Source organism: Chenopodium album, chromosome 9, assembly GCF_948465745.1.
Source record: "Chenopodium album chromosome 9, dcCheAlbu1.1, whole genome shotgun sequence".
NCBI classification, from domain to species: Eukaryota; Viridiplantae; Streptophyta; class Magnoliopsida; order Caryophyllales; family Amaranthaceae; genus Chenopodium; species Chenopodium album.
The window spans coordinates 59,430,993-59,503,081 of NC_137842.1; the positions used below are offsets into that span (position 1 = coordinate 59,430,993).

Consider the following 72,089-nt stretch of genomic DNA (forward strand, 5'->3'; position numbering starts at 1 on the left):
TACAACACATTAAATCACCATGACATAATTCTAAAAACAAGTTAGCATACTTAACTTTAATAACATATTATGTCTTTTAAATAGTATATTTAGCATATTCAACAATCACAACATCGCAGTGTCTCTAAAGATAATTGTGAAGTATGCTATGGAACATCTCACCTTAAATAATTCAAGGCTTTTAAGCATCCCCACACAAAAAGCACGGGAGGTTAACAATATGTAAATGTTAATCAAGGGAGATATATAAAGATTCTCGTGAGACAAACCATTAGCCAACATAATGAGCTGAAAAATCAATACCACACATAAGTTACATTAACCAAAGTTAAAACACGGGCTATTTTAAAAACCTTTAGAGTTATTCCCTCTTATTATTCCAATATATGTAAAAATTCTCATAATTCAACATTATTCTGTGAAACATCACAAATACCTCCTTGGCCAACATGACTCAACAATGGAAATAACCCAAAGTTAAGTAGTGATCAAGCTATTATCTAGTAAGGTAAAACATAACTCAATTTCGAAAGATAAATTTCACCTATACACCTTTACCAAAGTTGGTCATGATAATTAACTTATTGGTTAGAATCAAACTCAAATTCATTGTCCTTGACAATGCACAAGCCATACACCTCACATTGTATTAATCTACGTAAAAGGGCAAATTAGATATGTATGTCCATATGTTAAAATCCAATAATAATAAGCTTGAAAAAGAATAATTTGCCCCCTAGCATTGTGGATGAATTATTGTATGTGATACAACTTATACCCACACCCTTGATCACATAGCTTTGATTAATTCATTTAAGAACTCGTAGTTATGGAATCAACAGTCAATTGGTGTTAGCAAACTTTGTCAAATAAATAGTAACCGAATAAAGCCTTTCACTTAGCAACTACACCGTAGGTATTTGCCAAAACCAAATTATATTATCGTACACCTCAAAAATATACAACAAAAATAGTATATAGGCTTTCAGGCCTTTCACACGCCTAGAAGGCTCACATAAATTGATTATGTATATAAGCTAGTTCGACAAAGATAATTGAACATACAGAGGGGATTATAGATGCTTACAACAATTAATTAAAAGGATGCACACTTGAACTTAATTGCCCAAATAAGAAATATGTAACTTTATTAAGCTAGCAGTCCCAAAATGACATCACATAATTATAACTTTATAAGTGGGTAACTAAGATAATATTTCTCTCAATATTTTCACTGTGTCAAGTCATTCACTCATATACATGTGATTTACAAAATACTTTTCTTATATCATTAGGAAATAAATAAAACCAAATCAATCACTTGCTCTCAAGAAGAAATTTACACGCTTGTAAATGATTCCATTGACTCACCATTTTCCATTACCCAATCATATTATAATATTTTGGTACTTCACAAAATACAACCTCCAAAAATATTGCAATTACAATACACAATATAATATCACATTACCACAATAAAGCACTACTAGAAAAATTATCTACTTAAAAGGAAGTTACGAGTAATTTATTTCAAGTAAAGATCCATAATAAAGATCCATGATATAGAGTCAACTTTAATGTTCAAATCAATATATATATATATAGTTCAAATCAATATATATATATATATATATATATATATATATATATATATATATATATATATATATATATATATACTAGGCAGCCAAAGCACGCGTTGCGCAAGGTGGCCAGCCCTTTTGGCTTAATTTTTCTTGGCTTGTGTTTGCACTTGACAAGGAGTTAATGGACTTATAGAGGAATATCTCTCTATTGCTTAACCTTAATTTTTCTTGCCTTGTGTTTGCACTTCACATGGAGTTAATCGTCCACTACCGAAGGCTCTTGTCTTTTATGTTGTAGAATATTCTTGGAAATGTGATACAACATGCTGCACCCTTATTTATTTAAGTAGTGAAAAAACACAACGTGCTAACACTTATATAGGAATTTATGATTTTAATATATCTTTTGCGCTCATTGACCTATTTGGAAACTAAAAGGTACATCATATAGCAGTACATGATGGAGCGACATTAATACATTATAGTATTCAAATACACATGATTTCACCATGCTAAAAAATTAACAAATATTCAGATTATGAACTCGGACAAAATGCTTCTAACAATTTGGTTTTGCAGTAAATTAACCCTATGCAACCCATAGTTACCTTAATAATTCCCTTGAATCCCTTTTTGCTTTCTTCCCCTTTTCACCGTAGTCAATTTGGTTTCCTTTCTTTTTAGTACATCTACTTCGACACAATCATAGATTAATTTCATTAGTTTCAATGTCCTTAAACACAATTATGTGTAAGTCGTTAATTTCAACCTTCACAAAATTTAGAAAAAAAAAAAAAAAAAACTCCCACATAAAACAACAACCTTTCATTGTCTAGTGACTAATGTTGTCATGTAAATATGTAATAAAATCATAACCCCCTTTAAATTATATATAAAAAATTTAAACTCTATTATTCCATTCTTCATTTAATTTCTAATTAATTGATGGGTCTTAAGAAAAATTACAAAATTACACTTGGGGGTAAGGAGGTAAAAAAATATTTTGAGGGGTATAATAATCCGTGCACTATTCATAAGAACAATCTCCCAGTTTTTATATATATATAAATAAAAGTAGGGATATACTCCAAATACATGGGTCACAAAAGGTTAAGAGTACTAAAAGGTATGATACACAAAATGATCATAACAATAATTAATCTAATACATGGATAGTCTGCTCATGTTCTTAATCCGAGACTCTCAATTATTAGTAAGAAATACCCCCATCAATCCATCATGCCAATTATAAACTAGCAGTAAACCTTTTAATTCAATGCAAAACTATATATTACTAAAATAAGCATCAGAAACTCTTAGTTTCCACCAAACAAATAAAATTTCTCAATATGGATGTAGAAGGAACACAACTAGCGATATGGCCTCAAATTAGGAACATAAAAGATTGAGCAAACAATTAAAGATACGAAAACTAAATGTTAATTTTTTTTTTTTTTTTTTTTTATACTATTAGCCATATTAATGAAATAAATTCGACTTTAGATTGTAGGAAATATGACTAATAGCAATTAATAATAGAACAAACTTATCTAATTTAATGTCGTGGCGTGACATAGCATCACTGCCCTAAAGTCGAATTTGCCCCGTACTCGTACACACGGACTCATAGCAATCGACCTCCAGGGTTACACAACTCTAACTCTCCAGTGTACTTCAAATAGCTAGATTGAGAACACAATGATCAATGCCCAAAACAAGGAATTATTTTGTGTAACATTTTTGGAGTAAAGAAGAGAAGTATATCTTTTTAATTGTGTATATCCCTTGTGAAGTGGAGGATGCTTCAATTTATTGTGGAGTAGTATGTAATCTTTTGTGTCCAAAAAGAAGTGAAGGAGCTTCATTTATGTAAAAGTTTCACTAAGCTCAAGTCAAAAGAAGGGAATTAATCTTTCACAGCAACCATGCATAAGAAATCAATCAAAAGCCCTTTAATTATGCATGTATACTATTTAGTCTTCCATCTATGTATTAAATGGCTAGAGAGGAGGAAATATATAATGATCAAAGTCAAATAATTGCCATAATCATGGTATCAATCAAACAAGTTTGAATTTTGATCTTTTGAAGCAAAATCAATGAACCTAGACTTGGAGTTGTACTATGGGAATAAGTGAATAACTCCAACATTAATTACTCGTATTTTGTGGCAAATAACTTATTAGTGGCGTGGCACAACCAAAGATATCCCTTTATTTATGTTATTATACCTTGTTAGTACATAAGTGGTGGAGATAAAAAAAAAAAATATTCATTTTAAGGTACAACCAGTTATACGGTGAGTTGAATATGGGAAGATACAAGTTAATCTGCCAGATTAACGAATTTTTGTTAATATGATGACATTTTTGTAAATATATTGAAAAAGTAGGGTCATTTATTCAGTACGTTTGGTGAGCTATCCAATTACTATTTGCTTTTTGCTTTTATTGTTTGGTGAGGAAATTACACATGTACCCCTCAACTAGTACATGAAAAGACGCATATACCCCTCCACTGGTACTTGAAAAGACAATTATACCCCTATTTATTTATCTGGAAAATTGACTGGGTATCCCTCGTTGAATATCATTTTATTTTTCTACTTATAGTAACGAAAAATTAGTTTGGAGAATTATTAACAAAGCACATAAAGATGATAGTAGATCATCCCAAATGTACTAAAGTTGAACCTAAGCCTGACCCACGGCCAATTGTTCTGGCTACATGCCAATATGCCATGCATAATTCCCATGAAGTTTAAAAAGAGGCAGCCTAGGCACAAGTCAAGCCCACATGTCACTGTATGTGTTGTGTTGTGCTTGCTTGCATACTAAATTTTAACATGATTTATCGTGTCAAGTCATGTCGTAGCCTTGCCATGCTATTCCAAAATAATTTTAGCTCAAGCCCGCCTAGGTTAGCTCGTAGCACGACTCATTCTGCAACATGATGTTAGACATTCCGCTTCTTTAGTGCTAAGGTGTCACATGCCGGTTTAATTTTAATGCATAGAGAATTTGAGATCTTATATGAGTCGATAAGTCAATTGAATGAGCAATTTGTTAGAGTCATTTGAGCATAAATAAATTAAGTCTTCAAATTTGATTTCAGCTATATATTAACTTATTGAAAATGATATTTGTAAGAATTGTAACTTAATTGTGAAATAATCAAGATGGACCCTAGCTCATCTCTCAAAATGATGAACCAAAGCAACCCTACTCCGGCCTTCATCCGTCAACCTTGGCACAAGAACGGTTTCTGCTCAGAAGACACCGTTCCCATTCGAAGAAGGCAGCTTCAAGACCAGCCTCCTACAACACACTCTAACGATACAATCAAAGGACCACACCATGAGGCAAGTTTTCTAGGAAACTAATAGACAATTATTACATGTTATATTGTTTAACAACATTATTGCTAACTTGCTAAGTATATGTTATTTACTACTTCAACTCCAAATGTGAAATTATGTATAGTTTGCTGTTGTACAAGCAATCCCTGTCACTGGAACGCGATTTTATGGTGGAAGCGCGACAATAAGCATATGGGATCCTTACGTTGCTAGGCAAAATGATTCAAGTGCTTCTACATTGGCTGTCTTATTAGGTTCAGGAGCTTTTCTAGAGGCTGGTTGGATTGTAAGTTTGAGATCTATGGATAGCTAGTCCATATTTTATTTTATGATGTTGGAAAGATAGTCCATAATTAGTATATGCTTATAAATGTACATGAATTCTTTTGACAGGTCTATCCAAAGCAATATGGTGACCATAGAACAAGGTTTTTCATTTACTTTACGGTATGAAAATTCATTCTCCATTATACTTCACTAGATTAAGCCCGTGCAAATAATGCACGGTTTGTATGCATTTTTTAAATCTCAATATATTTTAGATATTCATCTTATTAAATTTGTGATTATATTCCTTTGATTATTAATTGAATTTTTTAGTGTAAAATATATTAGTTCCTTTCTCATATTTAAATAACATCCCAAATATTAAAAAAAAAAAAATACTTTTTTTTTTATATAATTAAATTAAACTAAGAAGTTTTTATTATACATAGGTGACACTTGAATTTAAAACCTTCAATTTGATTCGTTTACTTTTCAAATGTGGTAATCGATTTTTGTAATATAAAAGAAGGGTAATGTTATATGCAGCCCTAAAGGCTGTATATAAGAATTTAATTTCTTTTTTTAGTATTAAGTTGGGAATTTATTGACAATTTACGAGTAAATCTGTACAATAAATGCTTACTTATTGTTAATTCTTTCTACTTTTAGCTTCTTATAAGGGTTGCATATCTCTTTTTTCATTATTGATTAAATCATACTTCTACCGTAGTCCTACATAGTATATTCTATGTGGCTCTTTAATATCTTTTGAAAAACTCCCTTAAAATTAAAACGTGGGTAAAATAAAGGAGGAACCACATAAATATGTAAATTATCTACAAACGTCAATAAATCATTATTAAATGACCATCTTAACAAAAAGCTTAAACTGATGGCCAAAGCTCACCATTGATTTATATACTCTATCACACCCCCTCACATGAGATCCTTTGGAATTAAAATGTGGATGCGTCATCATCGACCCCTCATACCCAATGTGAATATTCAACGTGAAAGTTGGGGGTGGATGAGAATTGAGCTTGTGACATTCGTGTCACGCTGGTTCTGATACCATATTAAAGAATCGTCTAAACCAAAAGCTTAAGCCGATAATTAAAGTCCATAATTGATTTTTATACTCTATTAGCATATAAACAAACAACTTAGGCCCTGTTTGATTCACCTTAATTTTGCTGAACTGAAATTATTTTTATTGAACTGAACTGAACTTATTTTTACTGAACTGAACTTAATTTTACTGAACTGAAATTATTTTTACTGAACTGAAATTATTTTTACTGAACTGAAATTATTTTTACTGATTTTCTATTATAATTCTTCTATAAGAAAACTGAATTTTACTAAACTGAACTTATTTTTACTGAACTGAAATTAATTTTACTAAACTGAAATTATTTTTACTTAATATTATTTTTTAAGGTGAAGAGAACGGGGCCTTAGCTTGGAAAATGTTAATAGAGGTATCCTGGATATTTGAAGTGTAAATTAAAGAAGATTTTTTTTTCCCATCTGAATAAGAGGAGATGGACTTTCTAATAATAGAAGTAATGTGAAATTTTCTTAAAAACAACTGTATGTGCTATTCAAAAAAAAAAAAAAAAAGAAAAAAAAAATTTATGTTGAATTTTTTTTTGAAGAAGGTGTGAGCCCGAGGTCATTATTAGTATTTAGTAGCAGTTTTTTTTGTTTTTTTTTTTGAGAAAAGTATTTAGTAGCGTTTTGTAGGGATATTTCTACACTGTCATTTTTCAATAAATGACATCACAACATAATGATGTGTCAAGTTATAATTGGCCAATTTTTAATTTATTTTTAAAAGGCTAAATGTACTATACATGTATACATGCTTGTAAATACATGTATTTATATAAAGAATACATCATTATAGTTTTTTTTAAACAAAATAATCATTCCCAAAACTTAAATTATAATTAAAATTCTGAAAATCAAACTTAAAAAAACAAAAGAAAAGAAAAGAAAAAAACTGCAAATCAAATACTCTGTTTTCATTGTTCTTCAATCGACAATGGTGTTCATCACGTTAATGGCCATTTTTTTAATGATATCTCTCCTGGGCAATTAGGTGCTGCGATTAGGCGTATTTTGGGTGTGTTTTTGGTGCTTTTTTAGGGGTCTTTCTGGGTGGGTTTCTTGATTGGTTTTGGGGTGGGTTTTTGGTTTGGTTTTCAGGCTACAATATAGGCATTTCGGCATGGCAGTTCTTGGCTATTTGGCGATGGTTTTAGGATCGGTTTTGGTCAATTTCAGGAAGGTTTCAGGCGACTTTCTCGGGGTTTGATATGGTCAGTTTTCAGGCAATGTTTCCGACAGTCATTCTTCTTCTCCGTCCCGCAGCAAATCCATGATTGATGATTGATGAACGATAATGACGATGGATGATGAACGATGATAAACGATGACCGATATAATGAACGATGATAAACAATTTAGACGTAGATGTGAATTTAATTTTATGATTTCTAATTATAATTATAAATTTGAAAATTAATTTTAATTATAAAACTAGATTTTCATAATTTATAATTATGTATTTCTAAAATAAATACATGTATGAAAAAAATAAATACAAAAATAAAATACAATTTTAATACATTTTGGACATTAAAAATAATTCAAAATGAAAATAAAAATACAAAATACAGACCAATCAAATTTTGCCTCATCAGCAAGTTGTGGTGTCATTTTTAAAGAATGACATTGTAGAATTTTTAGTTTTGTACAAGTATTATTAATGTTTACAATTTTTACATATTTTAACAGATAGATAATTCCTTGACTACTCGTTGCTGGGACTTGGATTGTAACGGATTTGTGCAAGTCAACAACAAATTTACCCTTGGAGGCTATATAACACGAGTTTCAACCATAGGTGGTGACTCGTATGTGTACAAAATAACCATTTTTCAGGTATAAAAAAACATGCTGTTTATTACTTCACTTTTGTTATAATTTTTTTTTATTCGAAATGGGCATTTAAATTAAAGTACTACTGTAATGTTTCATCAAAAAAATAAAAATAAATTATTAAAGTACTAATGTACAGCTAAATCTTGTATAGATGAGTTCTTTAACTATGTATCTTTAGAGTTTAGAGTATTTAAATTAAAGACAATTATAAATAAGCTCATACTTCTTCCGTTTCATTTTTAGTTGAAAGTGAATTGACACAATTCTGTTTACCCAACACTTTTATACTATTACTAGTTTTGTGCCCGTGCAATGCCCGGGTTGTTTATTGAATTTTAAGATAAATTTTTAATCTATATGCCAAATTTTAAAACATATCATTGATACAAAATTAGTTAGGAATTGATGTGTTTTGTGATGATTTAAAGTATATAATAGACATGTAATGACTAATAATAATAACATTGGTGAAAAACATTTTTTGACCCGTAACCTGAAATAATGACCCGGTCCGAAATAACTCGTGACCCGACCCGATTGACAGGTCTATACATAGTAATAAAATTATATTAGATTGTAAAGTATATTATTTTAATTGATTAGAATATATTATAAATAATGGATATGGTGCATTTTGAGCTAATTCCTTTGCTCCAAAAAAATACTAATAAATTTATATGATAATTTATAAAATTCTAAATTAACAATTTTATCCTAAAATTCTATCCAAATTTAATTGAAAATAGAATTCTAAATTAACTTTTTTATCCTACAAATTGAATTCTATATTACTGTGTCCTACGTGGCGTGACATTTGGCGAAAAATTAGAACGCCAAGTGTCGCTATCTCGTTGCCTGGCTAAAAGTTTAGCTTTATATATGATATGATATGATATGATAACAGGATCGAAAGACGGGAAATTGGTGGCTAAGTATTATGGACACTTCAATAGGATACTGGCCTGCAGCCCTCTTCCCGGGCTTACCAGAAGGCGCTACACGATTAGAATGGGGCGGATCAGTCTACGATTCAGTAGGAATTGGTCCGCACACAGAGACAAATATGGGCAACGGATTATTTCCTGATGTAGGGACGACTAACAAAGCGAGTTACGTGTGCTCGCTTCAATATGTGGATGAATCATTCAAACTTCGAATTCCAGAAAGATCAAACATAGTTGGAAGAGGAACTAATCCATCGTGTTACAATTTGCAACTTTTACCAGCGTTAGATCCTGACCAAGGATTGTGTTTTCGGTTTGGTGGCCCTGGTAAAAATCCCAAATGTCCTTAGGCAGGGCCGTATCTGGGCCGGGGCAGCCGGGGCACCCGCCCAGGGCCCCAAAATTTTAAATCCATATTCGTATATTTTTTTTTAAAAAAAAAAAAAAGAAAAAATAAATTATACTGAGAATAACGAAGTAAGAGTCAGTTAATCAAGCAAATTATTCCCTTATTAATCCCCTCAAATTAATTCCTCCTAGAAAATAGCCCCTTCATCTTTGGGAAGTTGAATTTGCCAAATTAATTCCTATAATCTAACCAAATACAACCGTATAATCTTCAATTTTCATTCATGAAATCAATTATTTGTATCATTACCTATATTTTTCTGATTTTTCATCTTCCTTCCCAAATTAATTCTAAACAGATGATTTCCCCCATAAACGTTCATCTTTGCAATCAATTTTCAACGGGATTAAAATCTAAGATTTTTCCTATACATTATACTCTTTCAATTGTTCTGCACATATCAATTTTCTTAATCACTTTTTTCTATTTGTATTTATTATATTTTCACCATAATTATGGAGTTTGGCGTCGATGATCGAAGATGAAATCAGAAATCATACGAGTATTGGTAAGTTCTTAAATTTAACTTTTTTCCAGCAATTAATTTATTTTAATTTATGAATTATTCAATTTTACATTAGTATTTCTGAAATATTAAATAAGATGCTATACGAATTAATTTTTCCAGTTAATTCTCAATGTATCAGTTTTCTTGAATCATGAATATGATATTTGATTATTGATTATGAATTATCAAATTGTCAATTGATAAATTTTTAACTATAAATTTATGATTTATGAATTATCACTTATCAGTATCAAATTTTGTCAAATTGTTGATTGATAGATTTTAATTATGGATTTTTTTGTTATTGTAGGTGTTGCTCATTGTTATTTGACGACTTTTGGTCTTTTGGACTTTTCGGCTATACTACTAGCATCTTGCGAGATTCGGTGATATCATTCTTTAACTTTTATTGTGTTATTTATTGTGTTTTATTGTGTTTTCAAAGTTGAAATTATTGAAAACCTACTTGAGATCATCAATGTCTCAAGAAAGGTTGAATGGTTTAGCTACTTTATGTATCGAGAGAACTATGTTAGAGCATATTGATGTAGAAACTATTATTAATGACTTTGCATCTAGAAATGCTAGAAGGAAACATTTTGTATAAGCGTTATTGTACCAATAAAATTTCTTAACTTCAAATAAAATATCGCGTATTTTATTTTATTTTTTTGCATACCCAATTTTTCTCTTATTAAATTCAATAGTTAGCTAACTAGGGCCCCAATTTTTCATCCGCCCCTAGGCCTCCGAAATCTCAGAAACGGGCCTGTCCTTAGGTTTCAACGTTTGATCTTAACACTTCTCTTTTGAAGCTTGATTGTGTAATTTACTCATCATTTATCATGAATTTGGTTACTTTGTAGTATAGTTTTTGGTTTGTTGAAAAGTGTATACAATCAAATCGTGAGTGAATAAAGAAGCTGGTTAAATATTATATTGATAGGTTTGGTATTTTGCTAGCTCCCTAAATATTGTAGGTAGTAGCTTGTATGCCACGCAAAATGTTGCATCATTCCCATAATTCCATCCGATAGAAGCTTTTGAAGATATTATTTACTAATTAATTTACTTAAAACAAAAACTAGCTAGCTAGCTACTTGTTGTAACGCAATAGCAATAACTAATATGGCTACTATAATGCATGACATGGTTTGTTTAATCATAACACTTCAAATTTAATATAACTAATAATAATTTATCAGACCTGATTGAAAATAATTGAAACTGGTGCCCTGTTTAGTTTGCCTTATATTTGCTTATGTGAACTTATTAAATCTGGTCTGATCTGATCTGATCTGATCTGAATGTCATATTTGACCAAACTTTGACCTTAAATATACAATAATCTATACAGAAAAAATATATCAAGTGGGGTCTTGTTAGATTCGTAATAATGTGTATTTTATTAATATGTGATTTAAAAAAAAAAAAAATCATTACAAAATTAAAGATATTTTGCGATAAAAAACTGCACATAAAACGATGATTTGATCTGAATTTTTTTTACATACATGATTAAAACTTTATTTAAAACAAATTAAGAGAATAGCACAGGCAACAAAATTTTGTTAGACTTGGTATTCATTTGAACTTATCGGAGCCGAAACTTTATTTTAAGAGAATAGCACAGGCACCTTAAACTTTTAAACAAACTAGTCGTTGGAGCACGTGCGATGCGCGTGCTCCCCCAACGGTAAGATAAGTGAAATTCGTGGTTGTGTTCGGTTATTGTGATATTCGTGATTGTGTTCGGTTATTGTGATATTCGTGTTCGAGTTTTATAATTGCAATGATACACATGAATTTGTAGTATTAACAGGCTAGGATTAGTGATTAAATTTTTATGGGGAAATATATATGCAAAAACAATTGTTATAAGTGAAGTTATCAAATGTGTTATAGTTTAAAGATTTTTTTAAAAAAATTATACTATTGTTTTATATATTATTTTAGAATGCAATATGATTTCTTATTGAGTACCTAAATAAGTTTCGAATAGCTTTGTTTTAAAATAATTGTGATAATAAGGAGTGGTAATAAGGAAATGCAATACTTAAAAATATGTAAAATGAATTAAATGTAAAATAATGAAAAAATCGTATATTTGTTTGTTAAACTTTTTAAAGTAGAAAATTTCGAGTGGCTCTTCTATTGAAAATTATAGTAGTTAGAGTTTGTAATCGATACGGAATGTATAAAATAAATAAGAAATTTCATATGTGTATGTATTAAAGTTTATTTATTGGCTTTTTATCTATAAATTATTTTATGTATGATTTTATAAGATACTCTGTAATACGGTTGGAGGGAATAGCTTTACACAATTTAATTTATATTTATAATTGTTGGAGCCACGCACGCGTGCCCCCTCCCCCTCTAATGGCAAGATATGTAAGATTCGTGGTTCAGATTGTGTTTCATGGTTTGGGGTGTTATTAACAAGATGATTAGGGGATCGGATCTTATTTGTGTGGTAGTCACCGACTTGTTTCTAATTTCTTTATCTCTCTTCTTCCTTCATAATATACCCTCTCTCTTATATTTCTCCTCGTCTTATCTCATTTCCCTTTGCTATTCATCCTTACTTTCTTTCATCTTCTTGTTCCTTTTTCTCCTTTCTATCCACTCTTCTTATATAGTTTGAGCGGTTTAGTACCCTCCCTCTCTCTTTCTCTCCAGACTTCTCTCCTTCTCGACTCATCTCTCTCTTTATCACTCTATCTCACTCTCCTTGCCCCTCCTCCTCATAATTGCTCTGTTTCTTTTTCTTCCGACCCTTATCTTTCTCTTTTTCTCCTAGCCTCTCTCCCTCTCCTGCTGGCTCGTCTCTCTCTCTCTCTCTTTCTCTCTCACCCCCCTCTCTAGATCTATCTTTCTCTCTCTCTCTTGTCCCACTTCCTCCCTCTTTACCCTCTATCTCATACCGGAGGCAAAAATGTAATTTTGTATGTTACTTATCATGTTGTAAAAAAAGTAGTCTCTCTTCTCTTAATAACTATATATTCAACATTATAACAATATACAAATTAATAATAATAACAGTATACAAATTAATAATAACTGAGCACCGAGAAACAATTAACGTCGTCAATTTCGACCGAACTTAGGCAATTTCCAGCATAGAGCTCATCGTTTTTAATGGCTAGAGCCATAAGTTTGTGTCTCCGACAAGGAACTTGTCTATATTTGAAGACCATGAAAATCAGGCGGAAGTACTCCATAGCATTGCTCACTTTTCTGTTTTTGGGTTATTTTTTTGGGTGGGTTTTGGTGATTTCTAACAGAGGTGGTTAAGTGCTTCTGGGTTTCAACTGAGGTGGTGGCTGGTGGGGTGGATTTTTGCTGTCAAAAGTGGAGGTGTGGTGGGCGGAGGTTTGGCCGGCAATGGGAGCTATCCATGGAGGTAGGGAAAGGGTTTAAAGGAGGAAGAAGATGAAGAGGAAAGGAAAAATAGGGAAAAAAATAGTTTTATACTATGGTATGGAACTATGAGCCCATACCTAGTAGTGGGCTATAGTTACTCTTCCTCTATCACTCTCTCCTCCTCCCACTCCTTCTCTTCCCCCCCCCCTCCCTCTCTCTCCCTCTCTCTCTCTCCTTGTCCTACTACCTTCTTCTCTTTCTTTCTTCTCCCTCCATCCTCCTTCGATTCTTTCTCTTAAAAGCTATCTATTAATATGGTTGTATAAACATTTAAAAAAAAAACATTTACTTGTGAATCTAGCACGATTCTACTATAAGGTTGAACATTTTATTCTAAAAGTCTTACAAATTAGTTAACATTTTCATAAATGCCTTTCAATATACATTTTATTCTATAAGTGCTACAAATTAGCTAATATTTCCTCTCGACATTGCCTTCTCTATCTATCTATATATCTCGTTCTCCCTCTGGTCCCTTTTCCTCTCTTGACTCTTCTCTATCTCTCCCTTTCCTTTATTTCCCAAAACACTCTCTCTCCCTCTCTCCCTCCCTCCCTCCCTCCATCCATCCAAATTTTACAAATTTAAGTTTTGCAAATTTAAGAATAGCTAAGTTTAAAAAAATTATCCTTGTAAAATACTTTGATGGTTTTACAAATTTTAGTCAACACCTGCTTTTTAATGTCAAATCCTCTTCTCTATATGTAGAAGAATTGTACAATATTTATGACTTTTCAAATTTTAGAAAGTTTTATTTATATATTCCACAATTACATTAAAGATGATTTCTTGTATAATCTTCCTTCTATAAGGATGGTTTCCTCCGTCTTTGTTTAGAAACTCCCCTTTTAATATTCCTCTAACCTCTGTATGTAAATATTGTTGATCTTACAGCAACCACAATTTAATTAACAATAAAAATTGTAATAAGACTAATTCATTTAATAATATGCAAAACAATAACTATTGAAATGTTGGGCATGTATTCTAATAATGCAGAGTACATATATGCGCCAAGTATAGATGAAATGTTGGAAACTAAGAATCTCATGATATATTGATATCAGTACATACAATGATACAAAAGTAATCTAATGAACAAAATTGAGTGAAAAAAAAAGGAAGAGTACCTAGGAGAAGAAAACCCAAAGAAATCAAAAGGACAAAAAAAAAAAAGTACCAGTAAACCAATGAAACAAAGAGTTCTAAGTTTGTGAGCAGAAATTGATGAAAACTTGAGCTTGTACATGTAATCCAAAGCTGAGGAGCATGGTTGTGACCTTTGAATGGGGCTTATCTACCTTTGGCTCTTTGCTGAATGTTGCCTCTCAACTCCAATTGTGTTCAATTAAATCTTTGATGTACCTTTGTCATCCTCTCTTTGATTATAAATGCCACATCAAAGCAATCTAGAGGAGTCAATCCTAAACCCAAACTTTCATATAAAAGGTTAAATCTAATAGAAGAGATGAAAATTGAACCAATTAGAACAAGAAAGAGAAAGGAGACAAATATCATATCCACATCACATCAATAATTCTATTAAACTGCAGGAGTGTTCTCAAATATCCAAAATAAATCCAAATAATCCTATTAAAACTGCAGACATTTACTCTTTTCTAGCTCTTTAAACTTACCCTTTGGTCTTCTTCTTCTTCCCCTCGATTTGATTCTTCGTCATCAGTTCTCTTCGTGTTATTTTGGCGTACCATCTCCTCCATTGAAGTTAATCGATGGTTTTTCAGGCTTGAATTTTCCTAGGGTTGATGATGGGATATCATCCACCATGTGAGCAATCATTTTAAGCAATAAAGGGCATAATTGGCAAACAGCTGTCAAACAGCTGTCAAACGTAATGCAATTGGCAAAGAAAGGGCAATTTCGGAAATTCATTAAAAGTAAGGGTGTCTATGTAATAGCACCAACAATTACTATTAACAAGCTACAATAGCTACTTTTGCATTTTTATAAGGTTTAAAGATTAATACCAAAGCTGGGACCGTACCAAACATTATTTATTTAGCCCTATAGTCCCATACGGCCATATACATTGATGGTGCATAAGGCCCCGTTCTTTAGAGCTGCTCTGCTCTGCTCTATTTTGCTATGCTCTGCTTTGCTGAGATCAAATCTGCTCTGCTCTCCTCTATTTTCAAATAATAATTAATAATAACAATAATAATTAATATTGTATTGATGATAATAATTTATTATTCTAAATAATTATAATAATTATAATATAATAATAATTAATAATAATCTTATATATATATATATATATATATATATATATATATATATATATATATATATATATATAATTTTCTTAACGCGCCACGTAGTATTATAAATTTTAATTGTAGCCAATAAAATAAGATATTATTAATTTCTCTTAAAATTAAATAACTCAAATGCCATGTAAGAAAAATTTTCGAATGAGATTTTTAAGTTTAAATTAATTAAATATAAAATATCAGCTTTTGATACTATGAATTTTATCTAAATATATAACAAATTTTAGCACATACATAAAAAAAAATATTTTTAAAAATTCAAACAAATTGTGCATCGCAAAGGCTTCATCTAGTATTTAATAATTTAAACAATTAAGATTTATTATTTAATAATATTATTAATTAATAATTTCTAATAATTATAACAATTCTTTCAAAAAATAAATAATATAACAATTTCCTTTTATAAACATTTGATATAAGAATCACAATGTATAGAAACATTTAAGGAAAAATGGAAAAGAAAAATCCAACCTTTGCACTTTTTCCTCCTAAAAATCCAACCTTCGTTTTATTCCTCAAAAATCCAACCTTTATACCCCACCTTCTCCAAAAGATCCATTACCTGTTGATGATCTGTTTTATAAGTTATATGCCACGTGTCAGCTATTAATAGGTCAAATTATTTTTTAATAATTAAAAAACTAAAATAATTATAAAAAAAAAAAACTAAACAAAAAAAATTCAGAAAACTATCCCCACCCTCATTCCCTGACTACCCCATACCCACCGCCCACCCCATCCCCACCGCCTACCAGCCACCAGAACCCAGCAATCCATTCTCCTCACCACCGGAAAACCCACACCACTCCTCCCGCCGGTCAACCGCCCCTACACTCTCCGTTTCAGCAGCCCCGCAACAATCACCACAATCACAACCGCACCACGCACCCTCCAACGCCAACCTCACACTGCACCATTCCCACCAATCACCTCGCCACCACACGACAGTACGACACCAACAACACAAGTGCACAACCACACACTTCAGCCCACCAATTCACCTTCACCGACAACATCAACTCGCCAACAACAACCACAATTGGCGCAATTGCAGCAGCTAACCACCAATTTCAGCCCAACATTAGCCAACAATCGACCACCAAACTGCTGCCCCAAACTACACCCACCTATCCCAAACCGACCACCAATTCGGCTGCAGCCCATCATTTCCACCACCGCAGTCGAAGCCCACCAAGCGTTGCCACCATTCGAACCTTAACAAGCCCCAACCTCACGCAACAATTTACCAACCCAAAGGCAACCTCCACAACCATTATTGCCGCACCCAACAAATCCCATTCAATCAACCATTGTAGCCCCAAAATCAGAGCAAATCGCAAGTTTAATCGAGTCTGGGCTTGTGGTTTCGAGCATAGGTAGGAGTGGGAGAAGGGTTTCGGTTCTGGGTTTGGGTAGGGTGGGGTAACTGGTGGCAGAGGTGGTGGTGGCAGCGGAGGTGCATTCTGGTTCACTTGTTTCAGTTTTTAGGAGAGATGAGAGAGAAAGAGGAGTGAAAGAATTAAAAAAAAAAAAAACAAAAAAAAAAAATTTATTAACCTGTTTAACAGGTTAAAGGTCAAATGGATCTGTTGGAGAAGGTGGGGTATAAAGATTGGATTTTTGAGGAATAAAATGAAGGTTGGATTATTTTTAGGAGGAAAAAGTGCAAAGGTTAGATTTTTCTTTTTCATTTTTCCAACATTTAATGTGGGTATTGATTGTTAGTTCACTGAGTTGAATTATTTTTCAAATCTTTCCATACCATTTAAGAATTAAAAATAAAAAAAAATAAAAAAAGAGGTTGTTTTCAATTAGTACTACTTTGTATATTATTATTTTGAGGGTTAAAAATATATATATGATTAAGACATATTTATAAGTAAAATCATTATTACTCATTAAATTATTTCATTTTAAAATTTTTGTGAAATGAAAATAAGTAAATTGTTGTCTTATATCTTTCTACTATTAACATATGTTAAATATGGCAAACATTTATTTATGTTTTCACTCACCTAAATCAATGGTATATGCACTTAACAACAACGACGACGACGACAACAACAACAACAACATTAATAATAGTATAATAATGATGTTGAAATTTGCTCTGCTTGACTTTGCTGTGCTCGGCTCTAATCTGCTATCCTGAAATCTTCTCTGCTTTGCTCTGCTCTACTGAAATTTAATCTGCTCTGACCCCTCTACTCTGCTCTACCTAGAAGCTCAAAAGAATATGGCATAAGTCCGTCAAGGCATATGCCCGGGACCAAAAGAGGTTAGTCCAACAAGCCACAACATCAATTGGTTGTGTGTGTGCGCTATAAAACACGAAACATATTTGTGGTATACATATAAAGTTCATGCATTATACTCGTATCAATGTATCATAATCACATGCTTGTTCTCCATAATAGTAGGATGTTGAAGAATAAACCTCTCAAGTGTCACCATATGTAAGTGTCTCACATTGGTTGAAGAAGAGAAAATTAAACATTTTATAAGGCTAAGGGTAAACATGGGCAACGGGTCGTGCCGTGCCGCCGCGGGCTGTGCCTGGCCGTGCCGCGGTGGGGGCCGTGCCGTGTCGTGCCGGCTCCGCGGCGGGCCGTGCCGTGCTGTGCCTGAAATTGGCACACCCCAGCCCACGGCACGACACGACCCACGTGCCTTGCGGGTCGTGCCGTGCCGGGCCGCGGGCCAAATCGTGCCACCCTTTTTAATTTTTTTATTTTTTTTAATAAATGAAAAAAAAAGAATTAAACGATATATATTTTTTTTAGTACAACTTAATATATGTGATTAATTTATGTTTATGTTAATGTTAATATAATTTGTTTACATTTTTTGAACAACTTTATTTTAATTTAGGTTATATAAATTATTTATCTAATTAATAATTATGTTTAAGTTTATATAAACAAATAAAAACAATTTTATTAATTTAGCAAAAAACAACAATGCATATAATAAAAAAAAAATACGAGTGCGATAATCCGAAAACACAAAAAATTGAAGAATAACTTATTTTATTATATGACGATAGCCGGTACGAATGTACGATAATTTAATAATACAAAATAATTAATGATAATTAAAAATCGTACAATAGTGTACAATAGTGCCGTGCCCGGCCGTGCCTCGTGCCGTGTCGGCGGGTCGTGCCAGCGTGCCGGCCACCGTGTCGCCCGCCGTGCTGCGTGCCGTGCCCGTGCCTATTTCCAAAAAAGTGTTCACGGCACGGCCCACAGGTGGGCCGCCGTGCCGGAGTCGTGCCGGGCCCGTGCCGCCCGCGTGCCGGGCCCGTGCCGCCCGCGTGCCGGCACGACCCGTGCCCATGTTTAGCTAAGGGGCTACTCCTTCTATTGCCATATGGTTTTGTGATGGAATTTCCTTTGGACTTGTGAAGTGGACTCTCTCTCTCTTATTTTGCGGGTGCGGCCCAGACCCGCGTTTAACATGGGATGCATTACATAAGGGACATAAATATAGAGAGAGATTGAAGTATTGGCATGGACGACGATGTATGCTGCTATGCCCCATGTCATTGCATGTAAAATACGATAATTATTTTTGTTTAATGCATTTTTTGAGTAAATAGGTGAGGCTAAAAAATTTAGAGTGCATGTATCTATATATGATATGTCGTATATATAATGGAAACTTGGAAAGTTATTATGAATTTGTATGTATTCTTTCTAAATTCATTTAGCTACTTAACTTTTACCAGAAAAAAAGACATTTATCTTATAAATATATATATGATATTCTAGTAATATTTGGACCAGTATATAATAATCTGTCAGGATTCATTATCTTATCACTAGGTGAAAAAATGAAATTGGCACCGGTTCAAAACCCCTCAATGCCACCGGTTTTGAACCGGTACCCATGTAGGGGGTGCCAATTACCAGCATGAAAAGCCACCGGTTCAAACCGGTGGCAAAAATGATTATTGGCACCGGTTAATCGGTGCCAAAAATGGCCCAAATTTTTTTTTTTCATTGTTTTTGGTACCAGTTAACCGGTGCCAACAGTGCCAAAAATATTAAATTTTTTTTTTGTCTATTTTCACTTAACAATTAAACCAACTAAAATAAATTAGAACATCACAATATAAATAGAATTTCAATCAATATAATCCAAAATTTACAATATATAATAAAAAAAAAATTACAATCAATTACAACATATAAATAAATAAAAAAATTACAATATACTCGCAAATCAAAAAAAATTACAATATAAACAAAATTTAAATAAAACCCCATACACATCTAAATCAATATTCTTGCATCTTGATTCTTCAATTTAAGATCTAAATCAATTTACCTGCACGAATTAAAACAAACAAAAAAATCAATTAATATAAATAAGTTTCGAAAAAAACCCCCAGAAATTCAATCCAAAAAATTCAAACCCAGAAAAAAAAATCCAGAAATTCAAATCTATTAAAATCGAAATGAAATCGGAAAAAAAAAAATCAGATATCGAAAAACAAAAATCAAAATTGAAATCGAAAAAAAAAACCAAAAATCGAAAAACCCAAAAATTAAAATCGAAAAAAAAAATCAAAATCAAATAAAAAATCAAAATTGAAATCCAAACAAAATAAACCCAGAAATCGAAAAAAAATGAAAATCGAAAAAAAAAACAATTAAAATCGAATTGAAATGGAAAAAAAAACCCAGAAAAAAAACCTAGAAATCACGAAAAAAAAACCCCAAAAACGCATGCATTAACCCAAAATAAATGATTATTTTAACCGAAAATTAATCCAGAAAAATCAAATTGAAATCCGAAAATCAATTTAAACCGATTAATGAAACCCAGGAAAATCGAATTAAAATCCAAAATCAAACCCAAAAAAACACCCAAAAAACACATGCAAGAACCTAGAAAAATCGATTAATTAAACCAAAATCTAACCCAAAAAAATCAAACCCAGAAATCGAAAAAAACAATCAAATTCGAAATAAATTGAAATTGGAAAAAAAAAAAAACCGACAAATCGAAAACACCCACAAATCGAAATAATTGAAATAAAAAAACCTAGAAAAAACCCAGAAAAAAATTTAAATCGTAAAAAAAAACCCACAAATAAAAAAAAAAACAAAATCGATTAAAAAAACCCATATGGTGTTGCATATTGGTGGTCTTCAAATGAAAGAAAGGAAGAGGAGATCTAGAAAGAGAAAGAGGAGATGGAGATCGGGGAGCAGGAAGGAAAGAGGAGGAGAGGAGAGTGAAAGAACTGAGAAGAAATTAGGGTTGGGGGGATATTTTAAAGGGCCGCGTTTTTTTTTAATAATTAAAAGGACCGATTCACAAAGGCACCGGTTCAAACCGGTGGCCTTTATGTTTTTGCCACCGGTTTGAAGTGAACTAGTGCCTTATATCCTGGTTCAGCTTCCCACTAATTTTTAAGGCCATTTTTGCCACTGATTTGGACTGAACCGGTGGCAATTAGGGGGTGCCTTTTTGATATTTTCTACTAGTGTATCCTATTCATTTCTATATAAAACTCTAAACACCAAACAAAATACACCAAAAAAATAATCATTTCTATATAAAACTAGTTATTGGTTTTCTTGTGATAGAAAAAAGTTATTTGCAATATTATGACTTGGAATCAACTCAAAAAAGAAAAAGTATTTCCTTAATTATTTCTTGGATCGGATAAAGATCCTTATTTATTTGTATAGTATTCCTATCCCCTATGATATTTTATTTATCTTTCAAAATATTAGTGATTTATTTCAGTATAAATGTATAATTAAAGCCTTACCATATAAGTGTACAATTTCCTCTATAAATACTGGTGCTTCATTCTTACTTATCACACCAAAACATTTTAAAACTTCAATTCTTTATTTACTCTATCCAATCCATCTTACAGTTTATAAATATATTTTTGATTTGTTTGGAATGGCTCACAGAAGTGGTAGTGCAAAGCTAGGTTTGTTGCTTGGAGTTGGCATATTGTGCCTCCTTGCTATTACCAAGCCTATCCTTGCCACTGAGTACACGGTAGGTGATGCTGCTGGGTGGTCTTTTAATGTGGAAAATTGGCCTAATGGCAAGTCTTTCAAAGCTGGTGATGTCTTAGGTCAGTTTTCCCCCTCTTTCAAAGCTGGCTATTTTATTAAAAATATAATATATTATTAATCATATTCTGTGTTATCATCCTATTTACCATTAATCAAAATTTTTTAAAAAAAATTAATGATGGTTTTAATGTATCTACTATTTTTCTCATTTTGATAAATAACTAGTGTGTAGCCCGAGCGTTGCATCGGATTGCTTCTTTAATTATTCCGTGTGATGATATGTATTTGATGTTTATATTGTCTTTTTCTTTTTTAATAATTAGACCTTATGATTATCAATTATATAGTTTTTTTTTTTCATGTTTATAATATACTCCATAGTTGATAGTTGGCTTACATGTTTAAATAATCATCTTCCTTATAAGAGGTTGGGTGTTCGAATCCCCTGATGGTGTAGATGACGTAGCGTGGTCTACGTGACACAGAAACATTATTAATAACGCCTTTTAATAAACTAGTATAGATACCCGGGTATATCGTAAATATTTGTTCTCATTTTGATGATTGTTTTTCATTTTACTGAGTTCTAATTCCTTGTTATCAAATAAAATCACTGAATAACATTATAACAGTACTCCGTATACATATACAGAATACAGTCAGCACTATTTTTTAATTCAAACAAATTATTTTCAATAACTAATTACCATTCCTATGAGATAAATCATGTGAATCAAACCTTTCAGTTCATGGCTACTCTACCGTCGAACAGAACAAGTGTTGCCAAAATCATCCGACTTTATCTTAATAAGAAAATCAGATGAAAAAAATTACCCCAAATATAAGTCAACAACGTGAATATTAAGAGAAAGTAATTGATGAGATGTGCTTGAATTAGGATAATTTATGTAGAAAATAAATTCTGCGATTTGATATTGATTATCAAATCTTCAAGATAATCAAATCTCTGGCACTTTTAGCTTGGGGAGGAGTTAAGAGGATCAAATGAAGATTCAAATTGAATATATTAAAGATTATGAATATACGTTATTCAAGGAAATTGCAATATTTGAGTAGAATATGAAATTAATGTTGACCAAGATTTGAAGTGGAATATGGAATTAATGCTGAGAATTTCGGAAGCAAATATGCTGCTTTCCCAAAGTAATAAAGATCTTGACAACTTTACAAAACTACAATTATACGCTCAAAGGGAAAATGAATTAAAAATGGGCCTTCCAACATTTGGGCCCTGTGCAGCCGCCCAAGCTGCACATGGTAAAGGGCAGGCTTGGGTACACTCGGGGGTATATAACAAAATTTTAAGTTAGTATGTAAGAAAAACTTATTTACAATTGAGTTTTTATTATTATATGGAGTAATATTTATATATACCGTATAAACAAATTAAGAATTATATTAATTTAGTTTATTTAAGTTAATTATTTGTTTACTTCTCAAAAAATATTAATGACTTATTTTTAACAAAATCAATGTTGTTTTGTAGCATTTAATTATGACAAAGCACAACACAATGTGGCAGTCGTAAGCAAAGAAGGATATGATAGTTGCAAAGCATCAAGTGGATCAAAAGTTTACAAAAGTGGACATGACCAAATCACATTGGACAAAGGTCAAAGCTACTACATTTGTACTTTCCCTGGCCATTGTGATAGAGGCATGAAGATTGCGATTAATGCAACATAATCAATAATTGTATCATATGTTACATGATAATAATAATGGTTGTAATTACAATATTCAATAATCTTAATAAAAAGGTGGTTGTCTTTTCTAATTAAATCAATATAATTGCCTGCGACCAGGACATCGGTCTTGAAAATTTGAAGATAAAACCTTTTTTTATCGAAAATTTAAATGAAACAAACTTATGAACGAATTGGACCAAGCGAAATAAAATTAATTGATGAACCAAACGGACAAAATTTTGACAATGGTCGTGAATTCTATTGATGAATAAAAAAACAAAGAACAATTTTAATTTTATTTTCTGATTTTAATTTTTAATTTCGATGATATTAAAAATATGATTTTGAGAAATTGATATGAAAAGATATAAATGAATTTAGAAAATAAGAAGAAAAAAAATTAAGTTATTTTTGTCATTGAATTTAATCAATAAGATATATTTACATGGATAATTTGAGTCAATTGCATTGCGCCACTTAGTTTAATTTATGGTAGTTATATTCAAAATGACTGTAAATGTTGAAATCCATTGTAACCCACTTGTAAGTGTCCCATATTGGAGAAAGAGAAAAGGTGGTTCCACTTTATAAGGTAGAAGAGTAACTCCTACTATTATCAATTGGTTTTAGTATGGACTATTGTCAATTGGTTTTAGTATGGAAACTTTTTAGTATGAAAGCTTCAAAGCCTTGTTTGTGGACCAAACTTTCCTCCTCTTTGTTCGGTTTGCCCAAACTCATTTCATATAATTTCGAAATTTAATCGTGGCCCAACTCGTGTTATGAGTTTTATGTAGTCTGGCCCCCATAAGTAACTATTAATAGTAAACAATTATCTATGTTATCAATGTATCTCAATTGGTAAGATGAGCTTTATATGGTAATAGAGGTCTCAAGTTTGACCTCCACTTTGGGCATATTTTTTCTCCCTTTATTTGTTTTGGCTCATTACTTTTTTTGGGTTAACTTTATCTAGTCTTGGCCCCCTTAAATTTTTATTCCTGGCTTCGCCCCATTGACAGAAACACAAACTCCAAATTGTTCATTAAATAATTTTTGAGTTCATAAAAATTCATCTTAAGTTGTATGCAACTAATATCAACATCAAATGCATACAATTTAAGATGAAAGTAATCTTGAACAATATTTAATTTAATTTGAACAAAAACTAATCCCAAATAATAAGTATTAACCCAAGACATCGTTCACACTAGTAGCTAGTTTATTCAATATCGCTCATGAAAGTTAGTAGTAAAAGCTGCAGAATTATTCTTTATGCGGTTGGTTATAGCTACGACTATTTCATGAATTCAAATCATGTCAAACGATTATTTGACGATAATCAAGTTCCGGAAATTTAGGGGAGGTACGGATGAATAATTTAATCATTTGACGATGCACTAGGATGAACTTGTCTATTTTAGGAGATATTATAATGCACTAAGATGATTATGAACTTTTCCAACTTAGGGCCTATTCTCATTAATTAGGAGCTGAATTGAACCGAATCGAATTGAACTGAACTGAAAATAATCGTATGAGAACATACCCTTAGTAGATATGGTATAGTTGTAAAGTACTCCATCCATATATGTAATAAGAGGTAGTGTAGTAAGATGACTTTCTCAATTGACTAGTAGGAAGTATGATCTTCATTTCTTCTAAATAGTACAATATTAGAACAAGTAATTAAAGACAAAGTATCCTCTCAAAAAAAAAATTAAAAAGTATCCTCTCATATCCAAATTAAACACACACACACAAAAAAAAAAAAAAAAAAAATAAATAAATAAAATAAAATAAAAATAAAAATAAATTAAAGACAAAGTATAAGCCTAGCCTGCAACGGTGAACAATACTTCGTTTGTCTTTGACGCGCTCATCAATTTGATTAATTATATGAGTTAAGCACGTATAAATACAACATTTGAGCTTTTTAATTAATTAGGAAGCTACTCAATTAGCCACCTCCAAGTTGAGATTATAAAAATATCCTTTTAACTAAAAAAAATTCGATCTTCTACCCTATTAATTTACACATTATTTCCCTATATGGCATACCATAATTTCTATGTTCACACACTACTTGTCCTAGTGAGTTTATTAGTGCTAAATTCACCTTATGTAAGAGGAAGAAACCTTGAAGATGTCAAGAGAAAAGATTCATCTCCTACAGAGGGAACTGTCAAAACCATCAAGGTAATGTCTCATTTCGCGTCCTTAATACTAAATTTTTTTGTACTTGTATGACACGGTACATCTAATCAGACAAAATCTGATATCTGATCCATCATTTAGTAAACTCGCCTAGTGTTAGTTTTTGGTGCACAACATACCTAGTATTAGTGATACCTATAGGTATAAGCCTATATATTAGGTTGAACTTTCATCAAATGTATCAATTTTTATGTTATTGTGTATCATATACATTCATACCCGATCCGTTCACAATGTCATTTTGAGTACCAAATCCATGCATGTACAACCCTAAGACGTGATATTAATTATTTTCCCGTATTGTCCATTCTTATATTATAATTTTGCTTTATAGGATAACAATGGAGATGTTGTGGATTGTGTTGATATATACAAACAACCAACTTTGAATCATCCACTCTTAAAGGATCACAAAATACAGGTACTTTCCTTTCTTATATATTTCGTTCACCATTACAATTAAGGCACAATTAAGTTTAAATTTCGATCTCTACATTGATTATCGCGTAATCTTAATCATCTTCTCTCTTGTTTTACAATGTTCAAGATGGATCCAAGTTCATCACCACGAAGTAAAACGAATGGAAGAAACTCCCCACAAGACTTCTTACAGCCTTGGCATAAGAATGGTATATGCTCTGAAGGAAGTGTTCCAATACAAAGAAGGCAGCTACAACACACACGGTCTAATATGTCAATCACGGGTCCCCACTATGAGGCAAGTCTTCACATCGGTAGACAATTCTTAAATAGACTCGTTCTCTTACTAACTCTTTATTAACTCCCTTAGTGGTGGAGCCAGAAATTGTTTATTGAAGGGGCCAAACTTAATATACTACGTAAGTCTTGCAAAGAAAAATTAAAAATAAAAGTGCATAGTAAAATAAAAAATAAAAGTGTTGAGATTAGGTTTTGAACATGAGGTGAAAATATTTTTTCATTACCAACTAAAATCAGTTGAGATAACAATAACTACCGTAATACTCTGCAACCTTTTATATATAATCTATATCAAGGGGGAGGCTATGGCCCACCCCAGCCTCCCATTGGTTCCGCCACCGAGCTCCCTCTATTCCTTCATACTTGTTCTGATTTTAGTTTTATTTTTTTTAAGTTTGCTCCATACTACCAATGGTTGTGGCCCTTGTGAGGGATCACAACTTTTCTCTCACAACCGTTAGGTGTGCTCCCATGATTTTTCTTTCTCATCAACTCCCCTCAACGAGAAATTAAAAAAGTAATGACTTTATCTCAGTACATGATAGTGCAATTATATTAAAACAAAATTTTAAAAAGAAGAGAAAGAGTACTTGTTTATGCTAATATAGTAAGAAAAAAATGATTGCATTATTGTATATGGATTAATATTTCCAAACAAGATACCATGCAATTTTGTGCTATTAAGTGTATTGTTTAAGGGTATTAGAGCTATATATAAGTATTAAATAAACTTCTGAATTTAGTATAAAGTTAGGAATTCATGACAAAAACACTTGACTTAAATCGGTGTTATTTATAACAATCTTATTTGTATGAATCTAGTATGCCAATGTGGTAGCATTCCCGTCAACAGAGACAAGGTTTTATGGAGGAGGCGGCCAACTTAGCGTCTGGAATCCCGCTGTATTAAGAGCAAAGGATTACAGTGCTTCTTCATTGATCGTGGTTCTAAGTGAAACCGCTATGTTATCAGCTGGATGGATTGTAAGTAGATCGCTTGTCTCAAAATATAAGTTGTTTATCTTTTACACACGTTTTTATGATGAAAAACTACATATTAGTAGAAAAATGAATTTTTTGGTGTTTAAAGAGCCACAATGGTAGAGACTTGAGCTATCCCTCACTCGCAGAAAAATGAAATTGTGAGTATTGTTTTTTTTTTTTTTTTTTTTTTTTTTTTTTTTTTTTTTTGACAAAGAGAACTAACAAAAAATTAAAAAGTGAAATGAAGTAAAATTCTACGCCTAGCTGCACCAGCAAGAGAGTGAGCCTCAGCAACCGATGTCCTAGAAACCTTCTGAACATGACACGTTGAGAAGGAGGAGATAACATCCCGGATTTCCTGAATTGTCCACATTACCGAAATATCAGCAGTTCTAAAATCCTGGATCAACTGAGGAATAGACATGCAGTCTGTGAACAGGTAAATGCTCGAGAAACCCCAATGTCGAGCATGCTTAAGACCGAAAAGACAAGCCTACAACTCAGAATGAAGAGAAGAACTAGCCATACAGGCCCGAGCTCCACCCCCAATGCAGTGGGAAAAAGAGGGATCCAAGAAACACCAACCCGCACCTGCATTATGATTCTGTCGATCCCAGGCACCATCAAAGAGCATAGAAACTTCACATAACATGTTAGGATCACCTCGTAACACTAGTCTCTCAGAGGGAGCAGAAAACCCAGGGGGAACACTAGTAGAACAGCTAGAAATCTCACGAGCCTTACCACTTCTAGTGGACCATTCCCAAGCAAGATCCAAGACAAAATGAGGGGAATAAACCGCCGATCGAAACCGAACATTATTCCTAGTAAGCCAAATGGCCCAGCAAATCCCAAAAAAACGATCCAAAGCAAGCCAATGCTTAGCCTTCGCAAAGCTGGAAATAATGCCAGAGAACCAAGCAGAAAAAGGAAAAGAATTATCAGGCTTAGGGAGCGACCCCCAGTCCATAGAATCCCATAAACTACTAGAGAAAGGACAATCCCAAAATAGATGTCCCACGGACTCCGAAGAGACATGACAAAACACACATGTGGTATCAATCGGAATGCCCTTAAGAGCAAGAACCTCTGCTGTCGGAAGAGCATTATGTAAGACCTTCCAAGCTAGCAATTTCCACTTTGGAAGAATAGACAGACCCCATAAACGTTTCCACCATGAAGAATCAGTAGAAGTACTCTGAAGGGAAAATTGCTGAGACAGGAGGGCTGTATAAGCAGATTTGGTCGAGAACGACCCATCCCGAGTATATTTCCAGTACACAAAATCATCAATCTTTTGTATTGGGCGTTCTAAACCAAGAATCGCCGAAGCAACAGAAGTGGGAAAAAGATGCCTAATCAAAGACGTATTCCAAATACCAGAATCGGGAAGTAGTAAGTCAGATACCAGCAAAGGACGATCTTCTTCAGGAATACAATCCTTGAACTCAATCCTGATGTCAGGCACCCAACAATCCTGTAAAATACTAACATTATCCCCCTGGCCTACCTTCCAAGCCAGACCTTGGGATAAAGCTACACCTCCCTCTACCAAACCACGACAACCCCAAGAAGGGCACTAGTACAAAAGTGACATTAGGTAACACCAAACGGTAACACTTTCAATGTTATAAAGTTATTCGATATATAAGTAACACCCGTGTAACACTTTAGGTTTACGTAACACTTGGCTGTAACACTTTTATATTAGGTAGCACTTAGTTGTAGCACTTTAATTGTATATCATTGGTTAAAAATTTTTTTTAAAAAAAAAGTTCTTACTTCAATACTTCATATGACTCTCCCTCCTTTACTCTTTCCCAACTCCCTATCTTAAAAAATCAATTTATCACTCACCGAACCACCGTCAACCCCACCCCCACGCCTACGGCCACCCATTAGCCAACGAAATTCTCACCGGCCACCCCATGTCTCCACCAACTGGCCAACCAAGGCGGTTCCCCATGAGCACACGAGTTTTAGCCATGCCTTTTACTTCTGTAGTACATATTATACGTTTCGCTTTCATCTGCCTTCTTCCTTTAACATGGTCTACATCTTCCCTATCAAATTAACCACTACGATCGTCCATTTGGTGGTTAAAACTACTTATGTGGTAAGATTGGTAAGATTATCTTTCTTTTTTGTAATTAATCGTTGAACATCAATTTAAAAATTTAGGGTTTATCGAAATTTGCTTGTGAGTATAATCAATTTGGGGTTATTATAAGATAGACTATTAAACTATTGGATATAATCTCTAAACTCATGACAAATTACAATGAGCGATTGTTTTTTTTTTTTTGCCAAAATAATATGTTAATATTGATTGATTGTTTCACCCACCCTTTAATTTTCTACTATACTTCCAATTTACTTTTCAAAATTCCCCGATTTCATGCTTTGACGCCCTTTAATTCAATTTAGATTTTGTTATTTGGGCGTATCGTCAATGCCCCACTCATTAATTGATGAACCAATTGCTTTATCTAATCGTATTTGGTTTATTTAATTTGATTCGTTAAGTGGGGTTTATTTGGTCTTTGAGGTACCCAATTTTATTTTAAGTTAAATTTTAGTTTAACATTGATCAGATTTTTTTTTGGTATGAAAAATTTGGATCTGGGTGAGAAGCTTATCTATATATTGACTGAATTAAGGAGTAAGGAGTTGATTGTATGTGTAAAGCTTAGTAATTTCTCAACTGAATTGTTGGTTTGAGCACTTCACTGTACGTATCTTTTGAACTTTAAGATTAAATTTCCTGTGGCAGGATACTCAGTGTAAATGAGACATTTTGATTGCCATCTAATTTTGAATTAATTGCTTCTTATGTGATTTGGTAAGCTAAACTAGGAAGGAATATTCCAATATGAACGCAATCAAAGTTTTGAAGCTTAATCAATTGAGTGGGAGTTCCATAATGTCTAATCAGGTTATTTTTCTACCTTATTATAGTTATATATACATATGCTTTGCAACTACTTAATTTTATAGAATGCTATCAATTCATTGTTATATTTGTCAAATGTGCTTTAATATTTGTATAACCATACTTCTGTAATTTAAGAATTTATAATTGCTTGTTTAAAAGCTAATATATTAATCTATTATTGACTCTTTTGAGGAGTAAGGAGTTAATTGCGTGTGTAAAGGTTAGCAATTTCTCAAATGAATCAGTTTAAGCACTTCACGTAGCTTTTAAATTTTAAGTGTAAACTCCCTGTGACTCCAAACTTGGTGTAACAAGAAATTTCGAATGCCATATAATGTTGAATTAATTGCTTTCATGGGTTTTGCTTCAACTATATGTGTAATGCAAGTATATTTCTTGTTGGTTCATTTCGTAACTTTGGCGTTAATCTAATTTAATTAATCATTTATAGTAATATGCTTATATACGGAATATATTTACTTTATTTATTCCACAATCCAATTTAGCCGCTTATGATTAATTCTACAAAATTTGATCAAGCTTATTATTATCAACTCATTAAGATATACTTCGTATGATATATTTTATCAGAGCTAGCCTACAACTTATTGAAAATCTGCCTGCTTATTTTATGAAGAAATTTAGATTCTTGTGGTTAATTAAATGAAAGTTAGTCACAACAGAATGGTTCCTCTCATATTGTCATGCCGGTATATGTTGGCTTTGCACTTAGATTGTATTCAGCTTCTCTACCTTCAGCTGATAATTACGAGTAAAAAGTTTATTCATGACCAATGTTGCACCTACCAAGATAACTTTTGGTTGGCTAAATGATATGTGTTCGAATGAAACTTAGAAAACAATTAAGTCGGTGTTGGTATTGCAGTCAATCGGTGTTGCTGTTGGTCACTGTTATGTAAAGCGTCTTTTAGGTTTTGTTTGAGTTGTTTGGTTAAAATTGAATACATTGATCTCTAGTTTGGTTTCTTCTTTTTTTCGTGCTTTGAAACGAATGAAACTCATAATATTGACTTATGTTTTACTATGGTACGGAGTGAAGAATAATCTTATACTACCTTGCTATTTTATTTTTAGCTGCTAAAGACTCGAAAGCCTTACACAATAACCAAGCAACGTGATCAATGGATAGAAGAGGAGAACAATAAGATTCTCGAGGCCTTGAAACTCTATAGCCGAGCTTAGTAGTGGATTGAAGGTTTTACTTTGCTTTAAACCTTTTCTTTTAAGTATTGTCGTTGAGTTTCTATGTCTATGAGTTTGGTCTTTCAAAAGGACATTAAACTGAATGAAAAAGTGGGTGATAGTTTCACTACTTAATAGAAAATGAGAGTTATTCTATATAAAATCAAATTAAGAGAGAGGTGGGGCCATGGGGGCATAACATACTAGCTAAGTTGAATCATTTGATTGTTTGTTATCACTAAAGAGCATATCAGTCCGCTTGGCATGCTCACAAATGAAGATTTTGAGTAATATTTGAATAGAATTGTATCAGAATTATTTTATCAATAATTCTTATGTTTTCTCACACCAAAACATGTTTGTTTACCATCATGCTAAGGTAATGTTAAGTGTTTATAAGCTGTTTTTTTTACTGATGGTTTTTCCTCTAAATTATGTGCTTCTTTTGATGATTTCTGAGTGTAACTAATCTCTCTCCAAACTCTTGTTTGCTTGTGCATAAATCTCTTTCACATTTTTAAAAATTAACATCATTATTACAGAATCATATCCTTTTAACCAACTTTGGTCCCCCCTTAGACTTTGTTTCTCTATTATTGTTGGCATTATCAAGTTGTTCTTGTATGCTTTGCTGCATGATATCACTTGGTAACTTTCAAGAATCAAGATTGTAGTTGAATAAGTCAACGCTTAAACGTACACTAAAAGTTTACTTGTGAAGCAAATTTCAACGATTAGTTACTTGTGAAAGCTTTTGTGGGATATTGTAATGTTATTTACAAAATCAAGCCATGTGAGATGACATACGTACATGAGGTTGAAATTAAAACTTAAAAGTTTTTAACACTTGACTGAGAAGTGATATACTATATGTGTGTAAACTCTCCGTAAGGGCACAAAAGTAAATTTGTATGAATTAAAAGTTCTTGCCTTTTCAACTTCTTATTGAGATGGGTCTTTTTTCTGGGATGGGGTTAAAATCGATATTTTACAAAGCAATTTCCATTGTTAAACCTTGCAATGCCACAAAATGTGAATGGAAGATGCTTTGTATAACTAAGGGTTTGGTTACATCTTAACATCTCATAAAACGCAGTGTTTTTGTTACTTTATACTCTATACATTTTGAAAGATAACTGTAACATTTAATCAAGTATAATCTCATAAACAGTTAAGGAGTTTCTCAGGCAGTGAAGTAGGCACATTGTACACTTGACCTGTTTGCACAGTACACTAGTGTCCAACCTTGTACAATGGATCACCATGAATCCCAGTCCACCACCTGTTGTACTTGTATACATGCAGTAGGAACTAACCCAAGTAGCAACCCAGATTGTAGTTTATGCCTATATTCTCTTTTAAAAAGCACTAACTCTTATTATTGTTTTATTTTATTTTTGTTCTAATTTTTTGATATATGATGATTTCACACAAGATCAAATGGATCAAGATGAAGAATTGGGATAACAAGTGATGATGCTATAAGAGGCACTTACTGTAACTGTTGCTTTGCTGCTACTACTGCTGTTTTGTTGCTGCTACGGCTGTTTTTTACTGCTACTACTGTCTGTTGCTGACTTCTGCTACTGCTGGTTGCTGCCACTGCTAGTGTTGTCTGCTGCTGACTTCTGTTATTGCTGGTTGTTGCCACTACTAGTATTGTCTGCTGCGGTTGTTTGCTGCCACTATAATAACACTTTTACCACGTTATGTAACATTTTTTGGGTGTTACTTGAGGTTAGTTTTGTACTAGTGGGGCGAGGACAAGTAATCGAAGCTTTAGAAGAAAGTAAGGCAGGGTACTTAGCTTTAAGGACCCGAGAAGCCTACAACTGAGGATTGGACCGCAGATGCCAAGCTTGCTTAGCCAGCAAAGCTAGATTAAAGGATCGAAGATGGCGAATACCCAACCCCCCTAATCCTTTAGCCTTTAGGGAGATGCAACGCCGAAGAAGGAGCCAAGGACAAACCCCTGGAATCTTTGTTAGACTTCCACCAAAACCGAGATAGAAGAGAATCTATCCGATCACAAATAGTAGCAGGAACTTTGAACACAGAAAGAACATGGTTAAAAGAAGCAACCAGAATAGAGTTGATGATTACCAACTTTGCAGCCGCCGATAAGTGGAGAGAAGCAAAGGAAGAGAGCCGACGAACCACCTTGTCAACCAAAAACTGAAATTCTTTGCACTTCGCACGACCCAAGTCCACCGGGAGACCCAGATACTCACTAATAGAAGGTTTTGATTTCATTCCGAGACTAGCAGACAAATAGTCTCGAAAATCATCAGGAGTGTTGGAACTAAACCGAACAAAAGATTTTTGTAAATTAATCATCTGGCCAGAAACCGAACAAAATTCATTTGTCACTGAAAGGATTTGGTCACAACCTGCAGGAGACACCTTAAAAAATAACAGTGCATCATCCGCGAAGAACAAATGGGAAACAGAAGGAGCCCTCCTGGACACTCGTAAACCCTGGAACAAACCTTTTTTCTCATCACGACACAACATTAAAGAGAAGACCTCCATGCATAAAACAAACAGATAAGGAGACAAAGGATCCCCTTGACGAAGACCGCATCTAGGGAGGAAAGGCCGAGAAGGAGAACCATTAACCAGAATTTGATACGAGACTGTCGTTGAAACACATTGTTGCAATAGATGAACCCAATACGGAGGGAAACCAAATTTGCGGAGAACGTCCCATAAGAAATTCCAATTAACCCTATCATACGCTTTATTCATGTCTAGTTTTAAGGCTGCAGAACAAAGTTTAGAAGAAGAAGTAGACATGTAAGATAACAGCTCATGAGCCAACAGACAATTATCCGTCATAAGCCTACCCGGAACAAAGGCATTCTGAGAATCAGAAATCAAGGACGGCAACACTCAATGGAGCCGATTAGTAAGGCATTTTGCAATGCATTTATAAAGCACATTGCATAACCCAATGGGGCGAAACTGAGAGGGAGATTCGGGATGGTCAACCTTTGGAAGGAGGGTCAAAAAGGTCCTATTCCATTCCTTTAATAAATAGTCATGAGCAAAGAAGAACTGAATGGCTTTAACTACCTCAGACCCAACTACCGCCTAATGCAACTTGAAGAAACCTGCTGTAAATCCATCAGGGCCAGGCGATTTATCTGAACCAATATGAAACATAGCAGCTTTAATTTCCGAATAGGAAAAAGGCTTCATAAGGAACTGATAATCCTCAGGAGAAAGAGTAGGAAGATCCAACTCCTCCCAGTTACAAGGAACAGAAGCAGGAGAGGTATCCTGGCAATTATACAGCATAGAAAAATGCTTGAGCAATAGATCGGAAATCTGCTGTTGATCTGAAACCCAATTATCCTTATCATCTTTTAAACTCATAATTATATTCCTACGCTGCCTAGTCTTCACGGAACGGAACAGAAGACTCGAATGAGATTCTCCCAAAGCATCCCATCGCGTCTTACACCTCTGCTTCCAAAATAAGAAAGCAGCCTGGGCACGAGATAAATTATCTTCCCTAATCAGCAAAAGCTCACTTCGAGCTTGTTCCTCCTGCAAGTTTGAGGAACTTGAAATTACTGAATCTTGAACATTCTGCCAATCAATACCCCATTTCCTCTTGTTTGAAACACACCAGTTCAACAAACAACGCTTAACATCTTCCAATTTACGGGAAATAGAGAACATATAGGAACCAGGAGGAGAATTTTGCCACTGATTTTGAATCAAAGAAGAAATGTCCGTTAAGCTCAAGCACCAATTCTCAATCTTATAAGGGCGTTTGTTGAAGTTGGAAGAACCGGCTTCCCGAAGAATAATAGCAGCATGATCCGAGAACAAGATCGGTTGGTGGAGAATAGAAGCCTCAGATCAGGATGTAAATCCAACCATGAAGAAGTAGCATATCCTTTATCAAGCCTTTCAAAAGTAGGTTTTTGAAGTTGACCATTAGTCCAAGTAAAGTGTGGTCCATGTAACGGAATTGTGAGTATTGTTAAATTAAGAAAGATAGTGGAATTTGTTTTACTAAGATTGTATAAAAAAAATAGTGAACTTCGGTAAATTAAGGTGAAAGAATTAGAGAAATGTGAGACTTTCTTTAAGAATAAGATATTTGTATCAAATGAAACTCTCATTTGGAGATGAAGGGAGAAGAAAAGATTGGTGTATGCCTTAACGTTTTACTGGTTACAATTTTTTTTTTTTTTTTTTTTTTTACTGGTTACAAGTCTTCCCAAGCAACATGTACGTTAATGTCTCTTACTAATAAAAGATGAGTTAAACAGTTTATACGGTTAAGGGCCTACTCCTCCATCATACACCGTATATATTTACTACTTGTACATAATTTTGGAATTGAAACTCTTTTGATCTTGGAGTCTATCAATCTATCGTAATGATGGGTGTGACACATACCCGTATTTAGCATGGAATAGTATCTATCAAAGTTATCACTCATGCGATACAGGCATATGTTGTTACTCGTTAAATTTACTAACATCTAATATCTAATTTCTATGGCAGGTAAATCCAGGACTATATGGTGACTTCCAAACAAGATTTTTCATTTATTGGACAGTAAGTATGCGGGATCAATATCAACATTTCTTAGTTACATCAGTCTCCTTCATTATTCTATTCATCTTCTTACTTTAACTTATGCATTAATCAAAATCTTTCTATGAATTGAAACAGACAGATGATTCCATAAACACAGGTTGCTATGATCTTCATTGTGAAGGCTTTGTGCAAGTCAACAAAAGAGTTGCCCTTGGTGCCGCCATGGAATCAATTTCTACAATTGGCGCGAAAAGCCACCTTTCACTCCGAATACTTATTTTCTTGGTATAGTCCTATACAACTTCCTAGACTCATACAAGTACTTATTATCAATGGTTTCAGAGAAATATATCACACAACTATTCATTTTCAATCCAATTCCGATCTTTTTAAATCGAAATAGGAAAATAGTGACTATAATTCTAATCACCAATTTTCTTCTATAATCTTACTATCTCTGAATAATTTCTGGTTAAAAATGATTCTAGGAATTGTTACGAAGTCATAACACACACAGGCTACCCATATAATTCCTCAGTTTTTAATACTTGCAAATAAAACCCCTGTTTGTGCTCCTTTATGCCGCTCTCGCTAGCAGGGAATCTAGTTCAATAAAGGCTTTTTATTTATAGAGGTTGAGTAAGGTTGAGCGAGATGACTTGACTCTATGTCATTTCCTAAAAGAAGGGTATACCAATCAATAACATGGGAGAGGTCAAAGACCAATTGACAAGTTTACCTGGATGAACCATTTAAACTAGTCAATTTCGAACGAGAAACCACCCTCGTGGGTGACTGACCATATGAGGGTCCAAAGCCTTTTTTTTTTTTTTTTTTTTAAAAAAGTGTCATCTAAAGATCACATCCGCTTTCTCTGTATGTGTTTTGTGCTCTCTTTAGTCTTTAGGCACATTATTTAAGAAACTAATTAAAAAAAAAAGTAACAGACGAATTAGGTAATTAAGCTGTAAAACTTCAATTGTAACAACTCAACACTTTCTTTTACGAGCCAGCCCCATCAGTTAATCTTTATGATTGACGAAATTCGTCAATCTAATGGCATAATTGTAATATTGAAGAGAAGCTTTCATACCATCCCATGAGTGAGGATAACGCTGATTTAACGACCGTTTGTCGTTACTTCACCAACACCATCATTAAAATTCCTCCATTGAAAAGCTTCCTGCTTCTTCCTCCATTAAAGATTCCCCAACCTCGACCACCATTGAAGCTTCCCGACCTTAACCACTATTAAATTAAAGCTTCCCCGACCTCAACCACCATTGAAGCTTCCCCAATCTCCACCCACCTTCCCCGATTTCAAACGAAAACCCTATGATCGAATGAAAGGTGAAATTAAGGGCATGGTCAACCCCAAAGGTAGGGGTGACTATGTCCTCCATTGAAGCTCCATCAATTAAGCTTGATTTGTGAAAATTTAGAAAAAAGTGTTGTCGGCGGAGATAAGATAGCAAATGTCAGTGGTTGTGATGGTGGTTGTTGTGGTGAAGAAATGAGGTTGAAAATTTTGGAGTTGAAGTACCATTGTTGATGTGAGTTCGAGGAGTGAGGAGAGAGAAAGTACTACCAAAGAGGAAAAGGGAAGGAAGAAGCTAAACTAACAGACATCCTAGCAAATTTACAAACATATCCTAATTAATTCATTAAGGTGTTAATTTTACCCTTATGATTAACATATTATGTCAATCATAAAGATTATCTTGTATTTCTTCTTCTTTTACTTGGTGGTAAAATTATTTCAGTTACATTGTCTGTTTTCATAGTCTAATATCTTCTTTTAATACATGTCAAGTTATGTTTTTCAACTTTGATTTATTGGTTATAACATAACATTTACAGGATCGAACGACTGGAAATTGGTGGCTTAGAGTGGGTGGAGAAGCAATAGGATATTGGCCTGCAGCCCTCTTTATCAACATACCAGAAGGAGCAGAGAGATTAACATGGGGAGGCCAAATCTTTGACTCTCTAGGGAATGGGCAACACACGAGTACAGACATGGGTAACGGATTATTTCCTGATGTAGGGACTAACGAAGCTAGCCTCGTTTGTTCTCTAGAATACGTCGATAGTTCATTCACACGTCGCTCACCATTCCGATCAACACTAAGGCTACACGTGACGAATCCCTTGTGTTATGATGCGCAGCTCCTCCCTAGTTTAGACCCGAAAAGTGGTCTTTGTTTCTTATTTGGTGGCTCCGGCCTTAATCCAAGTTGTCCATAGTGTGGTTTCATACACAAAGTACATACATAGTTTTTGCCACTTAATGAATGTGGTTTTGTACATGGACGAGTGTGATTGTACAGAATTTGTAATGTGTATTGACATGTTTGTTAATTTGACTGTGTCCGATCCATTATTCAGAAACGGAGAAAGTATTTCAAACTTTTTAAAGATAGTAAAGAAAAATAAAAATAGTGAATGTTTGACATTTTCAAAGGACTTCAATCAATTCCTTGCTGCCTTGAGCAATTGAATATAACGCAACAATTAACAAAAGATTATTCATATATGTAGTGATTTTAGAAATATAGTTAACAAATGCTCCGTAAACAAAGTCAAAAAATCAGTAAAACTTACCCTTGATATCAGGATAAAGCAGCATGAAATGAGTTGATGATGAAGAAAGAGCATTTTCATTTGTTTGACTTATGATCATATCCGTGCAACAATTTTTTATTATTATTATTATTTTTTTTTTTTTTTTTTTTTTTTTTTTTTTTTTGTTAAGAGAGTTACAAGGACGAGTAATAAGAATCGGTTTCAGGATCACCTGGAAATCTGGAAACGAGAGGAAAACTTTAACTACTTGAGCTATTCCTCACTCTCTGCAACAAATTGTTGTTAAATAAGCATCTCAACCAAAAACTTAAATTGATAATTAAAGTAAATGAATAAATTTTTATACTCTATCAATTTGTGATCGGATAAGCTAATAGCAATGTCCATGACGATGTACGTACTTTGTTTAGCATTATCGGTCTGCTTGACCAGTAAATCATCTATAGATGTTCTCATTATGCTTAGAGATAAATGCATAATAGATTTGGTTGTCTTCGTCGTCATCATCATTTTTAGGGGTGAAACAAAATTAAATTAAAAATTTTTGTATGTTACTTGTATGTGTTACTTGTATTCTGGAATCATTAATTTGACTTTATGGGGATCATTAATTTTCTTTTAATTTGACCAAGTCAAAAGTACAATGCTATTAATGAGAATAGCTTAAAATTAACATATTTCCATAGATAGACTCAAGTGAGTAAATTTTAATTTCCCTCCCAATTTTAAGTGATCTTATGGTTGATTCTCATTACTCGTCCTTGTTCATTATTTAATAGCGACCATGTCAATATCTCGCTAAGACCTTATTCAACAAGCAAGAAAGCCTACTCTATTAATGAATGATCCATGCCATTTTGTTCAACTTAATGTGGACAAGCAGCAACTCCCTACTACAAAAGTATAAACCATATTTTGAGCTAATGACTTAATATCCAGGTTCAGTAAACCAAATAGTTTTCCCTTATGGCTTTCGAGTATCTTCGTTTTCGTGGACTATGCCACTTGATGCTAATTCTCTTAATGGGTGTGTTAGTGTTAGATTTATCTCATGTCGTCGTTAAAGGTAAACGTCTCGAACCTAAGGAGAGTAACTACAATTCAGCTCATCCCAAGGGAATTGTCAAAACCATTAAGGTATTGAAATGATATGCTAATTAAACTGATTACTATTTCTCACCTATGTTGTGTTTAAGTAGCAAATTTTTATTTATTTATTATTTTATTTTATTTTTATTATTATTTTTTTTAATCAGGGCGAAGATGGGGATGTGCTGGATTGCGTTCATATACACAAACAACCAGCTTTTGATCATCCTATCCTCAAGGATCACAAGATACAGGTATTATGAAAGCTTCTTATTAAATTGAATTGTTACAAATTGTAAAAAGATAAAAAAAATTTAAACTGTTCATAGATAACTTCCTCCATGAATCACTTTTCTTTTTAGTTGATAAATTTTTTCTATCTCGGGGGATTTTTCTATGTGACCGGTGTTACTTGGTCTGGGGTTATAGAGTCTCAATCTGATTCATATCAAAATTGTTAAAAAGGAGTGGTAGATGAAATTTGAACCCATAACATTTGTGCGACAATGACTTGATACCATGTTAAATGGCCAACTCAACAAAAAAAAACTTAACCTTACAGTTTACTGAGTTTAGGCCCATGAATGTTTAATATTCTATCAAAAAAAAAAAATCCAATAGGTTTCCTTTTAAGTATACCTTTTTGTGACAAAGGCCCTTTTATAAAAAAGATGGCACAAAAGGTCCTTATATTATGTTTGGGTTGTGAGGAGTTCCTTTGATTATTTTCCGACGTTGACTTTTTTATTTTCCTGCAAAAAAAAGTCACATGTAAAGCACGTGACTTAAGTTTCCTTTTTTCCCTGTTTTCTCTCATTGTGGAGAGGATTAGCCTTAAATTACTTTGAATAGCCTTCAATTTTAATTTATGGGATTACAATTGAAGTTTTGGTGTTAATTGTTTTCAGAAATTAGGGTTTAAGAGGGGAAAAAAAAGAGGAAATAAAACGAGGGAAAAGAGGAGGGAGATAAAAGGGAACTTACATGTGACTTTTTTGGCCAGGAAATAGAAAAGTCAACGCCGGGAAATGGTCAAAGGACCCTCCTCACAACCTAAACATGATATAAGGACCTTTTATGCCACCTTTTTTATAAAAAGGTTTTTGTCACAAAAATATTTACTTAAAAGGACCTTCTGCACAAATTTTCTTTATGTATATGTAACAACGAAAATAGATATTGACGGACCTACCTTCCAAGAAATCTTACATGAATGAATCAAAGTCGGATTTTTTTTTTTTTTTTAAGGAAAAATGAATCAAAATCAGATGTTATTACATCATATGTACCATGCCTAATTTAGTGTATTTTATTTTATTTTATTTATTTATTTATTATTATTTTTTTTTTACGAGATATGGAGTACAAAATTTGATTTTGACAGCTTTCAATTAGCTAAAAACCATAATTATTTTTTTCTTGTAACATGTGACCTAACTCATAAGATGGAACCAAGTTCATCACTTAGAAAGATCAACCAAGGCAACTCGGCCTCGGAATTCATACAGCCATGGTACCAGAAGAACACATGCGCCGAAGGAACTGTCCCAATCCGAAGAAGGCGACTTCAAGACCAGCATCCTAATAATAGAAAACAGTCTAATAACACCATCAAAGGTCCACACTTTGAGGCAAGTTTACGACACACAAAATCTAAGCCAATGAAGCCACCATATTTTGAGTTTGTAATGGCATGTTAAGCTATATTGTTTTATGTAGTATGCGATGTTACAAGCACAACCTGCACCCGGGACGCGGTTTTATGGAGGAAGTGCAAAAATAAGCGTATGGGATCCTTTCGTATATAGGCAAGATGATTTTAGTGACTCTACATTGGTTGTCCAGCTTAATCCACAAGTTTTTTTGAAGGCTGGTTGGATTGTAAGTACAAAGTAGCTCAAATACTTGAAAATTCTTATAATTAGTTTCATAATTATATACTTAAATAGTTATTTATTTATGTCCTTTATATGTGCCTATAATATTCCCAGTTAATCTCTAGGATAAATAAAACTTGTTTATCACATGACATTTTGGTAAATAAATCAATAACTTTATCCAGTCATCATTACTGTGAGAACTGCTTTTATTGAAAAAATTGCTGATTTATTTACAAAATTACCATGTGATAAACAAATTTTGTGTATCTCATATATTAGCTTGTATTTACCGCTATAATATATATTCGATTTACAGGTTTACCTGAGCGATATCTTGACTTCAGACCAAGACTTTACTCATACTTTACGGTAATAAATTCTCTCTTCAGTAATCTAAAAGGTTTCACTCGATCGTGAAGATGTCCATCCTACACCCCGTGTGTAAGATTACACTATCATGGTTCATCGGGAATTCAATAACAAGTATTAGGAAAGTGAATATTCATGCTCATACTTCATTACAAATTAAATGCTATGATTGCTACCCTATAAATTAGAAAGCCCTATCACTAGTGCTATGAATGCATAATAATATAGATGGACTAATGTGAGCTAAAACTTAGAAACACAACTAAGAATTGAATTTCAACAAAACATGCTATCTATACATTGGATATTCGTTCTTTGGGGCATACAAGCTAAGTCCGACATGGTCATCCTAATATCAACTAGTGATATATGTCAGAAAAATAAAATAAAATAAATTAGTGATAGGTTGTGTGCGTGGAGTAACCCACAAGAATTTTAAGTTAGTTGGTCAAACTTCCTCTTGTTTTTCAAAGTAAGACGACTCTCAACTCACATATATATCAGTTAATTAATATATTAGTCGGTGTAAAATTGTAATTTATGCCTTGCTCGAAAGGAACTAATTAGGTAGGGAAGATACATTAATTGTTTTTGTAATTTTGGGATCATTAAACTATTTGTCTCTCACACTCTTCTCTCCATATGCCAAGCCGCCGAGGCACAAAATTACACCCGAGTATAGAGAAAATTTATACGTTTACATTTTGACTCGTGTACATGAACAAATTTTCTTAATTTTCCTATATACTTCGTATATTGTACTAAAACATCATTGTTGTGTTAATTTTTAACAGATAGATAATTCCACAACTTCTCGCTGCTGGGATTTGGATTGTGATAATGGGTTTGTGCAAGTCAATAATACTTACGCCCTCGGTTGCTTCATATCACCAGTTTCAACCATAGGTGATGAGAGTTATTATTGGATTGATGTATCTATATTTCAGGTACGAATGTATGATATCATATAACTAATACATAAAGCTAAATTTTTAGCCAGGTCACAAAATAGCGACACTTGACATTTCAACTTTTCGCCAATATCGCGCCACCTTAAATAGATTTAAATAAACTTCATATGATAAAAAAAAACCGTCAAGTGTCGCGCCACCTTGATAGATTTCATAAGACAAAAAAAATTAGGTAAGAATTCTATTTTCAATCAAATTAGGATAAAATTTTAGAATAAGATTATTAGTTTAGAGTTATTTCTTCAATAAAATACCAAATAATAAATTTATAATTAGGCCGCCACAAGACAACCTCATTTAGCGTTTTAATTTTTCGCCAAGTATCGTACCACGTTGGATAAATATAGATTGACTTTGTAGAAGAAAAAAAGTTAATTTAGAATTCTATTTTCAATCAAATTGAATTATAATAGTATAATTTTATCTTAAAAGTCCATTAACTACCCGAGCATCGCCGGGCACAAAACTAGTAAATATATATTTTGATCGTTTTATTTTTCATGCTTTAGGAAAAGATCATGTGACCTGCACATGGGGGTCAATGACGGAAATGATCAAGTCAATGCCGAAGTATGAGCTTGGTTGCCTTGAAAAAAAATACAACCTGGTTTTTAGTTGTCAAAAAAAAAAGTTTAAAAGGTTTTTGTCAAAACAAAAAAGTTAGTTTAAAAAGTTTTTTCTGACAAAATTTCCCAAAAAGAATGAAATTTATAAGATACATCTCTGGACTAAATACCATGTAATTTCCTAATTTTGTAGCTCTACTTCCATTCTTTCACAATAATGCTTTGATTTTCTACTAATAACCATTAAATTTCAGGATCGAAAGACAGGAAACTGGTGGCTAAGTTTTCAGAACATTCCAATAGGATACTGGCCTGCCTCCCTGTTTGCGGGCTTACCAGAAGGAGCTGAAATGTTAAATTGGGGTGGAACAGTCTACGATTCACTAGGAAAGGGTTCGCACACAGAAACAGACATGGGCAACGGATTATTTCCTGATGTAGGGACTACTGATAAAGCCAGCCTATGTTCACTGTATTATGTGGATGACTCAAACACACTCCAAATTCCGGACCGATCAAATCTTCTTATGGCGGTATCTAATCCTTTGTGCTACAATGCACAAATCATACCTGTGTTAGACCTTAAATTGGGACAGTGTTTTACGTTTGGTGGCCCTGGTCGAAACCCAAACTGTCCTTAAGATGATGAGAGTACTCTCATTATATATATGCTTGAATGTGTGTGTTTGTGTGTGCGCGCTCGCATGTGTGTGATTTTCCCATTGTGATTGAGATCTGTCGATCACTTTACTATTTCATCTGTTTGTACAAAGGTGTGTTTGCACCTGATTTTGTGAATGAACAAATGAGTTAATAAAACCTAGATCAATGGGTGTAATACTTTGCAAGTTAAGCTTTTGTAGGTTACTATGAATAATTGAACATGTTCTTTATAGTTAATACAGTAGAAGTATGGAGTCATCATACATGGTGGTACTACTTGGTTCATTAATTTTTTGTAAAGCACAAAAGGTGTTAAATAAGCCGGAGACAAGAATAAAGGCTCCGCTCAATTCACTTATTTTTGATGAACTGATATTAATTTTACTAAACTGAAATTTTTTTTATTGATCTTAAATTATTTTTACTCAACAAAATCTAATTTCAGAACCGAAATTATTTTTTTTACTGATTCTTCGTCGTATTTCTTTTTTAAAGTTATTAATTTTTACTGAATTGAATGATTTTTACGAACTTATTTTTACTTAATTAAATTATTTTTACTGAACTTAAGGTAATTTTACTTAATATTTTTTTTTTAAGGTGAAGTGAACAAAATCTAAGATGAATACATGATCAAGTCACATGCATAATTGTGCGGGTGAGGTAGTGGCCTTTGATTGCTCCAGAATTGTACACCTATCCAGAGCCAAACCATGAAACCAACAAAAACCATAAACATTTCTTTGGCAAAACATTTAATTTTTTTTTTAAAAAAAAAAAACATGCATAAATTGCGCATATAATGATATAATAGCAAAGTCCAACTTCTTACAAGATAATCAATAATCAACTTTGAGAAAAAGTAGTACCATAATAGTTTCACAAAATAAATGCGTCTCTAATTTTCTTATTTGTATGCTCAAAACCTTTGTATCGAGCTCACCTATAATGACTAGGTACAAATGTACAATTATCCAGATACATTATGATAACACGATATTATACACGATTTATATGTGATATTTGGTCATGTTTTATTGTGTTTTCTTCATTCTCTTAATCTTTTTGAGCTATTATTCTTCCTATTTTGATATTGCTCTTCTCGGTTTGTTTGTTTTTGTTTTTATAGGAATAGGGCTCGATTTGCGTGAAATTTATTTTAATCGCGAGATATTTCTTTATATGGAATGTTTCTAGCACCAATGGAGCATCAATGAAGCATTTAGGCAGCCTACTCCACAACTCGGTTGTGGCGTGCAATCTGTTGGCCACAACCTGGTTGTGGGCGTCTATATTGGAGCAAGGGAGAGGCGAAGGCAGCCCGCTCCACACCCTGGTTGTGGCGGTTTTCTTCGTGCCACAACCTACCTGTGGCAGCTCGTTTCGGTAGCGTTTGAGAGTCCTATTTAGATAAAAATATCTACTTTTATGCTAGGATATAAATAGGTTTTAGATAATCTTTTATTTATCACTTTATCACTTGTTCAGATATTATTTTTAGACTTCTTTTTGGGTATTACGTTCTTCCATATTATTCTAGGGTTTTGCTTTCAAGATTCAAGATTTCATAATTAATTCCAAGTATTGATTTCTTCTCTCAATTCTCTTATTTTATTATTGTTAATTATGTTTTCTTTATTGATTATTCTTCTTGATTTCATTAATATGTGTGAGTAGTTTCCCTATTCCAAGATCTAGCGGAACCCGAATATGATTAATGCTTGATTTAATTCTTTAAATTCTCTAATGATGATTGCAATTTATATGCTTAATTGATTGTGCTCATGCCAATACTAGATTAGGGATAATTGGTATTGTTATTAATCCATTGTTTTAATCGCAACGGGAGTTGGGTTTTGACGGGTTTGAATAAATCAATTAAGGGTTTGAAGTTCATCACGGGAGTAGTTGAATGGATGATTAGGAAGTTAGAGTAATGTGCTCAAGGTCTTTAATTTACATGATTCCACGGAAGTAGGCTTGATTGTGATTAGAGAAGCTGTTTAGGGTATTTTTACCCTAGACACGTGGACCAATGAGAGGTCGCCACGTGTCGAGCTCAGGATGGCCCATGTGGCTCAACATCCTCTTGACACTTGGCGCCCTCAGATATGCCTCTGAAATGGCGGCCTTCATGGGCCCAAATTCCTAGGAGCGCCGTAAAACGGCGCAGCCCACTAAAATCTAGGTCAAATGACCTAGATAGGAGCACATTCTCCAACGACCCTATAAATAGGGAGATATTCCCCCATTTTGGGGACACATTCAATCATTTATTACACCTGCATTCTCTTACATCAGAGAAAGACTTGAGCTTGGAATCCGAGCAGATACCCACCTAAATTTCCGTTCTCTTTATTCCGTTTCAAGTTACTAACTTGACCGTCGGAGGCGGAGCTCCAACCACCTGGAGTCTCCGTTATTTTGCAGGTACAGCTCAGCCGGATCAGACTTCGTGACGTAACTCTCCCAAGGGACAAAAACACCCAAAACATTTGGCGCCGTCTGTGGGGAGAGTACCTCGAAGATGGTTCAAGAGTCTGTGCCACCCCCTAACCGTCTGGGCGAAGACCCAGAAGTCTTTACAGACCATGAGGATGAAGATCCTCAGGTCGAAACCTTTACAGCCGAAGACGGCTCACTCAGAATCACGCGCATCCGGCCCAGAGACACTCTGGAGCGGGGTGCCTCCCAGGTGGGTCCAAGCCGACCCTCTGGGCAGCCGGAAGGGGAAACCCAAACGGTCGCTGGATCAGCCCCTGTCACCCGAGACGAACTCATGAAATTCATGACAAGTTTCAATGGTGAAATTAAAGAGCTAATCACCAAAAGCCGGGGTGGCCCAAGTAAAGGTCAGTTGGCGAAGAAGACTCCTCCAGAGAAGGGGAAGTCAGTCAGAAACCGGCAGCCCACTCCTCATACAAAGGAGAAGGCAGCCGGGACCATTGATTGGTCAAAAATTTTCCTTCCTAGGAGGAACAACAACAACACCCGCCGGACTCAACAGCCGGTGGAAAGCAAAAAATCAACTCTTGATGCCCGGGAGATCATCAACCGGAAGAGAAACCAATCGCTGTCTGAGTCGGCTTCAACGTCGAACTTTCCAGACAGCTTCAACAACATTTCTGCAGGGAGTGCACCCTCTTTGCATGAGAGCCAGACAGACGGTAATACCGTCCATTCTGGCCCTCACATGATTGGAGCTGTACCGTATGTGCCTACTCAGGTTTACGGACAGTATCCCCCTCACTTCATGCAGCCGACCTTCTTTGGAGGTCAGGCGGCATATCCAAATGTCCAGCCATTGGACTGAAAGCTTCGTCTGCTGCGCCTGGGTGAACAGCCTTCTGCGTTCACCCGGGAGATAACCGAGGCGGCCCAGCTGGCCAAGGTTAAGAATGTATTGGTTGGTACCTATGATGGTACCACCAACCCGGAAGACCACCTCATGGCTTACACCAACCTCATGTATCTGCAGGGTTTGGATGATGCCACTTGGTGTCGGTGCTTCCCGGCTACATTGAAGGGCATTGCCCAACAATGGTTTGGTAATCTGCCAGCCGGGTCCATCGATAGCTTCAGGAAGCTCGCCTTCCTGTTTGCTTCCAACTTCTCAATGAACATCCCTGCTAAGAAAACAAGCCTTGATTTGAGCACTGTTAAGCAGGGAGAAAGAGAAGGGCTGCGCTCATATGTCAGGCGGTTCAATCTGATTAGAATTCAGATTCAGGGACTGTCTGATGAGGTAGATTTTACAGACTTCTTCAAGGGTCTGAGAAACGGGTCGACCTTTAAGTTCGACCTAGTCAGAAAATGGGCTTTCACCTTACAGGCGGCCCTGAGGGAGGCGGAGAGCTACATTCAAGCTACCGACCTCTGCTCGCCTGGCAGCCAGTCGGACTCTAAGAAGTCCGACAAGCAGAAAGACAACCGGCCTGCTCAGCCGGCTAAAAAGAAAGAAGAGAGCAAAAAGAGAAAAGAAATTTGGGCGGTTAGTGATTCTGACCAGCCGTCCCAGAAGAAGAAGAAAGAGTTTAAACCGTACGTCCCCAAGTACGAGTTTAACAAGGACTGCAATTCCATCCTCATGGAAATTAAGGACCGGCTGTCCCTAGAGAAGCCGAATCCAATGAAAAGTTTCATTCAATCAAGGAACAAAAATAAATTTTGCCAATACCATGAGGAAGTTGGCCATGACACCAACGACTGTTTCAGCCTTCAAAGGGCGTTAGACCGTCTGGCTGACAAAGGAATGCTGAAGTCCTATATTTCTAAGTCCCCAGCCGGGGCAAAGAAGAAGAATAAGGGTCAGTCCTCTAAGACTACCCCCCAGCCTGCTAGTAGCTCGGATACCGACAAGGATCTGGTCTACACAATAGCAGGCGGGTTCTCCTGTGGTGGCCCTACCATCCGGGGCACCAAGAGCCATCTTCGAAAGATGGACAAGGATGATGATGAGCAGGCGTCTGCAAGCACCTCCTTCCCAGACGTCTTCTTAAAATAAAGTTTTCAAAAACAGTGAGAAGAGAAAAGAAATTAAAACTTTCCGCAACACTAGACCTTTCCACACTTTCGTTTCATTCGATTATGATTCGACGTGAAAGGTACTCATCACTAGGTTTGGTTTTGGGGAGACACAAATAGGTGTCTACAGATGCTGGGTTCATTCGGCCATGTAATTTCCCCGACTGGGTGGCAAATGTTGTGCTTGTAAAGAAGCCGAATGGTACCTGGCGGATGTGTGTTGATTACACAGATCTCAACAAGGCATGTCCCAAGGACAGTTATCCGCTTCCTAAGATCGACAGTTTGGTCGATTCAACAGCCGGGCATGCCTTGATGAGTTTTATGGATGCCTATTCCGGCTTCCATCAGATACCCCTGTGGAAAAAAGATCAAGAAAAGACAGCTTTCGTCACTGATCATGGGCTATTCTGTTACACGGTGATGCCGTTTGGTTTGAAAAATGCGCCGGCTACGTTCCAACGGATGATTAATACTGTCTTTATTAATCAAATTGGGAGGAATGTAGAGGCATACATTGATGACATGATAGTCAAATCCAAACAACAGCCGGATCATCTTGCTGATCTCCGAGAAACCTTCACCACACTCAGGCGGCATAAGGTCATGTTGAATCCTAAGAAATGCGTTTTTGGTGTTGAGTCTGGGAAGTTTCTCGGATTCCTGATTGATCAAAGGGGGATAGAGGCTAACCCTGAGAAGATACAGGCGGTGATTGACATGAAGTCACCCCGCACTGTCAATGAAGCACAGAGACTAACCGGTTGCCTAGCTGCCCTAGGGAGATTCCTTAGCCGGTCAGGTGATAAATGCCTTTACTTCTTCCAAGCAATCAGGAAGAAGACCAGATTTGAATAGGGGGATGAGGCTGAGGCGGCCTTTCAACGGCTGAAAGAACACCTCCACTCTTTGCCAAGACTTGTTAGTCCACTGCTTAGGGAGGTGTTATACATGTACTTAGCCGTCTCAGATCATGCCCTCAGTGCCGTTCTCCTTGCTGAGAGAGACGGTGTTTAGCTTCCGGTCTATTTCATTAGCCATGTCTTAAAAAATGCTGAGCTCCAGTACCCCATGGTAGAAAAATTTGGCCTTGCCCTGTATATGGCTTTCAAAAAATTGAAACCATACTTCCTGGCTCATCCGGTGATAATCTACACCGACCAGCCCCTCAAGCGGCCAATGTCTACTTTGGAGTCATCCGGCAGAATGTTGAAATGGGCTATTGAAATGCAAAGTCTTGAAATCACTTTTGAACCTAGAAAAGCAGTGAAAGGTCAGGCATTTGCCGACTTCATTGTTGAAATGACACGACCGGTGCAACCGGATAATGTTGACTAGGTTTGGAAAGTGTATGTAGACGGAAGCTCAACAAAGAACGGCTGCGGTGCAGGAATTATATATGAGTCCCCTGAGGGGGACAAATTTGAATATGCACTGCGGTTTAAGTTTCAAGCCTCAAATAACGAGGCGGAATATGAATCCCTGCTAGCCGGAATCCGCATGTGTAAGGCAGCAGGGGCAACTAAAATTGACGCCTATTCTGATTCACAATTGGTCGTTAGCCAGTATGAGGGAGCATATGAGGCAACTCATCCGGCTATGATCAAATATCTTCAGGCAGTCAAAGAAGAGACTAGGGCACTTGAGGAATTCCGCCTGAATCAAGTGCCTAGGTCAGATAACAACCAGGCGGATGCATTGTCTAAATTGGCTTCTTCCGCCTGCTGTGATACTCCTCGGTCGGTCTTTTGAGAAGTTCTTGAAAAGAGAAGCATACATGAAGAGCCCATTGGAACCTTAGACCGAAGCTCCACCTGGATGGATGGCATCCGGGCATATTTAGCAGACGGCACGCTTCCTGATTCATCACAGGAGGCAGCCGTCCTGAAAAAGCGAGCAGCAAACTTCGAGTTGAGAAATGGAGAACTCTTCAAGGCAGGTTTCCTCAAACCTTTATTGAAGTGTGTTACCCCAGAAAAGGGGAAAGAAATTCTCGAAGAATTGCATGCCGGATACTGCGCCTCTCATATAGGCGGCATGTCTTTAGCCGTCAGAGCCAGGCGGCATTACTTTTGGCCTACTCTTGAAGCAGACGCCAAAGAGTTAGTCAAAAGATGCGACAAGTGCCAAAGGTTTGGCCCACTGATTCGCCGCCCGGCTACTGATCTGACGGCAATCCACAGCCCAGTCCCATTTGCCAAATGGGGCATGGATATCTTGGGTCCATATACGCCTGCACCAGGCGGAAAGCGCTACATTTTGATGGCTGTGGATTATTTCACCAAATGGGTGGAAGCTGAGCCGGTTAAGAACATCAAGACAAAGGATGTCATCTCCTTCATCTGGAAGAACATCATCACCCGGTTTGGGGTACCTATGTCTATGGTGTTTGATAATGGCCCTTCGTTTGAGACCCCCCAGCTTAAGACTTGGTTGGGAGATCAGGGTATCTCACATTGTTTTGCATCAGTCGGCCGACCCCAAGCAAACGGCCAAGTTGAAGCCTTCAACAAACTCATCTCAGACGGCATAAAAAAGAAAATTGAAAGAGCCGGTGGTTTATGGGCAGAAGAATTAATTCATGTCCTGTGGGCCATCCGGACTACTGCTAAAGGGGCAACCAGAGAAACCCCATTTCTTATGGTATACGGTACTGAAGTCGTCTTGCCCATTGAGCATTATGAGCCGACTCTCAGAGTTATGCTCTATGATGAAGAGGCAAATTGGGAGGCCATGCAGCTGACATTGGACTCCCTCCCGGAACGCAGGGGCAACGCTGCCCTGCGCCATGAGATATACCGTCTGAGAATGACCAGAGCTTATAACAAGAGAGTGCACAAGCGTCCCCTGAAAGTGGATGACTTTGTGTTACAAAAAATGGAGGCAATCGGTAGGGCCAATGAGGTTGGGAAGCTAACCCCTAATTGGGAAGGCCCCTACCGGATTTATGAAGAAGTCAGGAACGGCACCTACCGTCTGGAAACTCCGGACGGTCGCCGCCTGCCTAGAACTTGGAATGTAGACAATCTAAAAAAGTACTACTTCTGAGAACGTATAATTTTTGTAAACAGTAAGTCAATTAATGAAAATTCAGGCTTTGTTTGCAGAATTATTTTTGCCATTTTTATTGTTCGTCCGCCGGGGTAATACCCAGACGGACCCTGTGTTTAACTTACTAAGTTTGATACTTAGTTTGGTTGAATATTATAACTGTCTGTCCGCCTGGGTAAAACCTAGACGGACTCTTTGTTTATTTAATTACGTTTGATAGTGTAATTTAATAACTGCTGGACAGCCTGGGTAATACTCAGACGGACTATTTGTTCAACAAACTAAGTTCGATATTTAGTGTAAATCCAATGTTGTAATTATGCTCGGCCAATGATCCGATTAAAAACTAAGCACAAAAACGCTTAGTAGCTATACAACCGGTCTCAAACAAGACCAAAGGCCAATATGGCCGGATGGTTGCTTATTTTATAAAACTGCCTGTCCCAACATGGACAAAGGCATCCGGAGACACCCCTCCGGGTGCAATCGTCGCAGAGAACAGACTATTTGTCGGTTCTACGTACCCATGCAGACAGCAAAAATTGAACGACCAAATTGGTCAACTCGTAGTTGTCTGACCAGAATAATTTACGAAGAACAATTAAGTAACCAAGTACCAGATGTCCTAAGGCATCAGTCGGTCATCGGTTGAAATTCTTACTTAGGTTATTTATTCCAAAGTTGCACAAACTTCCCCTATTGGGGCAAAAGGTTGTGTAATGGCTACGTGTTAACCCCAGACGGAGTATAACCGCCTGGGTAAGAAGCTCAAAGCACCCGTTTTTATGGCCGGTTGTGCACTTGGTTTGGGGCAATCACCATTGTGATTGATTGGCCTAAAAACACTCCATACTTCTTCTAGTATCAAGTGTTTTCAAGCCAATCAATCAGCTTGAAATAAAACCAACCACACAGCCGCCCAGGGGCAAGAGCACCCGGATTGCAAATTGCCGCATGCTTTTTTAAGTTAGGCAAAATATTAATGAATTGCAAACATAATGCAAAATTCAAAATCTAAAATTTGAAACGCAAACAGGTATAAAAGAACCGACTGAGTCGGAATACTTCGTTAATGTGGCTCAAAGGCCAGAAGTTGTGTTAACCGGAGTTACATCCGGTGAGGAAATAAAAAAATAAATTGTTAATCCAACCCCATGGTTGGTAAAATATACAACAAAACACGGCATACAAGCCGGTAAAGAACATGATTGGCATATTTTCGCATAAATTGGGGAGGCCCGCCTAAGGCTGAGGTGGAGTCTGCTCCGGCTGAGTCTGGATGGCTTGGCCCTCGTGATGATCATCCGCCGCCGGCTCCTCATCATCAGAGACTTCATATCCCTGCTCAGCAGCCTAGTCTTTGAAGCGAGGCGGTGGAGCATCACCCAGTTGTTGGGCATCATACACCGCAGTGGCGTAATCATACCTCAGCTTATAGACCTCAAAGTCTATTACTGGGTAAAGGAGGCCCCTGGTGATCTTCAGCTGGGCCAAGTTGTCCCGCTCATTCTCCTCAGTCAGCCGGGTCTGCTCCTGGGCCAGCTAGTCCGACTGCTTGTTGCGCAGATTGATGAGCTCGACCCTCAGGCGGTTATTGTCTATCCGGAGTTGGGCATTCTCCTTGTCAGCATCCTCCAATGCCTTGAGATCTGATTTGGCATCTTTTAGCTTCTTATCAAGGTCATCAGCCCGGCTGTTGGCTTCATCGTTTGCAGCCGTCAAACTCCGGATCAGCTCCTCCTGTTTCAACTCTACTGCTTTAATCTTTAAATTACACATATAATCAGAATGTTCAGCAAAGTTGAGGTTTTCTAGGGCCCTCCGTTTGGCGTCATTTACCTCTTCTTGCTTCCGCCTGAAGGGGACCCGAAGACTGTCCACTCTCACCATAGCCTGAGACAATAACAGCCGGTTTGTGAGTTACTTAGCCAAATTAAAGATAAAAGATATCAGGGTAAAGGGATTTTTTACCTCAGCTAGAGAACCCATTATCCGGTCGAAGTCCACGACCTGCAGATCAGGTATGGAGTTCTTCTCAAACCGGGTGAGGGTCCTCACCATCCGCTTTGCGAAGCTTGCAAGATCCGGCTGGTCAGAAGTCAGATCTGCACCAAAAGTAGTGCTTTGTGAGATAGAAGCAGCGTAGTCGGCATTCATCCGTTGCCGGCTGCTGAATGACCCCTTTGAAGGATCAACCTTGGTCTTGACTCTCATAAAATCAAGTGGCCAAGGTATTTCAATTCGTTCCTTACCTTGAGCTTCCGGATGGGTCTCCGGCTTACTCTCCTCCCCAGTGGTTGCCGCACCGCCTGCAACCTCAGGTGGCTCGCCACCCTTTGATGCCGTAGAGACATCCGGCGCTTTCTGCTGTTCTGAGCCTTCACTCAGTTTTTTCAGAACAGCAGGGGATTTGCCCCCAGTCGTTGGACGACCGGATTGGGCAGATGTTTGTTTCTGGGGGGGATCCTTCCTGGCGGCTTTCGCAACCGGAGTCTTTTCCAGATCATCTCCTTGCCTTTTGAGCATCTTGGAGAATGATCGTGGAATTCTCTTGACGGACTCCTGAGAGATAAACAAAGGGTAAGTATACCCAACCGGTAAAAAAAAATGCAAACACATAAAGTTAGGCGGTCTTACCCCGCCTTTCTTCGAATCCTTAGCCTCGACGACTGCCTTTTTGGCGAGTGCCGCCTCCTTGCGCAGCAGCGCCGCGGACTTAGCCGGAGTTTTATCCTGGTCAACCATCCTCAAGGCTTCGTCTGCAAAAACAAGAATTTAAAGTTAGAGAAAATTAAGGCAAGTACGCGATTAAAATAAAATAACAATCATTCCGGATGAGGAGAATTCTACCCCTTGGAAACATGGTACTTAGCCCGCAGGCGGACAAGAAGCACTCGTCCTTAAAGAAGTCCGGATGGGGGATCTAGTTTTTGGGTACAATAATATGAGTCCCATCCCCCATGGGCTTAGTTGTTGTTTCGAAGAATCCCGGCTCCATGATTTGCTCCCGGGCCTTAGTAGATAGTGCCGGGAGAGGGCATTTACGTCCCAGGAGAGCCGGTTCAGTATTGTACCGGCGCAGTGTCCGGTTGTGTCTTAGGGTGGGGGAGGAAATCAAACAAAACTTGTCCTTCCACCCGGACCATTTGGACACCTTGTCCAAAGTCATTAAGTATTGGGGCAAGGTAGTCAGAGTATACCATGCCCCATGGCCGCCTGGAGCCTTGCTCAAATAGTGCATGTGAGCGAAGGCGGAGAAACTGGGGTTCAAGTTCTGAAACTCGCAGGCGGCGATGTAACTTAATATATTCACCCACGAGTTAGGGGTGAGCTGCCGAACCCCCAGATCGTACCCCTTGAGGATTTTCCTAATCCCGGGGTGGAGGGGGAACCGGAGGCCGGCTTCGATAACCGCCTCGTAGCAGATGAAGTAATCATCTGCGTGATCAATGTCATCACTCCAGGCCATTACAGCATCAGCCGGAGGGACAATAATCTCCCAACCCCTTCCAAAGGGGTGCTTCTCTTTAAAAGCCCTGAACCCGCTATTAAGTAGGGAGATGTTACTCGGCAGCATCCGGGTCTTTTTGGGGTTGGGATTGTCAGCAACCTTGGGCGGCTGCTGATAGTCAGCCGCAAAATCACCCTGGTCGGAGCCGGAAGATTCGGCACTTGATCCTTGGCCGGCCTCAGCACCGCCGGCTTCATTAGAGGAGGCGGCTCCCTCGCCGTCTACCTCCCTTATTCCTGAGCTCCCGGAGGTAGAGGGAGCCTCTTCGTCACATCCGCTCTCCTCCCAATCCCTCTGTTCCCCTTCCGGGAAAACCTCATCGGCTGGCACTCTCATAGTGCGCCGGCTCTTTTATTGCCTGGCCGTCTGTTTCGTTCTGGCCATTGTGTCCTGCACAGACACAGAGAGGGAGGAATTCGGAGATGAGCATATTGGTTCCGACTGTCCAGAAGAGGCACCCCCTGTTCTAGACTCAGCCGTTCCGGGGGATCGGCTGAGTGTCCTAGGCAGTGCCAAGTGGGTGGATTGGGAACTCATTTATATTCTCTAAAAAAGCCGGGTATACAGGCGGAAAAAATGGTATACAAATTGAAAGGGAGAAAAGCTAAAATGGTACAGACGGTTACCTTGCTTTTACTCTGGAAATCTGAAAACCGCTACAGCCGGTGAACCGGGTGATGTACTGCTAGCACTCGGAAACTCGAAACTCGCTGTGATGCAGGCGGGAGCAGAGAAATCTCTCTCTAGAATCTCTCTTTTTCTCTCTCTAAAAAGGCAATGTGAACGTAAGGTGTGAAAAGGAAGGGGGTAACTTTCTATTTATAGAAAGTAAAAGTGGGGGGGAAATTTTTTGATTTGAAATTCAAAAATTTTACCTGTTACTGTTCACCTATGAAAGGTGGACACGTGTCACAGGCCCCACGTGATATGCACGTGCGACCTGTGAGGGGCAAATGTTTAGGGTATTTTTACCCTAGACACGTGGACCAATGAGAGGTCGCCACGTGTCGAGCTCAGGATGGCCCATGTGGCTCAACATCCTCTTGACACTAGGCGCCCTCAGATATGCCTCTGAAATGGCGGCCTTCAAGGGCCCAAATTCCTAGGAGCGCCGTAAAACGGCGCAACCCACTAAAATCTAGGTTAAATGACCTAGATAGGGGCACATTCTCCAACGACCCTATAAATAGGGAGATATTCCCCCATTTTTGGGACACATTCAATCATTTATTACACCTGCATTCTCTTACATCAGAGAAAGACCTGAGCTTGGAATCCGAGCAGATACCCACCTAAATTTTCGTTCTCTTTATTCCGTTTCAAGTTACTAACTTGACCGTCGGAGGCGGAGCTCCAACCACCCGGAGTCTCCGTTATTTTGCAGGTACAGCTCAGCCGGATCAGACTTCGTGAAGTAACTCTCCCAAGGGACAAAAACACCCAAAACAGAAGTCATTGATAACTCGGGAGAGACCATTGGTATTATTTAGGGATTACTTTTCCTCTTTAATCAATTGAATTATATGTTAGGGGTAGAACTATTATTGCATTAATTGTATTCGTGGTAATGCTCGATCTTGGATGTTTTTAGTATTTGATTATCATTTTTTTTTTAGTTTAATCGTCGCTCTTGATATTTAGTTATTAATTCTCAATTATTTGATTTGGTTACTTGCTTAGTATTTACTTGAGTCTATTTAATTAGTTGAACCATAGTCTCTTGGGATCCGACCCTTGCTTGCCCGACTACATAGTAGTGGTCTAGTTAGGTTTATTTTTGTTAGGTACGCGACACGCCTATCACATTAGCTAAGAGTTCGTTACAAATATCTTTGATCAAATCAAGGGATAACAATAATTACTCCCTTCGTGTTTTAATAATTGATCAGTGTCGCACCATGCGACGGAGTGCCAAATCAGCAAATGACAAAGTAACCCCACCAACCTAGTAACCCTTCCAACCACGTAACCCCTCCAACCAAGTAACCCCTGACCGGACCTAGTAACCCCTGACCGGACCAAATAACCCCGGACCTAGTATCCCCTGATCAGACCTAGTAACCCCTGACCGAACCAAGTAACCCATCTAGTAACTCCTCCGACTTAGTAACCCATGACCGGACCAAGTAATTTAATCCCTCAAGTAACCCCTCTAGTAACCCCTCCGACTTATTAACCCCTTAAGAGTAACCCCACTTAAGTAACCCCTCCAGTAACCCCTCAAGTAACCTCACTTAATTAACCTCCTAAGTAACCCGCTCACTTAAATAACCTTTATCCCAAGTAACCCCTGGTAACCCTTTCAAGTAACCCCACTTAAGTAACCTATCTAATAACCCCTTAAGTAACCCCTAACCTACCCATCTATTAAGCCCTTAAGTAACCCCGGCCCTGACCTAGTAATGAACCCTTGACCCACCACCACCACAAAACGCCACTAGCCCCACCCCCAATACGCCATGCCACCGCCACCACCACCACCATACACCAAAGCCACAAACAAACATAGGTCCAACCGAACCCACAACCAAATCGTTAAAAAAAAAAAAATCAAATCGAACAACCTTTAAAATTAACAATGGCTTTGAATTTCACTTCAAATATGGCTAAAAAGGCCAAATTCGACCATGAAACCTCTAGATCTAGAGTTTTTAGGGTCGAATTTGGCCTTAAAAACCTTTACGTTGTTTTCCGGTGACGGAGTGTGAGGAGCTCACAGGGTACGACGACGGGTTGGTGGAGGACATGCGTATTTCCTTTGTAATTGCAGGTGGTTTATTTTGCAAGTATGTTATCCTTTTTTGGAGAAAGGAGGAGAGAGAAAGAAGAGATAGCTTGATGAAGGGGTGATATGGGTGGCTAACCGGAGAAGAAGAAATTAAAAGGGGAGATAGAGAAGAGAGAGAAGAAAATTAAAAAAAAATAAATAAATTATATTGTGGCTATGAAACTTTGTGATAATTGATTCATTAGCTAAGAATTGATTTGATTATCCTTTACATGCTTTACTAGCAAAAATCTTGATCTCAATATTTTTTTAAAAATTTTCTTTCCGTACTCTTTTTTTTTTTGAGGCACCGTATCTTTTATTCAAATTTTTAGAAATCTTCTAAAATATCATTTTTTTTTTAAAAAAAAAAAAAGAAAAAATCTAAAATATCAATTTTAATTAGATTATTTTTATTTAAATCACATTCTGTATTTATTTTCAAAAAAAAATAAATAAATAAATCATATTCCGTATATTTCCCTAAAAAAAAGTCATAGTATTCCGTATTTAGTTCCTGCAACATCCTTCGTTCTCCTTCACCTTTGCAGTTTTTTTTCCCGAATAATTTTTTTGTCTTCAGTTTTCACTATTGCTACTCTTGAACTCCAAAGTCCAAACCATGGTTAATAGTGCAGATGTAAGTAAACATTGCTTGCTTTCTTTTACCAAATTCATATATAATTATATTAATTCGAATTCTTTATTGTTTTTTTTAATTGTTTTATGATAATCAATTGCATCCATCTTCGGTTTATGTTCTACACGAATTTGAGATGCCCCAATTTCTCTGTTTGTTTCTCACATGGTATTTTCGTAAATAAACCAACACTTTATTCAATTATGGAGCCCATAAATATACCATAATAATTAAAAAAAAAAAAAAAGTTGTTTATTTATTCACGATAATGAGAATTGAGAAACAGGGAATTTCTCCCTAGAATTTGTTAGTATGTATCCCTCTAATCATTTAATTGTATTTTAAAATTATACATGATCGAAAAACTAAAACGGATGATTGTCCTTGCCCTTTTGTGTAGGAAAGTAGGGAAATTGAGAAAGATCTAAAAGACAGCGAAGAAGGCAATAACTTTTGGAAAATTCCAGAAGTTCAGTCATTCATTAAAAGTATTCGTTTCAATGAGCCTTTATTTCCCCCGGGACACGGTTTGGAAACACTTAAGGATGTCGAGGAGGAAAGACTAAAGTACACGAAAGCAAAGGATAAAGCGAAAACTCCAAAAGATGGTCAAGGAAGCCGTGACCCGTCATCTTTAGAAGCTGACATGCTGGAGAGCTTGGTTGTGCAAGAAATGCTTAAGCGCTTGCATCCTACACTCTTCACTGATGAAGTTATGAGGGAGGTCCGAGGGATAGCAAAGTCTCGAATAGACTCTCTTCATCGTGTTCCAGGTATTTCTTGAATTTAATTTATATTTACTACCTCCGTTACAGGTTATGTGCAACGATTAGACATTTTTCTTCTCTGCTTTATGTCAAATCGTTGCGCATAACGTGTAACGGAGGTAGTATTTTCAATTTTACACATATCAATTGTATTGTTGCAGTGAAGAACTGCATCACTGTTTTCGGTAGGTAATGACCCTATATGTTGTTGTATATTGCCAATTTTGTGTTGTCATGATGTTTTTATTAGGTCCTTCATAGTTTTATCATTGGTAATTAAGGTATTAACTATATTCAATTATTATCAAGATTCACACTACTCTGTTTTGTATAGCACTATATGTAATGATCATGTGTTATGTGGGATAATCTAATATATATAAGTAAAGTAGGCATTTTTCGGGAGTATTTGGCGTGCCACATAAGAAAAGTTATTATTTCGACCAATGAAAAATTAGATTAATAATTTATTTTAGAATTAAAAAATTTACTCGACACCTAAGCAAAAGTGACGAATAGGATTTAAGAATTTTGACACATAGGTAGAGAATAATTAAAAATTAAATCACTTTTAAAAGCCAATAATTATCTTTTCTAAAAAAAAAAAAAAAAAAAAAAAAACTAATTAATAATTATCTTTTTTACATATATGGATGCAAATTTCTAATTGCAAATATCTTTAATTTCTCCAATAAAAAATATTGTAAAAGTTTGATTTTACGAATAGAGAAAAATTAAAATTTAAATTAAAAAAAAAAAAAAACTAAGTAATATCTTTTTTACATATATGAATGCAAATTTTTAATGGCAAATACTAGGTATCTTTAATCTCTCCCAAGACGAATAAAACTAAATCTCATATGACTGATTTCCCATAATTTTTAATAATTAAATGATTATAAATGGGACTAACATTTTAAACAGAACGAGTACATTAAATAAACGCATAGGCAAAAAACTCATTTTGATCAATAAAAAAACGAGATTTGTCATTTTTTTTGAATTAAAAATTTAAATTGTCACATGAGCAAAATTAGTGAATAAGGTTTGGAATTTTAAATTCAAGCGTCACGTAAAATAAATAAAACAACAAAAGATAACTTTAGTGTTAAATTAAAAAATTATCTTATGATATTAAAAAAATTTATCCATATATCTAATGAATGATCTTCATAAATATACAAAATTTTAAATTAGATAGAATGATTTACTAGAACTGTGCATCGCACGGGCTTACATCTAGTATCTATTATTTTGGGAAAAATTGTTAGGAAGATCCTTTTAAGAGGTTGACTTTGTGAATAAGGACCTTTTAAGGCAAAATTTATGAGAAATGACCTTATAAGTTGTATGAGGTTGTGAATAAGAATTGTGGTTGTTTTTCCGGCTAGTCAACATGTGACTCCAAACATTGACTATCATGTTCCTAGCACATGACACTTACAAAAGAGACCCTTTTGTACTTTTTTCCCCATATTTTCTTCAATTTCAAACAATCCCATGCTAGGCATATGAGGGGAAACATTGGAAAAATAGTGATTGAAGGTCTTTTTTCAATATCATATGCTAGGCGCGTGAAAGTCAATGCTAGAATTAGTCGTTGATTATTCGGAAAACCAACTAATGTCCCTCGTCACAATTTCACACAACTTATAATGTCCTTTCTCACAACTTTTGTCTTTAAAGGTCATTTTTCACAAAGTCCTCTCTTAAAAGGTCCTTTTCACAAATTTCTCTTTCTTAAATGTTGTTTCAAATTTTTATTTTTTTTCACATACCATACAAATAATACTATCTCCTTTTAGTTACAACAAAAGAATTTTTAAAGTCTTATAAAAAATACCACTTTGTTGCATCTAAAAAGTAATGGTAGTAATATTTAAAAAAAACTAATTGTCCTCAATTTGTTGATTATCGTAATTAGATGAAGATGCGGACACCAACTCTAGACCAATAAAAATGGGGCCGCTGGTGAAGATGATGATATGTGCATGGGAAATTATGATTCTGGTCATAACTTCTGAAAAAGATGATAATTAGGTATTCTGCTTTTGTGTTTTAATTCATGTAAGGTAAGACATTATGACTTACAATTGTAATGTTACGACTTTATTAGTATGATAACAGTGAAATCGCTCTAAATTTTTAAATGTCATGTTCTTTATGTGTGTACATGGTTTTGTCAAAAAAAAATTATGAATGTTAATAATTGTTGCTTAGTTTTTTGTAATTACCCTATGGTTTATCTTGTAAATACCTTGATACTTATCATTATTATATTTTTAAAAGATAAAAGGGTTGTGACATATTATTCCTCACATAATATAGAGAAAGAGGAATGTAATTTAGGGACGAAGGGAGTAGTATATAAGACATAATATAGTCATGTACAGTCTGGTTAATTGGTCGCATTAAATACTTTATTATATTCAACTGTTATAATTTTTTACAAGTACTGAAGTATATATGCATTGAAAGGCAGCAATGGTCAAACAAGTGTAAGTGACAAATGTAAAGTAACTTAATTAAATTCATACCGTTAATTTCTTTTGTTTTTATGTAAATAATATTGGTAATGTAAAAATTTTAAAATGAATTATTATAATGTTTTATTTATGGTAAAATATCAGTTCACATCCCTTTTATATGATGGTAAAATATTTTATTTATGGTAAAATTTCAGTTCACATCCCTTATATATGATGGTAAAATATTTTTAACTTTTTCGATTTGGCTTTTACCATCATCTCCCTTTCGTTTAAAAATAAGGGTTTTTTTTTTACAATTACCACCTATAATTTTTTTTTTTTTTTTTTTTTTTTTTTTTGAATTTTACCACCTACTCCTACGATTTCTTAAAACATCAAACCTTCCCAGTGAATTGAAGTGTGATGTTATTTGGGGCCCACTAACTACAACCTTCTTACCCTATTAGATTAGATCGAGTTGACTAAAATTCGATGGTGGTTGTGTTATCCAAAGCTAGCTGATGATACATTAAAGACAAATTTATCACAAGAATATCGAATAATAACTATTATGATCCTTGAATTAATTACAAGCTAATTAAAATAGTTGAATCATGTAATAACAACTATTCTTATTATTAACTTCAAACATAAGAAGTAATTATAATTAACTAGAATCAGATACATTAATAGCAATCTTCATGCCTTTCTCACAATGACCAGGAGAAGTACAGATGAAGTAACTTTGACCATAGTCCAATCGGATTTCGTCATGCCCACTTTGGTACACTTTTGATCCGCTTGGTGCTTTGCAACTATCGTATCCTTCCTTAGTTACGTTTGCCACATTGTGACGTCCATTGAAGTAATTAAATACTGCAGAATAACATTAGCTTTGTCAAAAAAAAAAAAAATGATAAATTTATATTCTATATTAGCGATTTTTGTTTTTACACTTCTAAACACATATAATTTGAGAGATATATATTACTTGTAGAAAAAAATTATTAGAACTTTAAACAGACACGAGAAAATTATTAATCATTTATTTATATAATTTGATGAATAATTAGTTGCCGATTCAGATATTTATTGGATTCAAATCAATTTTATGGATTTATACGGGGCTAACCGGCTAAGGTGTCACGTTCAATTAAAATTTACAAAACAAAGAAATTGAGAGTATGTTGTAAAAAAATAAATAAATAAATAAATTAAGAGTAAATATATTGTAAAAATCTTTTCACCAAAAAAAAAAATTGTAAAAATCTCATACTGTTACAGTATGAGATTTTTACAATATATAATTTGATTAAAATTTGCGATGTAATTTTCAAATCGCAGATTTGACTATCAAATCACAATTAAAAGAAACTCATAAATAGAATAACTTAAAGAGAGAAGGAAATTAAACTAACTTAGAAGATCCTCTTCTTTGAAAGTTTTTCCATTAGGCCAATTTTGGACATTAAAAGTCCATCCAGCTGCGTCACCTACTTTGTATTCAGCGGCAAGGATAGGCTTGGCAGCAAGAAGGTACAATAATATGCCAAGCGACAAACCTAGTCTTGCACTACCGCTTCCCTGAGCCATTTCAAACAAAGCAAAAAAAACAAAAAAATTTAAGCCTTGATAAAGATAAGATAAAGGAAAAATGGTTTTGAGTAATAGGTTAGAAATGAAGAATTAGTTTTTATAGAGGAAATTTGCTCTTTATTAATTATGTTGTAGGAATTTATAAAGATGTAAATCGTGGATTTTATACTAGGTGGACAAATTGGTCATTTGCATGTGGTTAAGTTAGGCTCAATTCAATATTAATAAAAAAATCATATCACAAAGGATATTGCTTCCAAAAAAAAAAAAAAAAAAAAAAAAAAATCAAAGATGATACTAGACAATTTCTTTTAAATATGAAAAGGATCTATATCCAAATAAAGCACTTATATTGTTTGCTTTCATTTTCTTGAAGAAAAGATTTGATAGATACCTTATAACTTGGATACAAATCGGTAAAAAGTATAGTGTGGCCAAAAAGATAATTTTGAAAAAAAAGAGAGAGAGAGAGAGGGGAAGACATTGGATTCACACATTCTTATATGTGGCTAGTCACATGTGTGCCCACTTCACATATTCACATATAAGGAAATTAATTGAGTAATAGAAGTCTGGTGATGAGTAAATGTGGTTACCTTAACGTATATGTTGGTTACTTAGATGAGGAAAAAGGGTTACTCTCTTAAATAAGTGAATTATTTTTTAAAACAAAAGAATAGGGGTTACTCGAATTAAAAAAATGGGGTTACTTATTTCTAAATTACTTGATTTTACTTGTATAATGAATTAGGGTTACTTTTATGAACAACATGGAGTTACTCTTATAAAAAATAAGGTAACTCATACATATAAAAGAAAATTACTCTTATAACTAATGAGGTCACACCGTGTGGCTAGCCACATACACTACTAAAATCCGAGCAAATAATAACAAGTTTTCTATGACAGCTAGGAAAACTATTCTAATTTTTGAATTTTACGTACGACAGATTTAGTAGCTGTGGTAATATTACGACGATTTTTATATTTTTCATTCGTTTACGATGGTTTTTGGCCAATAAAACGGTCGCAATAGCCAGTAAAAATAATTATTAAAAAATTAAAATTTATGATAGTTATAAACAGTCGCAAACTACTACCGTTTTGAAAACCATCGTAATCTGCAACAATTTATGGCTGTCTTAGAGTTGTTGTTTTTTTTTTAAAAAAAATTATGAGTATTTAAATACCCAACAAGCCCACACCAAACCCTAATATTTCAATCGTTTCATTTCTCCTCTTTCAGTTTCTTTCTCCTCTCTTTTCTTCTGGGATCTCTCTCCTATCTTTTCTTCCAGGTTCGCTCTCCTCTCTTTCTTAAATATTCTCCCCTCTTCTCCGCCTATCTTATTCGGTCTCCTCTTTGTATCTCATCCTCCTTCTTCCCTCTCTTTCTCGTTCTCCTTCTTTCTTGTGTTAAAAAAAAAGGAGAATTTGTTAAATCTCTCTTCCAGGTTCATAGGTAACCAGTAAAAAAAGTTACTAACCGGTTTTGTTTCATTTTTGACAAATACATATGAAATGTGGTGTTATTCTGGAATAATCAAAAGGGGGTGCTATTATTGGAAGACCGCCCAAAGGTGGTGTTATTTTTGACAAATTTTCCTTAAAAAAATGGCAAAGAAGGCTAAGCAAATTGAAATTCGTGTATTTGAGATTCAATTTCATGACGTTGATGGTTTTTTTTATCAAATTCGACCATAAAAAGTCCAAATCTGGAGTTTTTATGGTCGAATTTGACAATCAACACCCAAAAAGGAGGAAATTTTCGAAGGTATGTTTATTTTTTGTTAATTTTCATTTTTGTTATTGTGGTTTTGTTTATATTTTGACATTATTTTGGTCTAAATTCATTATTTTGTGCTTGTATTGCCTTTTTTGTTTCATTATTTTCGTTTGATTTTTTTTATTTTTGCTTATTTTCGTGTTGATTTTCGTTTATTTTCGCTTGAATTTGTTATATTTCGTTTATTTTCGTTTAAAGCTATTAACTAACACTAAAACAAAACATTGTTGACATCATTAACACTTAAATTATCCTACGTGTCATTCTCACAGTAAAAATTTTATTTCCCTCCAATTCTATGTATGATGTCATCAATTATTAATAACTATTTTTATTTTTATTTTTAATCTACACTTTTAACTTCAATGCATAAGTGTTTATACAAAATTCAATTAACCAAGTTTTCCTCGTAATCTATAGTTTCGCCTAATTAGTTAAATGTTTGATCATGGTTTCCATTTTTTTTTAACTTTCCTTAAAAGTAAATTATTTTTAAATCTAATTCTAATCTTCTTGTACCGTATACAACATATTATAAAGGAAAAGTTGTTATTATTAATCCCAACTTTGAGCCATTTACTTTCATTAATCCCAACTATCGATTATTTTCTAATAATCCCAACTTTAGAGGATATTTTCTTTTATCGGTCAAATGACTGGTGACCTGATTAAAAAGTATATTTTTAAAATTTTTTTTTCTTAAATGCCACGTTTCACAATTTCATTAGTCCAAAAAATAAAAAAGATAATTCTAACCGTGCATCGCACGGGAATAACCTAGTTTGTTATATTTCGTTTATTTTCTTTTGACTTTTTGTGGCTTGTCTGTTCGAATTTTGTATAGTTTTGGTAATTTTTTTTTTGTGAATTTTTTTATTATTTCATGCATATTTGTATACCTTGTTTGATGTTTTTTATTTTTATTTTATATTTTCATTGATCTTTGCTTATTATATGTTGGGTTTATTCTATTTGAGTTTTAATTGTTGGGGTTTAATTTTAGATCAGATCTAAATGTTTCTTTGTGTAAGGTGGTGGTGGGAAGGGAGAGTTGTCGGTTGTTGTCGGTGGTGGGAATGGGGAGTTAATGATGGTGCGAAGATTGTTGTTAGGGTACGGGTAAGGGGCATGGAGACCTGGGTAAGGGTGGGGAAGGGGAAGGGCTTTATTTTATTTTTATTTTTTTGCGACGACCAGCCATTGGTAAAACCATCTATTATGACAATATTGTGGTTTGTCGTAACTTACGACAGTTTTAAACTGTCGTAAAATAATTACAGCGACAAAATAAAAAATTGTCGTTGAAATTAGTAAAACCATCGTAATAATTCTTTACAACAGTCAAACTGTCGCAAAAATAAAATTTTACGACAATTCTGATTGCGACAAACGGTTTATGATAATAAAGTTGATTGTCGCAACTATTTTTTGCGACAGTTTTTGATATTTTTTGCGACAAATTTTGGCTGTCGCAAAATAGCTTATTTCTTGTAGTAATACAAGAGTAAACGTGTACCAAATATTATTTGGATATCATAGTATAAAGTTGACAAAAGGTCTTTTTCTTTTTTTTAAAATAAAATGAGTAGCCAAATGGATATGAAAGATTATAAACTTATATTATTAGTAAATGTTATACATTACTTATACTACATATCAAAAACATACTTAAAAAAATTCCAAAAACAACAAAATAAAAAACATACCTACGTAGTACAATATTTAGTCCCAACCATGCTAAACAAATGCATAAAATAAACATATTAATCGTAATTTACATGAAATGACATGAGGTATACATACATAAAATGCCACCTCCATCCTTTTTCTCTATTCTCTCTATTCGTCTAATTTTGAAATTTTTAACAAAAATAAATAAATAAATAAAAATTTAGCACCATAAAAAATATAAGAAATTGGATTTTACCACCACTGAACCGATTCCGTCCAAAAATCCGTTAAGTGCGATTCACGTTGTCACGTGTCGACATGTTATTAGCTTAATAAAAAAAACCTAAAACTAATCCAGCCACCCCACCACCACCATCACCGACACCCCTTCCCATCCAAAACGCGCAGCCGCCGCTCCCGCCCCTAACAGCGCACTCCCTCCCCAACTCTGACCACTAGACGCATCCTTTCCCCAGCGTCGGCAAACTGCTCACCAATTTAAAACGGCTCCCATGTCCCAAAAACAGCGACGAAATCAGCCATTAATGATTGAAATCGACTAGTTAAGGGTCGAAATCGACCACTCAGCCCCTAAACCGGTCGATAGCAATCGTTAGTGTCCAATTTCGTCGGTGATTGTTTTTTGGAGAGCGGCGGCTATTTTCGATGGGAAAACAGGTGGTGGATGGCTTACGTTTGAGGAAAAGGAAGAGGTCGGGGTGGGTTCCAACAGTCGCGGGATGGGGAAAGCGTGCGCTGGTGGTGGAACAGTGTTTTTGGGTGGGAAAAGGGTGTCGATGATGGTGGAGGGACGTGGCTGAGTTAGTTTTAGGGTTTTTAATTTTTTTTTTAACCAATAGCATGACCACACGTGGCACTATGACCCCACCTAACGGCTTCAATCCGTGAATCAATTAAGTGGTGATAAAAGCCAATTTTAATTTTTAAACTTTGTGGTGTTAAAATAAAAGTTTTTTTTTTTTAGGCAGTGTTAAAATTCATTTTCTGACCTTTTGTGGTGTTAAAATTCAATATTTCCCGGCCTATATTTTTGTGTCGTTCTAGGGCTAGAGATACCACCAACCTTTTGGTTGATGGTAAGCTAGTAGATCTCTTGTTTTCCTTCTAATTTTATTTTATGCTCATAATATCTATCCTTTCTCTCTCTATATTAGAGAATTTTTCTACCAATTTTTAGGTTAGTTATATCTACTCGTATATCAAGATTAATTTATCTCTTTGTGAGAGTTGTTTTAGGCTATGTATGTATTCAGTGGCAGATCTTGGGCCAAAAAGTTTGGGGGGGCAAGGTTTGATCCTCCAACCTTTTGTTAAAAAATAACAATACTTAACCACCATGCCATAACTTTTTAATTGTAATTAATAAACATTATATTACTTTTAACCAATAACTTAGAAAAATTAAGGGGGGCCGGGCCCCGACCCGCCTCAATGAAGATCCGCCCCTGTTTGTATTATAATAATTCTGCAGGAAAAATTGTTTTTTAATGAGAATTTGTGCAATGTCATGAATGAAGAAAGTTTATTCTACAATCTATTGCACGAAATATTGTTATTTGATAAAAAAAAAAAAAAAAAAAAAAAAAAAAAAAAAAAAAACAATAGTCGATAAAATACCACCTTCATGGAAAGTAGTATAAAACAGTGATGTATGTGAAAGAAGGTATATATTCGTCAATATGAGATCTAATATAATGATCATGCAGTTTTGCCACCTAATTAGATGCTTATTTGATCCAATTTCTATTTTATTTGCTAGTCTTGATTTATATTGTAGAGATTGATGACTCTAATAGTCTAATCAATGAATTAATTTGACTTTTCAAAAAAAAAATGACATAAGGTATGTTTTCTATCAAAAAATAAATACATAAACCGCACATAATATAGTCCAACTACAATTCTTTCAAATAATTAAAAACCAAAAATCCAACAACTTATTACAATGATATTAAAGATAATCAATAATCAAATTTTGAGAAATAGTACATCAATAAATTCACAAATAAAATCTTGAACTCTAATTTTCTTATTCGTGAGCTCCTAACCTTTGTATCAAGCTCACCTTTCATCTTAAGAAAATCAATTGTATTTTTTTACACTTGCCAAAGAATGAATAATTTTTGCTGTAACTAACTAACAAAAATCTCTCAATATTTTTCAGTATATTTTCCTCAGTATAATTAAGTATTTTTTTTTTCTTTCTTTCGTGTCTCCTCAGTATAATTAGCTAATCACACCATTGCTTTACGTTCTTCTTGTATTAATTTGATTATATTAGCAACTGATTCACTTGCTAATTTAGGATTATTACGCGGTATAACCTTAATCACCTTGGTCTTGTGCTCATTAATACAATTCTTTATAGGCTGTCCAATATCTACTGTTGAAGGTGTAGTTGGAAATAAAGGAAGTGCACCATTAGAAGTTTTAATCTTCTTATAAGGACTAATTTCTATATTTTCGAGCTTTTCATTCTCATTCACTTCACCCACATTTCTAGTACCATTACTTGTACATGTGCTTGAGTGTACATCGTAGAAGCTCATTTGCTTAAATGTTGGTGTGCACGCGAATGGGCTAATAATAGACATACCATATGGTGCAAAGTATGAGGGATCCATAGAACTAGGAGTGACACCGTGAACTCCAATTTGCGAGTTCATAAATTCCTCGTTCCCTAAGGTGGTAGTAGGGTTTGTAGGCCTAAAACCGTTGGAAAGAGCTGGAAAGAAACCTCCTGGAGGAGGAGGAGGATTCAGGTAGTGTTTGTACGCGAGTCCTTCTGAAGGAGATATCATTGGAAGTAACCATTGGTTTCGTGGCGGTGGAAGACACCACATTGACAAATTAGTATTTGTGTGTTTACCAAAATTTGTAGCCAAGCTTGTTATATCGGAGCTTAGGGGAGGAAGGGGTAGATCTTCGATTGCATTGTCAACAACATCTTTGATCTTCGATGCTTCATATCTCGATTTTTCGTGCCATGATGGTGCCTCTTGGATGGATTTGGGTAACAATTTCTTCATAGTAGGTTCAACAAGTGAATTACCCAATGATAAGGGCTCTTTCTTTTGCAAATTTATGCAATTAGCCAACATCTTTTGCACCTATTGAATTATAAGATGGATTATATATGACATAATAATCTTCTTCATGAAATAACATAAGAATTGAATATAAAATATACAATCACTATGAGCTAGGTTACCTTTACAATCCTATGCAATTCGAACAATTGCTCGGAGAAAACTCTTTGTTGACTACAAAACAAAACAAAAAACAATTAACATTATATCAGCGCCATTTTAAACAAATTGTACAAATACCTCCCTTCAATATATACCATATTTTAGAATTACTTCATCTTAATAAATTCCTTAATATTTTGCTAGACGTATTTTATTTCTCCAATCCACACAAATTCTGATTGATCTAAGATCAACTATTTATTTCAAGATATTTTTGAGAAGTTTGTCTTATTGGCATATTGTACTATCTAATTTCTAGTTAATTATTACAAGACTTGTAGTAATTTGATTTATAAGTGCTTGATATTCAACATGCCACCTTTAAACCCTATATTGCATCCTTAAGTCCAATACTCATGGTGATAGGATTGTTGAAATATGATAATCTAGATTATTCAAAATAAAATAGAACAATCTAGTAGTATTAATAGTGTATGGAAAGATTGTTTATAAAAAAATCTAGAATAGAGAAAAATCTAGAACAAGTTACCAGTATGATTTGTTAGAGCAAAAAATCGACATATTCCACTATAAATACATGCATTGTGTTTGTATGAAGCGAAAAACAATATTTTTAATAATAAAGGTCAATTTTCTATTTGTGTTAGAAAGCTCTCTTGTTCTTTTAAATTATAACCATTATCCAACAAATTATTTTGATCACAAATACTTCTAAAAGCCCACCAAATTTATCAAAACTAAATTCAAAATATGCAATATTTATTAAAATGAAAGGAATGTAAACTTACTCAATAATCTCTTTCCTTGCTTTCCAAAAATGAGTCTGACCTATCATCTGTACAACAAGATCTGGGGATATGACTCCACGCGATGCACATTCCTTTACTGAAGTTTGTGAATCATCTCCACGTTCAAAATCGACCATACAATTCCTGTTTTGCTTTTCTTCGCTTTGATTACCTTCTCTAACACTAAGAGTTTGACGATGAACATCTGTAATGTGAGATTCATTACATGATTCACTTCTTAATATTGAAGTATTGTTAGCTATTGTGATTCTTGGCTCTTCAATAGTTACACCCATACATACTTTATCTACTTCATTGGATATCATACTCACATTTTCTCGATCTCCGTTGATCTCAATTTGATCTAACTCACTTGTAGATTTATGATCTGATGACTCATTTTTTTCTTCTTTGATCAAGGGCGTTAGAGAAATTTTTGGTAATGTATTATCCCTGATTTGAAAATTTTGATTACCTAATTTTCCATCATGCTCATCATTACCTTGAGGGAAACTAAGTAGTGTCTTATTGTTTTTGTGTCTTTCCTCAACCACCTTTGAATCGTATTCAATTGAATACATATTTACCTTCTTTGCACTAGTCGTTTGTAGCTCCAAGGAACAACATGAATTGACCAAATGTTTGTCTTTTGAACCAGATTGATTTTTATTAGAATTCAAACTCAATCGTGGATGGGCAATGGAAGGTAATCTACAATCGGACTCAACAGTATGTACATAAGGATATTTAGATTTTAAAGGGTTCTTTGGCTCAAGAAAGCTAATTGGTACTTTCAACAATTGACATTCTTCATTTATTGATCTCTTACGGGTATTTCCATTCGTATTACCTGAAATTTCTTCATAATAACGTGAATTGTGCTTTCCATTTGAATGATTTGGGGCATGAGATTTTTTGCCAACAAAAAACAATTCTCTCTTGCCACCAACCTGTAATCCATCATATAAAAATGATGTGTTACATCATTATATTAGATAGATAGCTTAGTTCGATGAAATTTCATAATAATATAATACATAT

General features: G+C 35.0%; 5 protein-coding genes and 1 long non-coding RNA gene across 6 annotated transcripts in view; 5 read left to right on the forward strand and 1 right to left on the reverse strand.

Annotated features, from left to right (window-relative positions):
• Positions 1 to 9,454, forward strand: part of LOC145557826 (protein neprosin-like) — a 12,695-nt gene extending 3,241 nt beyond the window's left edge. The window contains exons 3-7 of the mRNA XM_081619008.1: positions 4,765 to 4,947; positions 5,069 to 5,230; positions 5,338 to 5,391; positions 8,014 to 8,160; positions 9,065 to 9,454. Coding sequence (XP_081475134.1) covers positions 4,765 to 4,947; positions 5,069 to 5,230; positions 5,338 to 5,391; positions 8,014 to 8,160; positions 9,065 to 9,454 — 936 coding nt within the window. The remainder of the gene's footprint in view (positions 1 to 4,764; positions 4,948 to 5,068; positions 5,231 to 5,337; positions 5,392 to 8,013; positions 8,161 to 9,064) is intronic.
• A 12,218-nt stretch (positions 9,455 to 21,672) lies between these two features.
• On the forward strand, positions 21,673 to 23,501 carry LOC145559985 (basic blue protein-like). The gene is made up of 2 exons (XM_081621242.1): positions 21,673 to 21,853; positions 23,302 to 23,501. The coding sequence occupies exons 1-2, from the start codon at positions 21,673 to 21,675 to the stop codon at positions 23,499 to 23,501; spliced, it is 381 nt and encodes a 126-aa protein (XP_081477368.1).
• A 2,054-nt stretch (positions 23,502 to 25,555) lies between these two features.
• On the forward strand, positions 25,556 to 38,369 carry LOC145557827 (protein neprosin-like). The gene is made up of 7 exons (XM_081619009.1): positions 25,556 to 25,702; positions 26,055 to 26,141; positions 26,268 to 26,438; positions 27,263 to 27,424; positions 36,087 to 36,140; positions 36,258 to 36,407; positions 37,983 to 38,369. The coding sequence occupies exons 1-7, from the start codon at positions 25,556 to 25,558 to the stop codon at positions 38,367 to 38,369; spliced, it is 1,158 nt and encodes a 385-aa protein (XP_081475135.1).
• Positions 29,230 to 31,490, forward strand: LOC145559986 (uncharacterized). Its single transcript, XR_014093062.1, has 3 exons — positions 29,230 to 29,549; positions 30,272 to 30,359; positions 31,455 to 31,490. It is a non-coding gene; the product is annotated as an uncharacterized LOC145559986 (long non-coding RNA).
• A 1,305-nt stretch (positions 38,370 to 39,674) lies between the features above and the next one.
• On the forward strand, positions 39,675 to 44,224 carry LOC145557828 (protein neprosin-like). Its single transcript, XM_081619010.1, has 5 exons — positions 39,675 to 39,845; positions 39,965 to 40,051; positions 41,517 to 41,678; positions 42,841 to 42,993; positions 43,838 to 44,224. The coding sequence occupies exons 1-5, from the start codon at positions 39,675 to 39,677 to the stop codon at positions 44,222 to 44,224; spliced, it is 960 nt and encodes a 319-aa protein (XP_081475136.1).
• An 18,417-nt stretch (positions 44,225 to 62,641) lies between these two features.
• Positions 62,642 to 72,089, reverse strand: part of LOC145557829 (ELF3-like protein 2) — a 9,926-nt gene continuing 478 nt past the window's right edge. Inside the window, exons 2-6 of the mRNA XM_081619012.1 lie at positions 71,049 to 71,998; positions 70,260 to 70,311; positions 69,289 to 70,158; positions 63,393 to 63,558; positions 62,642 to 62,850 (exon numbers count right to left, since the gene is read on the reverse strand). Coding sequence (XP_081475138.1) covers positions 62,642 to 62,850; positions 63,393 to 63,558; positions 69,289 to 70,158; positions 70,260 to 70,311; positions 71,049 to 71,998 — 2,247 coding nt within the window. The remainder of the gene's footprint in view (positions 62,851 to 63,392; positions 63,559 to 69,288; positions 70,159 to 70,259; positions 70,312 to 71,048; positions 71,999 to 72,089) is intronic.

Excerpts from the sequence above, each read along its gene's own strand:
- LOC145559985 (XM_081621242.1), top strand. The coding sequence starts at position 21,673 with ATGGCTCACAGAAGTGGTAGTGCAAAGCTAGGTTTGTTGCTTGGAGTT. Across the intron at positions 21,854-23,301 it reads CAAAGCTGGTGATGTCTTAG|CATTTAATTATGACAAAGCA; the intron begins GTCAGTTTTCCC and ends GTTGTTTTGTAG.
- LOC145557827 (XM_081619009.1), top strand. The coding sequence starts at position 25,556 with ATGGCATACCATAATTTCTATGTTCACACACTACTTGTCCTAGTGAGT. Across the intron at positions 26,439-27,262 it reads TCACGGGTCCCCACTATGAG|TATGCCAATGTGGTAGCATT; the intron begins GCAAGTCTTCAC and ends GTATGAATCTAG. Across the intron at positions 27,425-36,086 it reads TGTTATCAGCTGGATGGATT|GTAAATCCAGGACTATATGG; the intron begins GTAAGTAGATCG and ends TTTCTATGGCAG.
- LOC145557828 (XM_081619010.1), top strand. The coding sequence starts at position 39,675 with ATGGCTTTCGAGTATCTTCGTTTTCGTGGACTATGCCACTTGATGCTA. Across the intron at positions 40,052-41,516 it reads TCAAGGATCACAAGATACAG|TATGCGATGTTACAAGCACA; the intron begins GTATTATGAAAG and ends TGTTTTATGTAG. Across the intron at positions 42,994-43,837 it reads TTGATGTATCTATATTTCAG|GATCGAAAGACAGGAAACTG; the intron begins GTACGAATGTAT and ends ATTAAATTTCAG.